Source organism: Cyrtonyx montezumae, unplaced genomic scaffold (genome assembly GCF_038088225.1).
Source record: "Cyrtonyx montezumae isolate F1298 unplaced genomic scaffold, pur_monq_1.0 scaffold_11, whole genome shotgun sequence".
Taxonomy (NCBI): Eukaryota; Metazoa; Chordata; class Aves; order Galliformes; family Odontophoridae; genus Cyrtonyx; species Cyrtonyx montezumae.
The window spans coordinates 941,508-1,006,193 of record NW_027071837.1 but is presented as its reverse complement, the minus strand read 5'-3'; the positions used below and the strand labels follow the sequence as shown (position 1 = coordinate 1,006,193).

Here is a 64,686-nt window from a genome sequence, read left to right as displayed (position 1 = left end):
GCAGCACTGGGCTGTGCTCTGCATGGGGACCCCATCCTCAGCCCCACACGGAGGAAGGCTCTGAGCTCCTCCTGAGGTGCTGCAGGGCTGCTCTGTGCCTGGTTTTAATGCCCCTATGGTCGGGGCAGAGGAACCCTCTCTTCCTCCCGAGGAAGTGGATCTCAGGGGAATAAAGCATGAAGCAAAGACACAAATCCTCTGGCCTCTCTCTAAGCAACTTGCACACCAGCAGGTGCCCCAGGAGCCCAGCAGTTCTCCATCCCCTCCTCCACCTCCTCTTCCTCACCACCGCCAGGCTCTGCATCCTGCCCTGCACACATTGGCACGAGCACTCGGCTGCCAAACTCAATGCAGCCCCATTTCCTCTCTCGGTGCTGACCGCCCGCCACGCTCTAATCGTCAGGTAGGAAATAAATAATGGCAGAAAGATAAACAGAGTAAATACAGCCTGGTCTGTTTCATTTCGGAAAATATTTGCAAAAGAAATGCGCCCATCCTTCACAGTGTGAATCAGCAGCCGGGCTGGGTGCTCCCAGGGGACGGTGCAAGGTCCTTTCTGCACCTGCAGGACCCAACCCCCCTCCTCGAGCTGTGCAGCTCCTGGCTGCTCCTCGTGCAACAGCCCCACTCCTCCCCACGCTGTGCAGAGCCCACAGCAGCCCTGCACTGGTGTGGGTGCAGGGGACCCCTGGGGGGATGCTCACACTGAAGAAGGGGATGCTCAGGTCGCTGCAGAGTTTGTAGAAGCAGAAATCCAGCGCCGAGCTCCTGGACTCTTGGTGGGAGGGTTTTGTGAGGAGCCCTGAGTGCTCTCAGCTGACTCTGGTTGTTCCCCCAGACCCCCGTGTGCCTCCAGGGAACTGCAGCCTGGCATCAACCACCGCAAGAGCGACCGGGAGCGGTTCAGCAGCGAGCCAGGCGCTTGGCCCCGTGATTTATCTTGCCTTTGTCACAACTTTGCTTTTCCCTTCTCTGCTCGCATCTGGCCACATGTGCCCCGTGACAGCTCTGCTGCCCCGTGCCTGCAGCCCATGTGTGCCCCACTAATTGGCAGTGATGGATGAGGGAAGGAGGAAGCACGGCTCACATCCCGGGGTACAGCTCAGCACGGCAGTGATGGATCGGCCTCCTCGCACTGTGCTCTGGGCTCAGAAGGGACTCTGGGGACGTGGGGGGGGGGGTCCTGAGAGCAGAGAGCCCCCACCACCTGAATCCAATCTGCAGAATCCAGTTCACACAGGTGGGATGTGGGCTGAGAGATGCTCCTGCTGCTGCCCCCCGCTCCACCCCATGGAGTGCTCAGGATATGTGGGGGGGCTGGCACCCCAAAAGCTGGGAATGGGGGAGGACTCCTCCAGAGCACGGAGTAAATTCTTATAAGTGCAGGTGGATAAGTCCTAGAAAGCAGGGAGAAAAATGTTAAAATCACGAGGAAAATATCCATAATGACCCTCATCTGAGGAATGTCTGGAAGGCAGAGGAGAAGACTGGGAAGAGTCCCAGGCTGAGGATTTCCTGGGTGGAGAAACTTCTGAAAAGCACGTGGAGAATGCCATAGAAAGATTCTAGACTGAGGAATTTCTGGAGGGCACTTGTTGGCTTCCTGCAGTGTGCCGGGATGCACCTTGGTGGGCTGTGGGTAAGGAAATAGCAGAAAGCTCCGTGGAAGCCTGGAAGAGTCCTGGGAAGTTTCTAGATGGGTGAAGGTCAGTGAAGCTCTGGGGCGTTCCTTGAAATGTTCCTGTGAAAGCACTCAGTATTTCTGGATGTGTCCTAGACACAAGGAAGACCTATGGGAATCGTGGAATCGTTGAGGTTGGAAAAGACCTCTACAATCATCAGGTGCCACCACCAACCCGTCCCGCCGTGCTCACGAAGACAATCATACAGTGCCTTCTGACTGAGGGTTTCCTAGGAAGATCTGGAAAATTCCTGAACAAAAGTGGAGTTTTGCAAGAAAGGATCTCACGAAGGATCTAGGAGGAACGCTCCAGTGCCCGAATTCATGGCCAGCCCTGGAATAAACCCCAAGACATCTGGGTCCCTAGAAGGCTCCAGCCATTTCCCAACGGGAAGGACTGGGACACAGTGCCTGGCTTGATCTCCTTGGGTTATCTCCTCAGCCATATGCTCTCCCCTTTTGGGGACAGCTGTGTAGGGCAGGTGGGACATGGCTCTCTCACACCACAGCCCTTGGTGTGTTGCTTGATGGCTGTGGTCAGACTGACCCCTCACACAGAAGGGCTCGTGGTGCAGGGATGTGGTCTGGGCCGGGTTCCTCGCACTGTGTGGGGTTGGGGCTGTGTGGTTTGCTGGGAGTGGGTCCTGATTTGTGGTGCCCAATGCTGGGATGGCCCCGGAGTGCCTTGGCAGTCTCCCACAGGGATGTGTCCCACTGCTTGGCAAAGTCACTTTGTGGGAAAAGCATTTCTCCTCATTGAATTTAAAGCTGTCGTCCGAGGGTTGCATTGTCACTTTTTCCATTTGCACTTCTGCAAACCTCTATAATTTGCAGTTATTTGCCTCTTCATCCCCTTTCCCAGGCAGAGAGTTCCCAATCCACTCTAACTCCATACAGACGCTATCCCAAACCTTTGATCAGCGTTGCAATGATTTCCTGCACCTTCTTCTCTGCTTGTTTCATGGGTCAGTTGGAGCGAAGCTGCTGGAGCTCCTCAGCTCCGGATGAGGGAATAATGACGTTTTCTCTTTTGTTCTGTCTCTGTCTCTAAGAGTCCTTCACATCTCACTTGCCTTCTTTGACTCCCGCTAATCGCTGAAGGGACGCCTTCAAAGCTCTCTCTGCAATGTCTTCAGGATCTCTTTAGAGAACAGTAATTGCCAATACAGACCTGATGCTCCACACAGCGATGCTTTTCATGTCCTTCACTTTGCAATTACGGGCGGTTAACATTGACCTGACATTTTATTGCCCCGTTATGCACCTCCAGGGCATCGTCTGCAGCCCTTCAGTGTGCATTGGGTCAGACTGCCTGATCACGGTGCCATGTATGGGATCAGTGGCTCAGTGTGCTGTACACTGGCTTTGGGAAGGCACCTGGGGCTGGGCAAAAGCTCATGAGGTAGAATCATAGAGAGGTTTGAGTTGGAAGGGACTCTTAAATGTCATCTAGTCCCACTCCCCTGCAATGAGCAGGGGCACCCACAGCTCCAGCAGGTGCTCACAGCCCCCTCCAGCCTGCCTGTGAATGTCTCCAGCAATGAGGAACCCACCACCTCCCTGGGCACCCTGCTCCAGTGCCTTATCACCCTTACTGTAAAAAGCTTTCTCCTTATAACCAATCTAAATCTCCCCTCTTTTAGTTTGAAACCACTTGCCCCCACCCCATCACACAGACCCTGCTAAAGATGCTCCCCGGATGCCCCCATTGCCACTGACCAACGCCCCGCTGAGGGGAGGCAGCACATGGGCCTCTTGGGTTTTGATTTTCCCCTCTTCTGGAACAAAGAGCGAGACAGAAACCAGGCTAACATAAACAGAGGGACGTGGGAGCGGGACGGGCAGAGCCCAGTGGGGTCAGCCCCAGTGTGGACAGGAGGAGAGTGTGGGATAGTGCGTGGGGCTCCCTCAGCATCCATAGGATGTTAGTGTTCAGACTTCATCAATAAGATTCTTCTCCTGTGGCTCCCAGAGATGTTTATGAAAGAGATACAGGAAGGGAGGAAGATCAAACCTGCTCTAGCGAGGCCTTTCTGGCTTTATCTGTGCTTTATGAGGTGACCGGACCTCGGCGGCTCCGTTTAAACTTGTTTTGAAGCCTGGCTGTGCTTTATGACTCTCATTCTGAAATGTTTTGACAGAAGTGAGCCTCACCCGTCTGGGCTCCCCCACAGGAGAGCATCTCGGGGCCGGGGGAAGGCTGGGAACGGGGCTGGGAGCATGGAAACGCAGCGGGGACGGAGCTGGAGCAGGGCTGGCCCAGGTGTGGTGCTGCAGGCGGGGCTGCTCAGCTCAGAGCTTCACAGTGGTTTCTTCCCAGCTCTTCATTTCTTGGACTTCCAGGCATTTTTTTTATTATTTTTTGGCCGATTTTTATTTCGTTTACACCCATTTTGTACTTTCTCCCAGCTGTAAATTACATCTCTGAGGTAAAAAAAAAAAACTTTATTTTTTTTTCAGTGAAAATTGAAAATTAAAGATGTCATTGGAGCTGCTGGAGAAAAGGCAGCATTGTGTGGAGTGGGAGCGAGTGGGAAGGGGTGAGATGGGATGAAGTGAGACGGGATGGGGTGAGGTGCAATTGGAAGAGATGGGACGGGGGAGTATGATATCACGAGGGAATGGGGGGAAAACAAAGCTCCCCACACTTCCCCATCAGCGGCAGTGGCTCCGTGAGGATGAAGATGAACACAGGTGGGAGTGGGGCTGCAGAACGAAGGCAGCCCAGACGTGTGCTGAGTGAAGGAGCACACGAGAGGGAGGAGGGCAGGACCTGCCCCAGGTGCTGGCACCGCTCCTGCCCCGTTGCACATCCTGCTCACTGCACCGCTGCTCGTGCTGATCCGGATCCAGTCCTGCTCCCCGCAGATGAAGGCTGTGCTGACCTTCCCAGCCCAGCATCGCCATTTTGTTGGAGCTGATGGGCTAAAACCGCCCTGCTTTGTTATGAGCTCTACGCTGCAGCGGGTGATTAGAAGACCGAGTGCCAAATTGCCTCCAGCTCATTTATGCAGATTCCCTCCCCTCATCCTCAGCACGGCCGCCTGCTGCCCGGCCCCTCCATCCCGTGCCATCCCATCCCATCCCACGCACGGCATCCCCCTGCTGCGGGGATATGGTGCTGTGGCCGTGGGCTTTGCCGGCACCGTTTGGCACTGCCGGGCTCGGTGAGCAGCGCCATGCCGGTGCAGGATGCACGCTCACATCTCAGTGGGTGTTTTCTTCATTAAAATGCTGTGGGAAGAGGTTACCTCTCCTGCCTTGGGTTTTTATTGCGACTGAGATGGAAGCAAAAGCCCTTTGTTAGAGAGAATGCAAAGCAGCTTGGGCTGTGCTCTGTACCCACTGGGCCTCCCGTGCCTGCATCCTGCAGGAGTGCAGGGGAATGCTGCCTGCAGCTGCACTGTGCCGAGGAGGTGCTGAGCCATCCCTGGGCAGGGGGGGGACGGACGAGGGGACACCCTGAGTGCTGCGGCTGCAGGCTTGGCTTTAGGATGGCCCCCGCTTTTGGGTTGCTCCCCGGGATGTGATGCCCAGGCCCCCTGCTTTGTGCCCGTCCCTCGCATCTCTGAGTCAGCCCCGTGTGCATCACTCCGATCCGTTATCACACACAGCACTGCTTCCCCGCCGGTGGCTGCGGGGAGATTATTGCTGGTAATTATCTTCTGCCTCACAGAGACGGCTGCTTTTGATCTGCTGCTTCATTTGCAAAAGTATATATATATATGTGTGTGTGTGTGTGTGTGTGTGTGTATAGGGTTTTCCTCTCTCTATTTTGTGTTAAACATTGTTTGTCAGGGAAGCAGCACCTTCTGGTTAAGGGGTGTGTGGGCCACCACAACTCCCAGCCTTGGTGAGGGGTCTGAAAACCACAATCCCCAGGGGCTGCAGGGGTGGGTGGGCAGGAGGGGCAGCAGTGGAGATGGCCATGGGGCAGGGGTGTCCCTGCTGGGACCGGGGAGGTGAGGGCAGCCCTAAGGAAGGAGCCCTGGCACGGGGAGCCCCTGCCCTGCTGCCTGCGTGCGGGGGGGCTTATCTCAGCTGGACATGCTTTAGAGAGCAGCTGAAATTGATGCTGCTCACTGAACTCCTTAATTGCTTTTAGTTGTAGAGTTATTAAGGAACAAGATTTAAATAATGTCAGGGGAAAAAAAAAAAAAAAAGGAAAAAAACCCAAACGTGTGGCATAAATGAGCTGAATGAGCTGGCGGAGAGCTCTGCTCCGCGCCGTCGCCGTCTGCGTGGTGCAGAGCTGCAGTGAGGAGTGCTGGCTGTGCTGTTCCCCGGCGCAGTGTTATGGGCTTTTTCTGCTTCTTCCCCACATCCACTCTGCACTGAAGGTGGCCCAGGAATAGTCGTGCAGGAGCTGCCCATACTTGTGTGCCTGCGCCTCTGCTGCTTTCGCTTCCCTCAGGTAGCCCAAAAAATGAATTTCCTGGCAGAAATGAGATGAGAAAAAGCACGAGATTTTCCTTGAATATTCCTGATTATTCAGCGAAGAGCCGTCGGACTTGTAGGTACGCGTTAGTGCTTGTGCTGGAGATCTGATACGAGGAGCATCGCTTGCCCAATTATGGAGTGGGGATGATGGTGGGGGATCTGCAGCCAACTGCAGCGGGCTGTGCTGGTTCGCGCCGCGCAGTGCCGTGCAGCCCTCCTGGTTCTGGGGGGAGCTGCCAGGCTGAGAGCCACCCCCAGCCCTCGTGGGGGTTTCTGTGTGGGGGGGGTGCCTGAACCTGAGAGAAATCATGATGCTGCGGGGGAAATCCCAGAGCAAAAAGCAGGCAGATCCTTCGGGAACCTTCCCCGGATCGCACCGAGGGCCGGAGGAGGAGGGCTGAGTTACAGGCACACGCTGACGGATGGAGGCAGATCATAAGATCCATTCCAACCAAATGTGCTGGAAAGGGCGTTAGGAAAAACGCTCATTATCTGCTCCTCTGGAGTGCTAATTGGGGTCATGGTGTGGGTTTTGGAGCCCGGTGTGAGCCCACTGCTCTTTGTGCAGCAGTGCTGTCCGGGTGCTCTCTGTGAGATGAGCGATCTCCAGTGGCTCTTCACATTCCCACAGCAAATGGGCTCTCCCAGCAGAGAGGATCTCGGTAGAAAAGGCATTTCTGAGGCTGAGGCTTGTGGGGGTTGGATGTCAGTATTCTGTTAAGGATGAGCAGTGGGCTGTGGGTTTCTGGCTGTGCTGGAGCCGTTGTCTGCCCGTCCATTCGGCCATCCCACTGGCACAGCTCTCTTGGTCGAAGTTGGGAATGCGATTCTTTCAGTGGGAATGGCTCAAAGAAGGGGAAAATGGGAAAGAAATGGGAGAAAATGAGGCGAGCTGATGTCAGCACTTGGGAGGTCACAGACCTGGCAGCTGAGCAGGGCAGAGCACGGTCACCAAGGAGGCAATGGGGCATGTAGGAATGGAAGGCATCGTCCTCGGAGTCCCCTTCCCCTGTGCTCAGCCAGCCCTTGCTTCCCAGCAGCGAGCAGCTGATCTCAGGAACGCTGCCACGCGCTTTGAAGCTAAGGAAAAACAACAGCGATGGAGAGGAGAGAAAACAAAACCTCAGGAGCTCAGCTGCCTCCCGAGATTATCCTCATGCCTATGACCCAGAGGAGCCCTCCTGGCCCGGCAGGGGGCAGCCCGGTGGGCATGGGGAGGGCACCTCTGGGTGGGGGCATTGAAGGGTGCGTGGATGGGGAGCGCTCCCGCAGCCGGGCAGGGGCTGCTCCCTGGGGCACGGCTCGTAACGGCTGGCTGGGGGCGAGACGGGCAGATCGCCTGATAAAGATGTAAAGAGAAACAGAGGGTAAATACAGTCACCTCCAGAACTTCCCACCAGGGTGTTAGCACCGGGGTTGTAAATACACTGAAATCAAAGACTCATAAAACATGCAAATTGCTCCGTGTGCGTTTGTCTGTCTCCTTCCCATGTCTTTGCCCCTCTCCCCCTTCCTCCGGATTTCTATCTTTCCATCTCCCTTCTTTCCATGATCTCTTTCCCCTCCCCAGGAGCCTGTTGGGGCGCGGGAGGGAATCTTTAAAGGCATTTTTGTGGTTCTGGGCAGCAAGTCAAAAAAATATGCGCTTTTTTTTTCCCTGCCCCCCCTCCATTCCAGACTCAGGGACACGTCACCCCAAACCTACACAGCCATCAAAATAAACATTAATTAAGATATTTCCCGTGATATTCGGTGTCACAAATTAGCAGCCCCACAAAAGAAATGCTGCTGTGCAACTCCTCATGATGTCAGTTTATCCCTTTTGGCGATTGCTGAGATAAAACATCTTTTCTCTGGTTTCCCCTTTCTGCCTCTCTCGCCCCATCCTGCCGAGCACCGTGAGCCCGCGCTTCCCAGCACGCAGAGCAACGCCAGTGATGGAGGGAAAGGAGAAACCTGCAACTCACGCGTCCTGCATGGGCCCAAGCGGGGTCTGCGTGCAAAGCTGGAGCCCTCTCCTGAGCTGTGGAGTAGGTGAGGATGGGCCACGGGGTGCAGAGATGAAGAGATGCAAGGTGTGGGTCGCAGGGTGCAGGTTACAGGGATGTAGAGAGCAGGGATGCAGGCTGCTGGGATGCAGAGTGCAGCTTGCAGGGTTACAGGGATACAGGTGACAGAGACACGGATTGAGGAGCTGCACATCATCAGGGCACAGAGCGCAGGTAGCAGGGCTGCAGGTTTGCAGGACGGAAGGGTGCAGGCTGCAAGGTACAGGATTGCGGGGAGAGAGTTTCAGGGATGCAGGGTTGTAGGGATGCACGGTGCAGGGTTGGATGGTGCAGGTGGCAGGGTGCAGCATGCCATAGCTCACTGGCCCGGGGCGCAGGGCCTGGGCTGCTGGGGCAGGGCACAGCGTGGGCTGCCCGGCGCAGGATGGCTGCCAGCAGCCAGAGCAGCTCAGGGTGGGGAACAGGAAAAGGAGCCCCACTGCTGCGCCCCGCGGGGAGAACTGCAGCTCTGCAGGAGGGCTCTGAGTACACATAGACTCTCTGGAGCCTCCCATGTAAATCCTGGCAGGGCCCAGCCAGCTCTGAGCTCATTCACGTGAGATCACCGAGTTGGTTGGGGCACGCGTAGGTGGGTGGGTGCTCCGGGACCCTGCCCTGCCCCAGCCTGGGCTGAAATGGAGAGAAGAAGTCCACCTGGCCTGCAGCCCTCCCATCGTGGTGCTGTGGCTTTGTGGCACCTCACTGTGCCAGCATCTCCCATTGGGTCAGCAGAATCCACTGTGGTGCCAACACGCAGTCTGGGGGCAGCAGCTGGGTGGGGGCTGTGTGCCCATAAGGGCACGGGGTGCTGCACAACCCAGGAGCAGCGTGAGTTCCTCTGCCTGCAGCACACACCTGGCTGCAAAGCGCAGCCATGAGGCCTCCAGCATTTTCCCCACAGGCAGGATACAGCCCAAGGTTGCCTTCTGTTCTCCTGCCACCCCCAATCATCTTTCCTTTGGTGTTAAAACCTTGTGGGATATTTGCATGCCGTTGTGACTTCCCTTCACCATTATCCATCCAAAGAAAACAGATCCATGTGTTTTAAAATCTCAGCTTACATACCATACCTCCGGCTCCTGCTCCTTTTCGGGGCTTTTCCTTCTTTTGGTGGACCACTGACCTGAAAATGCACTCTTGGTTTTCCCTGTGAGAGGTGGATGTGCAGAGCCCAGGTAGTGGCTGTGCACTAAGCCGTGCTGTGTGCTGTGGCCCAGGAGCAATGCTGCCAGCTCCCCTGGGACCATCCCCCGCCTCCCCCTCCCCGAGCAAGTTCGTAATCACTTGCCCCGCATAGATCAGATTACATTTTGTTTTATTCCTTTCCCTGATCAAATCGTGAAGTTTCCTGTGTGTATTTCTGTCCGTTTCAGCTCCTCTCATGTTTTCCCAGCGTGGCAATCTGCGTGGTCCCTCGCTTGGTGATATCCTCGGGAATGCTGTCAGCAAGCATCGTGCCTCCTCTGCCAGGTTGTTAGGGAGCAGTGATGAAAGTGCTCAGCAGCACCCCACAGTACTGCAGGCTCCCCCTCCTCACCAGCTCCTCTCTCTGTGTCCTCCCTTCCTCCCTTCCTTCCCCTTCCCCTTCCTTCCATAAAATGTGCCTTCTGGAACCCAATCACTCTGTCACTGATTTCTGTGCTCGCTCCTTATCCCAGCACCCCAGTGCCCACCCCCAGCTTGCCCCCAGCACCCAGTGGGTGGGGGTTGCCTTTTCCCATGGCTGGAGGACGTGGGAGCACACAGAGGGCCGGGCACATCCTGCACCTGCTGCCTGTACGTGGCGGTGAAAGGCTGCTGGTGGCTGAAGCATGTTTTTGATGGGAACACGGGCTTTTAATTGAACTCACATCACCCAGCTCGCCACCACGTTGAGTCATTTTAATCAGCCAGCACATCTGCAGAAGGTGCACATTTCCAGGAGTCTGAGCACCAGGATGACGGTACAAACCATGGCAAAGGAGAATCCTTGACATCAGCTTTGATTCTGAACCCGATCCTGCTGTTCTGGCACCCACTCACCTGCACGTTTGCTATTGCTGTTTTCTTAGGGTGGGCTCTGGGCTCAGGCACGCTGTGGCTGTGGTTCCCTGCTCCCCACTGCATGCTGCTTTCCCTCTGCTCAGTGTGGGGCTGGGCAGCAATGGGGGCAAATGTGCAGCACGAGCTGGGCTGTGTGAGCTCTCACACGTTGCAGTGCAGAGAACAGCTTGGGGAACGTCTGCCTCGTCCCGCTGTGCCCGTGCCTATGGGACAAGTGGAGTTTATTCCCTCCTGGTTTTTATTTAGGTGAGTTTTAAATAACTCCAGCCCGCTTCCCTGGGGGAGCCATCCTGCAGATTTCAGCACTAAGCACTTTCTCCTGGTGCTCAGCCTATATTTCCGTTTCATCCCATTACTCTCTCGCTATAAACTGTCCCAGGTAATTTTGATCTGAAGTGGCTGCGGAACACATCTGGCGATGCAGATCATCGTCACTGGATGCGGTGTGATTGGAGGTGCTAAGGAATGGGTGAGGGTGCAGGGAGGGGCAGAGAGCAAGCACAGAGTTGGGTCTGCCCGGGGGTGAGGTCACTTCCTTATGCCTTGTCCTCTTCCAATGAAAAATGTGGGGACTGAAGAAGGGGTACCTGGGTGCGAATCCACCCCCAGAAATTGCTTTATCATTTTCAGTGATGTTTTAAGGGAGAGAGACAGATGGAAGCTGAGAGGTGGGGGGGGGACACGTGCAGGGAAGCAAGAGGAGGGGAACACGGTGCACACGTCAGAGGGAGCCCAGGTGTGCATGTGCACGATGCTGCAGCATGAGATGAGCCCTGGGCCCTGCAGAGTGCAGCAATGGGGTGATGCCAGCTCTGCAGGCTGGGCTGGGGACCCCTGGCTGCAATAGGGGCATCCTGCAGTGCTGAGGGCCCCACAATTCATGACAGCAGTGGCATCAGTTGCACCGGACAGCTGTCCCTGAGGGAACATCAAAGGCAGCAAGAGCTGCCCTTGGCTGCTGCCAAGCCCCCATCGTGCCTTCGTACCCCCACGCCCCACTCTGCTCACCGTGTGTGCATCTGTGGCACAGAGGAATGCCTCACAGCTGGGCCGGGTCTGGGCTGCACGTGTGTTTGTGTTTGCCTCCACAGCCCTGAGCACATCTCTGCCCTTGGTGTGGGGCCTTACAGCTGCTTCCCCTGGTGCCCAGCTGAGCGCTGAGGGCAGGCAGCAGGGCTGGGGCCAGCACCCCGGGCCCATGGGAAGGGAGGAGAACCTCATCCATTGGGGGATCGGGTGTGTTTGTGAGCAGCACAGTCCCACCATGCACACTGCACACGTCGTGCTCTCCATGCGGACAGCCCACGCACACTCTCCTTGCACGCAGTGTTTGTGAGCACACGCTCTGTGCATGCACTCCCCATGCACACACGCTCCATCCCCTCCCTGCTGCCCTTCCTGGACTACCTCTGAAGATGGGTGAGGTGCATGGCCAGAGCCTCACGAGGAAACCTTGGCTCAGACCTTGCTCCAGCATTGCTCTCCGGCCCCACGCTTTTACTCAGGGTGCTCTGCATCCCTGGGGAGAGGTGGATGGGGTGAGAATTCTGGTGTCTGGAGAGGGGATGTCCCCACTAACCCTGCCTGCACACGGCCTTTGGGTCTCACTGGATGCCAGAGGTCACCAGCTGGGGCCTGGAGCCATTCCTCACTCAGTTTGTTGTTTTCTACTTCCTTCTTCAAAGTTAATTCTGAGGTACCAGGCTCGTTAGGCGTCACAAATTGCCTTATTGCCTAGGTTAGAATAGTAGGGTTTGTGTCCACGGTAAGGGTGGCAGAGGGAAGGCGTGTCCTGTCCCCACAGCCCTCCATCCCTTCGTGTGGGCTGCAGCCGAGGGAACCTCTCCCTGACTTGTGCTGCCTTTCCCACACCAGAAATGTTCGATTTTCTTTGTGCCCATCCATCCACTGAGAAATTCCAACACGGGAAGGAACGATCAAAACGCTGAGTTAGACTGGATATTGACACAGCCCACAAGCACACAGCTACACCGGTGTGTCAGGTATGTACATACCATTTCAGCCCACGATAAAGAGGCACCGGGTGACCTTTGGATGCTCGCTGTTGACATTACCTATCTTAAACTTGTAATGAGTCCCCACAACAGCCGGCTCACACGGCCGCGTTTCCTAAGGATGCCCCAACGTTGATGAGCACCAAACTGCTCTCCACTGGTTTGGTTCGGGCTGCGAGAGACCTCAACAATGCGACCCCAGCGTGCCGGGTTGTTTGCAGATAGATCCAGGGCCTCATTTCCCGTGGAAGAAGCCCAGCTGAAACGCTGAAGGCAAAAGGCCTTTGTGTGCTCCAGTGCCAGCAGGGTCGGGCACGGAGGAGCAGAGGCAGCCCCACACTGTGCTGTGCCACGCGTGTGGATGACGGGCAGCGGCCGCCAGCGCCCAGCGCGGGGCTCGGGCAGAGTCCAAAGCTGTTTCGCTTCGTTTCCTCTCTGCCCATCGCGCTCCTTTTGGCACTGGGAGCGCGTGAAAGGACCGCTCTCCCGCTTCAGAATTCCTCGGCTCCCCATCTCCCACCTGAGCCGTTGTGCTGTGAGCAGACGTCGCCATGGCAACTAATCGTGATGTCATTTGCGGAGATTATTGGGCAGGAACACCTTAGGGCTGCCACCGGCCGGCGGTGTGGGGGCTCCTCCCGGCCCAGCTCCGAGCACTGGGACGGGAACAGCACCGGGCAGTGCCCGACGTGACCCCGGGAGGGCCGGGAGGCACTGGGGCCGTCCGGCCGAGCCAGGGCTGCCCCGCTCAGTGCCACACGCGTGGTTCTCTGCCGGGAAGCAGCGAGGGGAGATGCAGGAGGGAACTCACTGACGCTCTAATGCAGCTTTCAATTCCCCAGCCAGCTCGCTTAGAATAATTACCTTTGTTGCACTATAACTCATTACGGTAGGCTCGAAATCCTCCCACCTAAAATGAAAACCATTATTTTTTTTCCCCTCCTTCCTCGATTTCTCTCTTTTTTTTTTTTTTTGTCTCTTTTGAATTAAGGCGTCGTTGGAAAAGCAATTGATAGACTCATTCATTTAGTTTAAATCAAACTGACAATTGTCTCCAGGACTCTAACCGACCAGGAGAGGCGTGGTGTAACCTGATTTAAGCAGCCGGGAACGACCTGGTCGCACTCGGGAAAGCATCTGCACAGCTTCAATTTAACAACACATTTAATTCCCGATTTTAATTTCTTTTTAAACGTAGAAACCCAATAAACGTCGGTTTAAATTGGACGGCAGGGGTGTGCCACGCGAGGCGCCGGAGGAGAGAAACGCGGAGAATGAAAGAGCGAGGGCGCTGGGTGCGTTTAAGGCTGCCGCAAAACAAGGGAATGTTGAATTTCCTTAATGGAAAACGATCGAGCTTAGAGTATTTAAAGAAAGAAATGTCGTAGTAGAAAGCGAGCTGCCTCCGATGGAGGCTCCCAGCCGACTCCCAGCGCCTGGCTGATATTGTGAATGAAAATTCATTTCAGATCTCTCATTGTTTGACGCAATTACCTCACTCCTCACGACGCAGCCGGAAAACAACAGCCCCAAACCTTACAAAGTTTCAGAGGAAGCAAAAGAAAGGAGCAATCAGACGGGGATGCTCCGGTTTGCAAATCTCCCCTCTCTGTCCCCACAAAAAGGGACAAATCCCTTCTGGCGTGGCCCATTTACCCGCACTTAGGGGGCAATAAGCTTCAGCCGGAGCCCTTTCACATGCCAAGCGGAACAACGCCCTGGCCCCCTCCCCTTACTCTCCCCCCCTCCCCCCCTCGGTGGGCAGCGCAGTGCCCGTCCCGAGGGGCGTGGGAAGCGCGCGGCGAATCTCGGCGCGGCACTCGGCCAATCACCGACCGCCGTGCGGCCGCCAGGGGGCGCCATTGGATCGCGGCTGGGCCGGTGGGCGGGGCATAGGGCGGGGCACGAGGGCGGGACGGGGCGGGGCCGTCGGGGGCGCCACCACCGGTTCTTAAAGGGCACGTACCGCCCCGACAGCCCGGCCTCGGCCCGGCCCCCAGCCCCGCCCGCTCGTGAGAGGGGAGGGGGAGCCGCGAGGCGGTACGTGCCCTTTAAGAACAGACGGTGGGGGCGGAGAGGGGCGTGCCCGCGGCTCGAAGGCCCCGTCGGGGCGAGCGGCGATTGGCCGCTCCGCTTTGAGTCGTCCGCGCCGCTGCCTGCGAAGGGGAGTAGAGGGGGCGGCACGGCGGGCGGCGGCGCTGTGCGAGCCGGGACGGCGGAGGGGACGCGCCGGAGCCGCCGTCGGGGCGAGAGGAGGAGCGGGAGGAAGAGGAGGAGGAGGAGGGCGGCGGCGGCGGCGGCGGCGGGGCGCTGCCCGAGGGCTGCGCGGCGCCGATGCGGGGCTGAGGAGCGGAGAGCCCCCGCGGCATGGGCGCCTGACGCCCGGTGCCGTCCCGCCGCCGAGGGACGATGGCGCGGCCCCGCGGCGGGCGGTGGCTGCTGGGGGTGCTGCTCGCCCTGTGCCGCCTGGCCGCGCCGCTCGCCAAGAGCCTGGAGCCCGTCTCTTGGAGCGCCGGCAACCCCAAGTACGTGCGGCAAAACGGGGTGCGCGGGGGGTGCGGGGGGGCCCGCCTCGCCCTCCCCCGGTGGCAGGATAAGGAAAGATCGATCTAAACCCAGAGCGAGGAAAAAAATATATATATATATATATATATATATATTTAAAATAACCTCCGTGGTCTCGGAAGCGGAGCGGTCGGTGGTGCCGCGAAGAGCGCCCGCGCCGTGCGGAGCTGCCGCCCGACGCCGGAGCCGCCCGGAGCTCGAGGCTGCGTTCAACGGACGGACACAACCCCCCCTTGGAATACAGAGCCCTGCAGCGCTGCACCGGCGGCGGTCCGCTCGCTTCCAGAGCGCTTCGCTGCCGCCCGGGCGGGTGGTGCCTCTTTTTCTTTGCTATTTTGCCTTTTTTTTTTCTTTCCTTTTTTTTTTCTTTCTTGGCTTTTTTTTTTTTTTTGGGGCTCCGGAATGTTGGGAGCGCGTCGCGTCCCGCCTGGAGGCACCGGGAGCGCCCCGCAGCGCTCGGGCTGCCGGGGGTGGGGAGAGGGGGGGAGTGGGGGAAGGTGGGCTCCGCTCCGGGTTTGGATTCGCTGTGGCGATCACAATGTTAGGCTGGCTTTTTTCTTTTTTTCTTTTTTTTTTTTTTTTTCCCCCTTTTATAAATAGGCTGCTGAGGAATCTGACGGGGGAGGAGGCTGAGCCGACCCCCCCCCCCCCCTTACCCCCCGAGCGGTGTGCAGGAATCTGAGGGGTTTGGTGGCCGTGGGGGGGACACCAGGCTGCCCAGCACTGAGCTGGGGGGCCGAGGTTGGGGGAGGGGGGGGGAGGTGGCTCAAGCCTCAAAAACGGCGCTTTCTGCCCTAAGGCAGGTGTGCGGCTGCGGGGCTCGGGCGGTGCCGTGTTCCCTCCCCCCCACCCCTCCCCCGGGGGGTGCGGGAGGGGAGGGGGATCCGTCCCTTGCTGCCCGCTTTCCGCCGTAACGTGGCACCGCGGGGAGACCGAGTCCCGACCCCCCCCGGCTGCGCTCGTCGCTTCAGGACGCGAACAATGCGCGCGGCCCCCACCCCCACCCCACCCCACCCCCCCCGCGCCCGGAATCGGGAGGGCGAAGGAGCCTGGAAAGGAATCTTAAGCGCTGGACGCGGTCGCTGATGACCCGTCGATGTTTCGGGACCGACGGTATCGGGATGTTTTTGGTAGCCCTCTCGCTGGGCTTTATCTTGTACATCGCCGACTGTTTGTTTCTCTTACCCCTTCTCTGCTTTGAGGGGAGGAATAATCCTCCCCTTATCTCGGTTATCTCGGTTCTCCCCCCTCCGTGAAAGAGAGGAAAAAAACAAAAAAGATCCGTCGCGTTCTCGAGGTTTGGAGTGAACCGACCCCGCGTGGCCCTTCCCCGCGGACGGAGCGTTTGTGGTGGTTCTGTTCGGTGCCGTCACTGCCGCGCTCCTGCAGACGAAGTCTTGAATAATAATTCAGCGCGTTGGGAAAGCGGGGAGAGGTCTCTGGTGGCTGTAGGAACTCCAATGAGTGAATTCTCTTACTTGGGTTTTTTTTCTTTCCCCCCCCCCTCCTATTGAGGATAGAAAAAGAAAAAAAGAGGGGGAACTTTTCCCCTTAGGAACTGATCTTTGGTGTTTATAAGCCTGCTCTGTCAGCACGGAGGGGTGGGAGGGTGGGGAAAAAGCAAATTGGTTCCAGAAACCACCACCACCTGATTTGAAAAGGGCTCAGTTGGAGCTGGAGATCCGTGTGGGGTTTGCAGGGTGGGGTGGGGGGTGCGGTGGGGCAGTGCCCGCAGCCGGGGCTGATCCTGAGCTGTGCTGTGCTCGAGCTGAGCGGAGGTGATGAGCGCTCCTGGGGGGCACTGTGTGGGCCTGGGAAGGTGGGGGGCGGCCCTGGCACTGAGCAGAGTGGGGCTGTGTGCTGGGCAGTGCTGCTGCCTGTGGGAAGGGGTCGTTGTGCTGTGAGCTGTCCGCCGGTGGCTGTGGGTTCACGTCCCTCGTGGTGTTTTCCACCCCTTGTGGTGTTTGGGGGTCCCCTCGCTGTGTGGGGGGGTTTGGGGCACGGCTTGCTGCGGTCACAGCCGTGCTGTGGGGTGATGCTGGAGGAGCAGTGTTGAAGGGCAGTGTGGGCTCACGCTGCACCGCTTCCCACCCCCATCACCTCCCCCCAGTTTCTCTTTTGCTCCTTTTTCCTCACTTTGTGCTCCTCCTCAGGGGGCGCAGAATTGGGCAGAGCCCCTTTGCTGCTGCTCCTGCCAGCCAGGACGACGCATGGGTGCATTCCTAAGGAAGGGCAGAGAAACCTCACTCAGTGGAAAGCCCCAAACTGCCCCAGATCCTCACTCCTCCTCCGGACTGCCACCCCAGGGTCACCAAACCACGCGGGTGTGGGGCTCCCAGTTCTGGTCCCAGGGCTCAGTTGGCTCTGAATGCAGCCCAGTGTGTTCTCGTGTTTATTTCTGGAGTAAAGAGAGCGAAAACCTTGAAGAAATAATGTAATGAGGTAGAACTTTGTGTCAGACGGAAGGGAGCCGTGCCGTGCACTGGATGCTCGGCCTCGGTAGTGTCTCTGTGTCTAATGGAAGTATTCTGCCCTCTGTCACGCTGTGCACGGGTGCAGTGCTCCATTGGTTCTCGTGCCCCGTTGTGATCAGAGGGGCACTGATAAGGTGGCTGGTACCAGCAGCATTGCGTCCCGTTCCTACGTGGGCTGGGACCGTGGCCCTCAGCTCGGGGAATGCTCCCGCTGTGAGCTCCGAGCTCCAGACTTGTTGCTCTAACTGCACTGTGAATAATTCCGCGTCCTTAAAGGAAGGAAGGCTGCAGGCGTGCGGCGGCCGTGCCGGGTGAGGGGCTGCGACTGCACGCTGCTGTTGGGGCCCCACGCGATCCCGTGGATGTGAGCAGAGCCCCTTTCGGGGGTCCCGGCGAACCCATCTGCTTTTCATGTCATCCCGTGGAGTGCAGAGGGGCTCTCTGCGATCCGTTCCCTGTGCTGATGGAGGGGGAGCTGCAGTGTGGTTCTGCTGGCTCGTCCTTCCCCTCGCCGCTTCGCAGGCGGCGCTGGGGCTGCTGCCATTGTTAAACAGCCCGCAATGGCACGAGGAATTCTGGCGAAATCTGCTCTGCAATCCCTGGGCTGTAATTCAGGAGAAATATTGACCCTGGTGGGCTCCCGCGCCAAACGTTAAAAGGAAGCGTTCCTCATAAAATATGGCTTGGAAAATTCATTTCGGCCTGGAATTCGGCTCTCTGAAAAGCGTTTCAATAAGGAGGGGGGGAAATGGGACGCATCATCCGCACGGCTCTTAGGGGTCTCTGGTTCCTGGGCTGCTTTTCTCCTTCCTGTCGGTTTTCCCCGATCTGCTCTCGCTGTGGAGCTGCGAGCAGTTTGCTGAGAACAAAACAGAGAGAAAAGGAGTGGGGAGGGAAGGATGGGCTGACCCAGCGTGGACTGTTGGTCGATCCTTAGTGGTGTTTTTGTTCGTCCTTCAGGACGTGGTGGTGCCCTGTGGGGTTCTGCTGGCACGGTGCTGTGGCCCGGCACGTCGTGGCTTTGTTTTAGCACTGGGGATGGTGGTGGCGGGCCGGATCCTGGAGGAGCTGTGCGGTGTAACGTTGCCCCGGTGGGTGCAGGGTGAGGAGCTGGGGAACGGTGTGATTAAAGGATGCGTTTGGGGTCGTGGAGCCCTTGGGTCCGCACGGCCACATGCTGAGCTCGCGGTGGTGTGCGGGGGCTTTGTGTGACCTCCCGAGGGTGGTGTGGGTGCACTGAGCCCCAGTGCTCTGAGTGCGGCCCTGAGTTTCCCTGCATTGCTTCTCGTGGTGGTTGGGGTGCTGGGATGGCTGTGGGTCCCCACTGAGCTGGGGGGACCCGGGGCTCTGTGCACATCTCCTGGGAATGACTTCATCAACTCCAATAAAAGAAGCAGCAGCCAGTGAGCGCCGAGCTGCGGCTCTCGCAGTAGCCGGGTAAATACCACTGGCTTCTATAAAATGGGTTTAACTGCTTCCTTTAAAAGAGGGGGGGAAAAAAAAAACAACACTGAGATGGGATGGTTGATTGATTGTGAAAAAGCTGGAGCTTCGTCCGGGGCTGAGCAGCCACTGAGTTCCTTGGAGCTGTGTTGGGATGGGGCCGTGGGGGGGGGGGAAGGAGGTTCTGTGAGCACCCATGGGTGCGTGTGTGTGGACTGCGCATGGTGGCAGAGCTCCTCCAGAGGCACAGATCGTGCTGGAGCCGCACGGCTCTGCGTGGCACACAGGGAGGTGTCCCTGCAGTAGTGTTCCCCTTCCCTGTGCGGGTTCCTGCCACGCACCCCGTGCCTGTCCCCGCAGCTCGGCAGCCAAAGAGCTCCGAGCCCGGTGGGAAAACATCTTGTAGCGATCAGTAGCACATGCTACTTGGAGTCTGGCAGCCGAAACAGGGTGGGGAGAAACAAAGCTGAAATCCATTCTGTGTCTAATTAATGATGGCTTGTATCGGGAGTGCAGGAGGACCGCGGGCCCGGCGCTATCGCGGCGTCACATCTGGGCAGGAATGCGGCGCTGGCGTGGGGCTTTGTTGTGCTCAGCTGGGGAGAGCAGGGTCCAGTGCTGCTGCCTTCTGCAGCTTTCTTTTCCATTCCCCTTCCCTGCTCATGATCTCATGGTGCCCGGTTCCACCACCCCGCTGTAGCCGGGTCCTGTCCGTGCTAACGTTGCTGTGCTGTGGTGCAGCTCAGGGGCACTGCAGGCACTGTGGCTGCCCCCAGGGAGCACTTTGGGGTGGTTTTCTCTTGTTTGAGCCGGCAGCAGCTGCTGTGTGAGCTCTCCCCAGCGGTGCCCCACGCGGGGTCTGGTGTTGCTGAGTGCTGTCGTGGCAGAGCTGCTCTGGCCGTGCCATCTGGGCGTTTGTTTCCCCAAATTTAAGTGAGTCCTTCTAGCTTTGCCTGGATCTGAGGTCCAGCCTCACTCCTCTTGTTGTTGTTGTGGCCTTTGGAGGGGTCAGAGGTTGGATGTGCACCTCCCTGCGTGCCCCGGTGCCGGGGAAGGAGCAGGGTGCTGAGTGATGTGCTGCCTGGGGGATGCTGTGCCAGCTCTGTGCGTCCCATCCTCGGCTCTCAGCGTGCAGCAGCGTTGGGTGGGTGCTGCGAGGTGCCCACAGTGTGCTTTTGCTGCTTGTGGGCTATAAATGTGCTTACCCCACTCACATCAATCACGGGATGTTTGCGTGCATTCCCTCTCATTACGGCTGAGCAATGGTTGCACGCTCCTCAGCCCAGGGCTCGGTGCTTTCCTCCCACGGCTGCCGCGCAGGTTTGGGATGGACGGAGCGGTGCATGTTGGAGCATGGGGCCGTGCTCCTTTGTCTGTCCTCGTGTAGTAACACAGCCCAACACGAGGGGGAAGCCTGAGGGGCCCCCCCAGGTCCGGGCCCCTTCCCCACCTGGCTGAGGCACGGGTTATCCGCTGTGCTGAGCGGGGTGGACCAGGTGCCAGGGGGCTGTGTGCAGGGGGGCGGGGGGGGCTGTGTGCAGGGGGGGCTGCGGGCAGCATATGGAAAGGATCTGGGTGTAATATCCCGGGCTGCAGAACAGCTTTGCTGAAGAGGCCACTTCAGCAGGGGACGCGGCGCGGTTAGTCCTCCGGCTGACACATCCCAGGCCTTCCTCCGACTTGAAAGAGCTCGAGCTCGCCTTTGAATCGGAGGATTTATGGCCCTTTTAGGCCTCTCCAATAAAAGCAGCTCTCCCTCCTCAGACAGAGCCCACCGTCTCCCTCCTCCGGGCTCATTATCCCGGGGATTTGTGCTGCTCGCTCCCGCTCTGCTCTTCGCTCCCGCTGTGATCCTCAGATGTGCAGCTGAGGGCGCGGGAGCACAGCAGTGGAGTGGGGGGAGCACAGGTCCTGGTCCCCCCCCTCCTGGGATGCAGCGCATCCTTTGACCCCGGGTTTGGGGCTGCGGGATGCAGGAGAGCGCTGTCCCACCGCGCGTGGTCCTCGAGCATCCTTAGCCCCACAGATCATGTCTGTTTTATACAGACACGTCAAGCCTCAAACTGTTTAAAGAGAGGCTTAGGAAAGAGTCCAGAGAAACGACATAATAATTATTGTATTACAAATTGTTTCCTTTAATGGGCCCTGTCGGATCGCTCCGTCTGCGAAACGCATTGCGTGCCCTCCCCGGCCCCCACCGCCCCGCTCCGCTCCTTTTTCCACTCGGTGCTGCATTGCTTACGAACGGAGCCCCTTCGGAAAATTCCTGCAGCTGAGGAGCGTGCGGGGCCGGGGGCAGTGGGGCTGAGGGGTCCCCTTCCTGCAGGGCTCCACCCCTCCTTTGGGCAGCTCTGGGTCCCTGCCCCGCTCTGGGGGTGCTGCTCTGCGCCAGGAGTGCCCCCCGGTTCAGCGTGGACGTCCCTGCTGGGGATGCAGGAGGGACGCAGCTGCGTTGTGGTACTGCAGCGTGTGAGGAGGGGAGCGTGGATTGTTTCCTCGCCCCCAAAGAATCGATGTGCTGGAATGAAGCAGCAGGTTACATTTCTTCGGCGCAGAGCAGCAAATATGTTTTAAATTTGGCAGCCGGCAGCGGAGAGCGGGTGGGAGAAATTTTCCAGGTATTGCGTTACACTTTCCCCTAAAAGGGCTCTGCTTTGGTGCTGGGGATCGAGGGGAGGGGGCAGCCCCGGCGTGGAGAGGGGGAACGGTCCCTCGTGGGGACGGGGGTGTGCGGGGCCGTGCTCTGGGCCCCCCCCATTGGAGCAGTGCCCCCAGGCAGGGAGCGCTGTGGGGCGGGATGAGTGCCGGGCTTCCTCCCTCTGGGCGCGATGGGAAATTTCCACCTGGCACCGCCCGGTTTCTCTGGCTTGCCTGGTGTTGTGATTTATCCTAATCTCCTGCTCTGATGTATTTAATAAACGCTTCATGCAAGAGTGAGCCAGGAATTCACTGCGAGCACGGAACTGGGGCTGGGCCAATTAGCCAATTATTTTTAGGATCTTTTTCTTTTTTTTTTTTTTAAGAGGAAAAAAAAAATCTCTGAAAGAAGCCGTCTGCAGGTGGCAGGGGTGTGTGCGCTGCCCTCTGTCCGCAGCGGCAGCACTCGCTGTCCCCTCTGCAGCCTGCCCTGCTGCTCCCCGTTGTGCCCGGGTTGGTGCAATGTAGGATTTCCCCAATCAGAAGGGACCTGCAGGGATCACTGCGTCCCTGGCTGCGGGATGAGGAGCGGAGCTGCGCGGCTCCGTGCCCCGTGCCGGCCGGGCAGAGCGGGGCTGCTCGGGTTAGGGTTTCAGGAAGCCGTGTGGAGGTGCGAGGAGCTGAAGGCAGCTGGAATTTCCCCTTCAGCTGTGTTTGTTTTTCAAGCCGTGTTATTCTTGCTTGGTGTAAACTCGGGCGGGGGACGCGTCCCGGGTGCGTGCTCCCCGCTGATGGCACGGGGGGACCTGGGGTGGCTGCGTCGGCTCTCGGGGGTTTTTTCCCCCCTGGGTGATGCAGGGAACGGCCCCAGTGCTGCGCCTTTGTGATGTGAAGCTTTGGGTGGGGAGGGCGCCAGGGGGTGTTGGGGCAGCTGTGCCCCCGTGGACTGTGCAGGGGTGGTCGCTGTGCTGCTCCCATAGGGGCAGTGGGGCACAGCGGTGCCACGTGTGTCCCTTCTGGAGGAGCAGCTCTGGGTAACGCGGGATGCTGCTTTTGATCTCTGCCCTGACCTGGTGAGCGATGGAGCTGCTTCCCTAATTACGCCCTTACGCAGGGCTGCCGGGGCTGTTTGTGCTTCTGCTGTCTCTCTCAGGAGAAAAGAAAAAGAAATGAATAAAAGCCCTCCTGCCAGGGCGTGTGCAGGGCGGGGAGCGCAGCGTGCTTTCCCATACAGCGCCGGAATCCTGGAGCGCTGTTCATATAGCCCTGGGTGCTCCCACCCACGGCAGGCAGTTTCATGCTCCTTCCCCAGTTTCATAACATCCAGGAGAGGCACGAAAGTTTTCCAGCACCTCCTCCCTCTGCGGTGTGTGAGCAGGGCCGGGCTCTGGGTGTCCGTGTGAGCGGGGCTGGTGCTGCTGTGCACTCCTTGCTCCATTCGTCCAGCGTTGGGTCCGTGCTGCTGTGTGCTGGGTCCGTTCCGTTCCAGGAGAAGCACTTGGCCTCTTTAATGTGATTTCTGGGCACGGTTTGGGGTGGAGGTGCATGGGCTGTGCTGCACACGCGGCAGTTGGCGGCTGGGGGGGTGTCAGGCTGGCACGATGTAGTAGTTGGGTAGGGATAGTGATAGGAGGATGGTTGGACTAGATGATCTTGTAGGTCCTTTCCAACCTTATGAACCTATGAACGTGGAATGTATTGTGTCTTTGTAGCATGGAGGGACTCCTGTTTTCCCACCCAAGGAGGTGCCCACCCTGCTCCCCCCACATCTCCCCACCCCGTGCTCACATAGCAGCAGAGAGCAGCAGGAGCATCTCCTTCCTGCTGTACTACAGATAAAGAGCTCTGCGGGTGGGACACATGGTTTCCTTGCACCAGGATGGAGAAGGGGTGACAGGTAGCGGGGCGGTGGGCTGATGGCTTCCAGACCCTCTCCTCGATGCTGTGGGTGTTCCCAGCGCTGCGCTCGGGGTCTCTCTGTGTCTGTAGGCACTGTTGGGTCCGTGAGCTCCGTGCTGGGGGTGCTGGGGGGCTCTGGCAGTGCTCGCTGCCTTCTGTCCTCCTGCCCCGTCTGCTCCTGCTGTGTTTCTTGGCTTTCGTGGAGAGAGCGGCATCGCCAGCAACGGTATTAATGATTATTTATTGGTTCTTAATGCCAAGTAATGTAAACATCTGGCTAATGCAGTGCAAATGTGTGGTGCGGTGGGACGCGGGCTTATCTCCAGCACTCAGCTGGGCTGCAAGCACTTCATGAATTAGGCCGGGAAGGGAGCGCTGCCGAACAAACGCGGGTTGTTTGGGTAGACTTTCCTCGAGGTGGAGATTCGCAAACTCCTTCGCAGCACCACGAGTGTCACAGGGGCAGCGCTGTGGCTGGTCCCTGCTGCGCTCAGCTGGGTGCTGGGAAGCTCCTCCTGCCCGGCTGTGATGGAGCAGTGCTGTGCTGCTGCTCTCCGGGCTGTGGCTGTGGCCCTGCTTTGCTGTCGATGCAGCCTGGGTTTTGTTATCTTTTTTTCAGTGCAGTGAGGGTAAGTGCAGCCCGGCAGTGAGGGTGCTGGGGGAGGAAAGGGAGCAGAATGGCTCGGCTCTGGTTGCAGGCTGATGGACGATTTCCCCTGCTTTCAGCCCCAGACAACGCTCGGTGGGAAGGAGAGAGGAAAATGTGAGCGGAGAGAAATTTACTACTCCCGTGCTTTCTGTAGTGCTTCTGAAGGTGAGAGTGGAGTCACTTTGCCTTGTACAAGCTCAGCAATTCCAGATCATCCCCGGAGAGCTTCTGAAGCCGTGCAGGGAGGAATAATGCTCGGGGTTAAAAATAGGCACTTGATAATGGGAAGGAAGGGCTGAAAAAGCTCCGCGCTAAGGGAAGTGGACAGGAGCTGGGCGAGAGGCGGCTGGATTACGCTGCGCTGCTGGAGCTGGGCTTTAGCGGTTGTAGAGCGGAATTAAAGCTCATTTGTGCTTGTCATAACCTGAAGCGGGTTGTGCTCAGGTTTGGGTGGCGGTCAGCCAGGGAATAGTGCCTCTTTTTCTGCAGGTCTCCCTAAAGTTTCTTTCCCCCGGTGCTGCGGAGGCGGTGCCCTGGGATGCGCGGCCTGCAGGGACCTGGGCTGGAAGGGGGTGGCTCGTTAAACCCAATGGGAAACGGCTTCTCCCAAACAGCACAGTGCAACCCAGCGCTGGGGGAAAGCATCTCCTCCTCTGCACTCCTCAGGTTGGAGAGGGTGAGCCTGAATCCATGACCACGGGCGCTCCGTTGGGTTTGGTGGCAGCCCCCGTGCAGCCAGCAGTTCCCTGCGGGGCACGGGACCCCGCTCACCCCAAACCCATCGCTCGGGGCTTTTGTTAAAGCTCATGAAAACCATCCGTGGTTACCGGAGCCTGACCAGAAAGCCAGAGAGAGCTGGGGCCGCGGACGGGGCCGTGCCCCGGGGCGGCCGCCCAGCAGCGCTGCCTCCTGCCTGCCCCGCGCGGATGCTGGAGCGCGACCAGCGGCGATTCCGGCTTCTCGTTAACTTGAAAGCTTCATTTCTTCCTGTCCCGTTTGTTGAAGTTTGGCAGCTTTCTTGCGGCGCGAGGTGCCGCGAATGCCGCGCCGACAAAAGGGCCGCGAGGTGGGGTGGGAGGGTGGAAGGAGATGAAAGGGGAGAAGTAAAATCGGAGCATGTCTGGAAGTGCATTTTGATGTAAATGGGACTTTTTGATGGACTTTGAGAGACACCAGCAGAAAGGGCACCGGCCTCCTTCAGTGTGCAGAGCTCCGGGCTCTTTATGTGGTCAGGAAAGGGCACTTTTTGATCACTGTGTCGCTTTGTTGGGTGCACCTACAATTAGCCAGAGCACCCACAATCAGCCAGTGTTCCCACTGACCCCATCGCTGCCCGTGTCCCAGCGGGGGCAGCCCCACGTGCCCGGCGGGTGGGCAGCAGTGTAATGGGGACAGTCGCACCTCTCAGGGACGAATCTGTGGCCATCTTCATCCTCCTCTGCCCCTGGGAACAAAGCAGGGTTTAAGAGTTGGTTTGGAGAAGTGTTTTGCAAGAGAGGGACTGGGTGCTGGGCACAGCATCCTCACCCACTGCTCCTCAGAGGAAGCAGGCAGCTGGCGAGTCCTGCTCCAAAGGGGGAACCGTCCCCTGGGGATGGCTGCATGCAGCTGGGGGGCACAGCCGTGTCCCAGGTGCTCTGAGTGGTCTGGCAGCCCTTCCCCCTCCCAGGGCTGGATCCCATCCTCAGTGCCATCTCAGCACCTCTCACTGCTGGTGGAGATGCGGCATTGTCTGTCGTGAGTCATCCGACATCCTTTCTGGTGCTTTTTTCTTGTCGTCCTTTTCCTCTTCTATTTAATAAATGGCAGCACCAGCTCACCCCGTGAACCTCACGCCATAAAATCCCGTGGTGTTGGCTGCATGAGGGGCACCTCCACTCCTCACGGCTCGCTGCCGTGCTGGTGGCAGGCTGTCCCCTCCTGTCACCTCTCCACGTGCTCCTGCGTGGCCATGGCCGACCTTGCGAAGGCAAGAGGAGGAGAAACGAGGACAGGGCTGCTCTGGGAGGAGGGAGGGGGCAGGCGGAGAGAGACACAGGAAGGTCGGGCAGCTCTGGAGGCTGCGTTTGTGCTGTCAGAGCGAGCTCAGAGGGAGGGGAATGTGCATCTTGGCTGTGCTCGTGGAGCTGAGCACCGTGGATTTCGGCCACGTGTGCTGCTGTCCCTTGCTGTGATGCTTTGCCACCCTGTGTCTTCCACAAGCTGAGTGCTGGGTTCTGCCGTTGGGTCGCAGCAGCGCCGTGCATCGCTGCAGGCCTGGGGCAGAGGGGCCAGAGAGCTGCACAGAGGAAAGGGACTGGTGATAGGGTGAGGTGTCATTGCCTCAGGTTGTGCCCGTGGAGGGTCGGTTTGAATATTAGGATCAGTCTTTTCTCCAAAAGAGGACAGCAGCTCAGGGAGTGGTGGGGGCACCGTCCCTGGAGGTGTTGTGGAACCGCAGGGATGTGGCACTGAGGGACATCACCGAGGTGATGGGCATGGTGGGGTGGGCTGCGGATCTGAGAGGGCTTCTCCAACCTCAGTGCTTTCATGGGTCTGTGACATAAAAGCACATGGAGCTTTGTGTGGGCTGGGCTCCTTCCTGTGCCTGCTGCCTGCCCCCAGCTCCGTGTCCCTGCACGCACTGTCAGTGTGTACACAGTGCTGTTGGCAGCCTGGAGATGCAGCGCTGTTGTAAAGCCATCAGAATCGAGCTACCTGGTGGTAGCAGGCAGTTAAGATCTGCGGGGCAACTGCAGGCGAACTTGTTTCTTCTTCTGACAAGCTTCCGAATCAGTCCTTTAATCTCTAATCTAGGTTTACGGTCATTTTTATTGAAATGCTGGGCTCCGTGAAAAGTTGACATGTATGACCATCATAAAACGGGAGTTATGGGAGCCCGGAATTGCCTTGATGGGCCAAGTGTCTGCAGGAAGCGTTTTTAAAATCAGTAATCGGGATTTATTGGCCTTCGTGGCTGAAACTGTCAGTAGAAAATAAAATAATCAGCCAGGGAGGTTTCTTCCCCTCTCCCTTCGCTGTGTGGCTGTGCTCGGTGCTGTGGGCAGGACCTGTGCCACCCAGGCCAGCCCTTGGCAGCTGGTTCTGGCAGCACAGGAAAGGTGCCCGAGGCCAGCAGTGCGTTTTGCTAAAGGAGAAATGATTCGTGTCAGAGCTCTGGGGCAGGAGGAGCACACTGCTGTGCTTCGTTGCCCTCTCCGCTGGTGTGTGGCTTCTTCATGGCACGAGTGTGCCTGCTGTGCTGCTGCACCCCTGTGCAGTGCAGAGGGAGAATTCAGTGCCCCAATGGTTCTTCACGTGGAGGAGTTCCGGGCTGAATCTCTTCCAGGGGGATTTTGTAATGTGGGGGTAAGCTGAGCTGGCCCAGCTTTGTCCCACGTATTCTCTCATGCTCAGTCACTCCTGTACCTCCAGGGCAGCGCTGCTGTCCCCAGTGCTGAGTGCTGCCCTTGCTCACACACGCTGGGTGCGGGATCTGCCCCGTGCTCTGGCACCCAGAGGCACAGCTCCGAGCACCTCCTGGCTCCTGCCTCTCTCTCCATCACCTCCGTGCCATGCCAGCCTTCCTCCGCCCCGGCCCTGGGGAGGAGTGATGCTGCTCACCTGCAGGCCACGCAGCTCTCCGCTGCCCCTGGACGGCCCCGTGCCCGCGCTGTGCTCGGGATGCATCGGGTCGGGTTGGTGCCGCAGTCGGTGCTTCCACGCAGTTGCCTCTATCAGCAAAACATGTAATTTCCTCGCAGAGCGATGTCAGGTTTGTCAAACAGAGCTATTCTTCGTAAGGAGGTGTGGGCTGCCACTAATTGGTGCGTGTACAAACCTACGGGAACAGGTTTAGTCGAGACAGAAGCACGCTGATCCGCTCGTGCCACGCAGTGCTGGCAGTGCTCCACTGCTGTGCCACGGCTCTGTCCTGCAGGGAGTCGGAGCGGGGCCTTCGTGCCCCTGTAAGCAATACCTTCTGTAGAGGAAGAGCTTTTCCTCGTTAACTTTCCCATCTTATGGCCCTTCATCACGTGGGGCCGCTTCTGAAGGCAGTTTCTTAAATGCCAATTTTTTATTATTTTTTTTTTCCACCCAGGTTTTAAAATTGGAATTCGTTTTTTATCCAAAGGCGGGATATAAATGACTCCACTAAAATTAGATTAATCCTAATAAGAATGTCAGTTATCATTTCTGAATACATTAATTTTTTTTTTTAATTTTACATGCCTCTTTAGCTATAATTGCTGGTGTAATTCCTTACGTAGACCTAGGCTGTCCTCACGGTTGACAGAAGTGCTTAATGCAATGTCGACGCCGCTGTAAGTTCTAAATTAGCACGTCGCAGACGTTTTGAACTTTCTCCTTAATAAGAGCTCCTTAAAAAGACCTCAAGTGCAAAATAAGAGGAAAATGCACTTGGGTAGCAGGATGAAATGAGGCAGCAGCACGGTGCAGCCACGGCGGTGAGCAGTGCTGTGCACCCAGCAGGGCTGGGCCTGCTGCAGCTGCGCTGGGGTTGGGGGGGTGGGCTCCCCAGGGCCGGGTTTGTTCTGATTGGAGATGTGTGTGGTGGTCTCTTGGGAGAAATCGCACCCAGCCCTGGGCGGGTTGAGGGAGCTGTGGGGTCCAGCAGGCTGGGAATGGGGGCTGCTCCTCACCCGTGCTGACTTTGTGGTGTGAAGCGTGGTGACTCCATCCCCTTTGCTGCTGGGTGTCCCGGATGCCTGCTGTCCTTGTGCAGGCAGCAAGGGGTATTGCGGCAGCCCCATGCAGTACAGCAGGGCAGAGCAGCTCTGCTCTGCATTCAGAGGGGCTGGAAGGGAGTGCTGCAGGGCATCGCCCGCAGCCTGGCACTGGGGGGAATGGCAGCAGCAGCACGGTGGCACTGTGGGGACGTGTCCCCATCCTGGTGGCACAGTGCGTGGTGGGATGCTGGGGTACGGCCCTGGTGAATCGCATCTGGCAATGAAACGGTGACTGCGGGGGGAGGAAGTGGTTGGGGGAACTTTGGTCTCCCACGGCATCTCGTCAGCTTTCTTGCATGCATGTGGGTGGCGAGCTGGAGGTTTGTTGTCTCTGGGGTGGGAATTGTGAATGGTCCCCATCCGTGGGCTCTGGCGGCAATTGGAAACGGCTGGTGTGGGAGCAGTGCGAGGGTGGCCAGGGAGTGGGGACAGCTGGGGGGCTCACGGCAGGACGGGATGGCTCTGCCCTGCTCCTCTTCCTCCTTCTCAGTGCTGTTTCTTTTTCAGCTTTAAACCAGAGTGGACGACGTGAGGTGCCGCCTCAGGCATGGGGCTGCTCCTGCTTGCCATCCCTGTGATCCTCACCTGGTCTAATTGTGAAGGCTGGTGGCACGTGGTCCCGTTGTCTTTATGCCTGATGAGACCCCCGTGGGGTTTCTCCGAGGGCTCTGCTTGGCTTTGCTTGCCCTGCTGCCATCTGTGTTCTTGCCAGGTGCCAGCACATCCATTCCCCAGTCTGGCTGGGGTGTCCTGGGCAGGGGGATGTCTCTGGGGTAACTTCAGTGCCGGCTGGTGGTTCCCAGGGAAGTGATGGGAACGCTGGCTGGGGCGTAAGAAAAGCTGTCCGGGAGATAGGCAATTTCTCTCTTCCTCCCTATCACCTTAAAGCAAATAGCAGAAAGCTCGGCCGCAGAGAGCTGCTGTCTTTTAGCTCCTTTGCTATTTGCCTAGCGATGCAGAGGAAAGGCCAGCCAGCGGGGTGAGATTTATGGGCCCTCCCAGGGAGCCTGCACTACCCTGCTGCAAAAGGGCAGTGCAAGATTAAAGACTTCTGAAGGCTGGGTTTGGGCGTGGGGTGACACAGGCTGGCCCCATTGGGTGCCAGCCACGCTAAGTGCTGGGGTTTCATAGAAGTCAGTGCTTGGGATTAGCCTGAGACCAGCGAACTCATTTCCCTTTTGCAATCACAAATCCTGCCTTAAAGACAGACGAGCCGGTCTGCAGTCTGACGGATTGTTGGGGTAGGAGGAAGTCCACGGAGCTCCTAATGACATGTCTGGAGAGCTGATTTTTGTGGTGGTGGCCTCCCTAAAGAAAGGGTTGCTGCTGGGCTGCGGCGAGCTTTCTTTAGCGTGTTGTTGAAAGTCTCTTTTGATGAGACACTGCTGTGCTGGTGGGGGAGGAATTCTTGCAGCAGTGCAAGTCCTGGTACCCCTGCTGCTGCAAAGGGAGCAGCTTAGAGACTCGTGGAATGGTTTGGGTTGGCAAGGACCTTTAAGATCACGTAGTCCAACACATCTCTAGGCTTGCTGCTGCTCTCTGTGTGCTAAGAGCTGGGCTTGGCTCTGTTTAAACTGCAGAGCTTGAAGCTGTTGGTGTGCTGGTTCGCCTTGCACGCCGCCTGTGCCTCAGCCCTGGGTGCAGAGGGCTCTGTGCCACCCGCGGTGTCCGCGCGATGTCCCCGGAGAAGGGCAGACCTTCAGCTCTGGCAGCTGCTCTGACACCGGAGAAAGTAATGGGCTTTCTTGTTCCTCTCTGGCTTCTCATATTCCCCAAAGGAGGTTGTACATTTTATTAAAGTTCAGCCGTACGTGTATCTCGCCTAAAAATAAAAGCGAGTACGAGCCAGATCTCTTTCAGCGCGGGGCGAGGTTTCAAGCCGACACGGCTGCGTGCTGCTGGCTCTGCCGTGGCTGTGCTGCCGTCCCTTTGCTGGGACGTGGGGGGGCTCGGGGGCTCCCGGCCCCTTCCTTGCTGGACGCCCTGGGCTGGGGCTTTATCCTGTAGCTATGTAGGAAACTGTGGCTTCTGCATCTCAGCGGGACCTCCCGTGGGCCTAGGAGGGGCTTTAGGGAGAAAAGGGGCCATTTTCTGCCCTGCCAAGTGACTTTCAGGAACGCAGCCCGAGGTGGAGGCCGGATTTAGGCTTTCCTGTGGAGCAGGCTCACCGGTCCTCGGTGGATCTCTCCCATTTTGTGTGCATGAGGACAAGGGGAGGGAGGAGGGGTGAAAAGAAAACGTCTTTTGAGCTCTTATGACTCATCTTTAGCTTTTTTGTCGTAGTCCCATCCAGAACAGCCTGTGGTGTGGGGTTGAAAGTCCTGTACGGCCAAGTATAGCGTGAAGATTACAGGGCTGATTCAGAGGGCAGGAATATTGTGTGACCTGGTTACTGGGGCAGTTATTACATGGCCGGAGCGGACAGTCGTTATGGTTATTGTATGCATGCATTTCGTTATAATGGAGTGGTTAAGAAAGTCTGAATAAGTTCTAACACGGGCTCTAGTCGAGCCAGTTCCCGGTAATGACACGAGGGCTCAGAGAGACGGTGATTTGCAGCTGCCTGGGAAGATGGCACTTCCAGACTTAGCCCAAATTACAAAACCCGTTTCACCACCCTGGGAGTCAGCAGATCAAAAGCAGCGGGTGTTAGTCACGCGGGACGGGAGCCCGGCCCTGTCCTGCCCGCGGGGCTGCTGGAGCCGGCACGACCCGTCGGTGCGGGGTTGAGCATCCCGTCGCGCTGTGCTAACTGCTCCTGGGCTTCTCTCCTCTCGGTGCCCGGTTTCTGATGTCAGGATGAATCTTTCAGGCTGCAGCAGCGCTTAGCTAAGGCACGCTGAGCCCCAGGGATCGGGGTTGGCACGTGGGGTGCGAAGAGCTCAGTCACCTGGGGAGCCCCCTGGGGGTGCGGCAGCCCTTAGTGGTGGTCTGTCCCCACGCTGTCCGACCTCCTTTGGGACCCTGGTGCTGTTGCCATGCTTTGGGGTTTTTTTCGGTCTCCCACGTCTGGGGCTGGTTGGGTTTTGGGCGCAGCATTTGCTCAGGTGCTGGGGCACAGTGTGCTGCAAGCAAGCGGGGAGGAGACGGCTTCCCTGCGCCGTGCTGCAGCCTGTAACTTCATCCCTTCCCTTGTTTGCTTTCATTTCTTAATTTTTGAGGCCGAGCTAAAAGTGAACAGGGGGAAGGAGCTTCCAGAAGGTGCCAGGGCTGGAGCCAGAGCTCGGAATGGGCGAGCAGTGCTGTCCATCGGCTGAGGGGCTGCAGCACACTGCTCTGCTCTGGGGCATCTGCATCACAATGCGGGGCCTGGCGGGGAGGTCTCGCTCTGCTCTCGGGTTCCTCGGGCACGTGAGCGCTGCCGCCTTCCCTTCCAAGTGGGCGCGCAGCCGCCGTTGTGTGCCATGCCAAAGTAATTCTTTGCTTTGGAACTGGGAGGCGAAATCTCCTCCATCTTATTGCGGAGGGGTCAGGGAAGAAGTGGGAACCCCGCTGGTTGGACCTTGTTCCCTTTTAACCCGTCTCTCCCTCTCCCCCCGGCCTCCAAATGAATGGAGAAGGAGCGGGGCTGCAGCCAGAGCACGGGCACGGGCGTTCCTGGGCCTCCCCCAAACCAAAGCAAAATAGAAAAACAAACGGAGCCGAGCGGGGAACCCGATCCTCTTCCGTCGGATCATTTTGTGTCTGCAGCGTCCAGGCCTTGGGTTTTGGGTCCGTGCCGCTTCGGAGCAATTCTAGCTTTTGAAATTCCTGGTGGTGAGCAGGGCTTGGCTGCGGGACGTTGTTCCTGGCCAGGCTCCTGCAAGAGGCACTTGGGTTCCTTGTGGGGCTGGAAGGTGCTGGCCGGCCTGGTGGTCCCGCTCAGCTCCCTGTGCCTGCCCCGCAGCGCTCCCCTCTTCCCTTGGCACCTTCAGCTCTGGGGCACGGTGGGCTGGGGTGATGCCGTAGGATGGGCATGCAGGAAACTCTTTTAAGACTCAAGTTGGTGTGTTAGAAAGGAGGTGTCCTTTAACAGCTGGATGCACGGGGGTGATCCTGCTATTGTGCGTGACTTACACAGAAGAGCTTCTGTTCACATACATCACTTGTGTTGTTTGCAGAAGTTGTCCGAGAGCTGTGTTGCGTACACAGGAGTTTCTCAGTGTGTTACATACTCAGTGACCAAGCAGGACCTTCTATTTCCACGGTGCAAGCGCTCAGCAGAACTTCCTGATCTCCTTGGTTCAGAGATGTGTCTCTATCTGTTGCCTGAACAGATCTCAGGGCAGGGGTATCCATCAGCAAGCTTAGTAACGTTGCTACAACTTGTACTGGGGGTGCTGGGGGGCCACGGGCAGCAGCAGAAGGGGAACACTCGCTCCCCCATCCCTCTCCAGGCTGGGGCCCCGCGCCCAAGGCCTGCGCCTCATTGTCTCACTTTTCTCTCCATTCCTACGCCAATTAAAGAGCCGTGTTGCCATTCATGGCCCTTATGGTTTTGTTCAGTTGTCTGTCAGCTCTTGTCAAGTCCCTGTTCCCTCCCCCTCCCCCATTTTAAAAAACAAAACCTCTTACAAACCCCGCTTTGAATCGCATCTTACCTCATGCGCAGCGTGGGGCCCCATTGATGGCGCGGCGCGGGGGATGCCGGCCGTGGCGGTGGGGAGACCGCTCCCCACGCCGCCTTTGTGGCCGCTGCCGCCGCCCCGCGCCGCGGCCTGACAGCATTAATTAGATAGCACAGCCCGTCTTTATTTCTGCGAGGGGAGCCGCGGGCTGAGAGCGCTTGGGGGAGGAAATATACGGGCTCGGTCATTTTTTTGTTGTTGCTTGCTATTATTTTGGCCAACTGCTCGGGTCTGTCGCTGGTGGAGCAGTGTATGGTGCTGGGAGCAGACTGGTGCCTGTGGGTGCGGGGCGGACGGGGCACCCAGGCTGCAGCCCTTGTCCTGCCCCAGCAGCACTGCCCCCGGACAGCGGGGACCGGGGCCCTGGTCCCCCCCGAGCCGCTGTCACCGCTTGCAGAGAGCGCTGCAGGTGGCAGCAGCAGCCTGCGCCAGTGGTCTGGCCCCAATTAAATCTCCTCCAAATGGCCTCAATTACCGGCTTGTTTTTAATTTTCATCGCGGGGTTGGGATAAATAGTGTTTGTTTGTACGGTTTGGGTGCAGCGCCTGCATGCGTGGGGGGCTCACATCAGGGCCTGGCTCCTGTGAGGGCCTGTCGCCTTCCTCCTCTTCCTCCTCCTCCTTGGGCAGAGTAGGTGCACCCATCCCACCGGGGTGGGTGGGCAACGGGAGCACTGTGCTGCCGTGCTCTTGTTGTGCAGGAGAGCTTTCACCCAGCAGATGTGTGCTCTGGGTGCTGTGTAAGCTTAAGCCAGGCTCTTCTGCTTGTGAGCCCGTTTGGAAACGGAGCTCATCTTTGTGTAAGCGTTTGCTTTTTTGTGGGTGCTCGTATTCTTTCACTCAGCGTGGGACCTCCCCTGTGCCCATGCCCACCTATCCTGCAGAGCAGGGGCTGCATGCAGCTTGCTGGCTGTCCCCTGGCTGGGGACGTCACTGGCAGCAGTGCTCACGGGCAGCACGGCGTAGCAGTGTGCTCTAAATAAGCTGTTTCAGACAAATGCCTTTGTGCAGGCCGGAGCTGGGAAGCGGCTGCAGTGTGTGACAGCAGCTTGCGACTCCTCGGTGAAATGTGCACGTGGTCAGCGCTGCTCTGGCTGCGTCCGATCTGCTCTGTTTCTTCACTGGAAGTCCAGTGGGTTCACCAAATGAGCGCCGGTCTCGTGTCAAAGGAACAAAGTGTGTCCGGATGATTAGAGCTCAGGGTTACCCCAGAGATGATCGAAACCCAGAGATCCCCTAGCTCCAGCAAGACAGAGGGCTGAGAACAAGAGCAGGGAATGGAGCTGCTCTTTGGAAGTCAGAAATCCTGTTCCTGCTGGCCCAGCTCCTGTGGCATCCATGGCAGAAGGACCATTGGAGTCCTCCTCTCTTCTCCTCGGTTGATGCTGCTGGTGGAAAGCATGATGTGATCTGGAACCTCGAGTGCTTGCAGACTGTGAGAGCGGAGGCAGGCAGCTGAGCGTGAGCAGAAAAACCTTTCTCCCTTTCTCCCCGGTGTGCTGTGCTAGTGGGTCCCGAGCCGGCCTTCCTCTGCCACGTTGTTTGGTGCAGGGATAATGAAAGAGGAATCTGCTCTGATGGCAGAGGGACTGTGCTGTCCCTCGTTGGCACCTCCTGCGATGGAAACAAGCTGGGTGGGAGGGAGCTGGGGCACGGCGCGTGGAGCTGTGTTAGAGCCCTGTGGGAGGTGTGGGGTGTCCTCCTGGCACTGTCACCCCACAGAGACACGCGTGGGAGCCGAGAGCAGAGCTTCCCCACCTCTGCCATGCAGCCTCCTGCTGGGAGCATGAGGTGTTCCCGTTTTGTTTTTCCCCTGCAGCTGGTGTTTACTTGCCTTCTGCTTACATTTTAACTCCGGTTTGATAATAAACCCCAATCAGTCATCAGTGCAAAACTTGCAAGGGATTGCATGTGCTGGAGAAACATTGACTTCAGTGGATTTAAGTTCACCTAGGAAGTCATCTAAGAAGAGGCCTCCTCCTGGGGGGGGCCCAGAGGCCTCCGTGGCCGTGTGCTGTGGCTGCTGTGGCCCTGACAGGTGCCCTGGGGGGGGCCTGGGGCAGCAGGACCATGTTCTGGGGGTCCCACAGAGACCCCATGGACAGGGTGTCCTGAGCCAAGGAGCTCCTGTCCTGGGGGGGTCCCCAAGGGCTGCGCATCTCCGTTCCCCGGTGCCTTCAGCCTGTGTTGTCTTTATGGCTTATTTTGTTGCCTCCTGTTCTTCCCGCACTCCCCCTGTGGAAGCAGTGGGGGTTTGGGGCGCGGCACGAGGACAAAATGGCAGCCGGGGGGGGGGGGTTGGGGGGGGCTGGGCCGTGTTGCCATGGCGACCTGTTTCTGCCTCACTGATGCGTCGTGTAAATCCGTTTAGAAACGAGAAGGGCCTTTTGTCTTTGGGAGGGTTGAATGGGCCTCATTAAACCTGAAATGTGGAAAAAAAGAAGGACCTTAAAGTGTGTCTGGGGGGGGATGGGTCGAGTGGGGAGCGGGGGGCTCGGGGGGGCAGTTTGCAGAGGAGGGGTCAGTGTTATGGGCCCTCCTCGGGTGCCCTGCTTTGTGCTGGAGGGGAAAATGGGATCCTGTTTGCACAGCCCCTTTTTGGGGGGATCTAGGGTGCTGGTAGCAGTACTGTGTGTGCCTCCCCCTAAAGCTGAACAGCACCGAGTGGGGTGAAGGGAGTGGGGGTACCGGGAGGGGTCACTCCCAGCACCGCTAACGAGGCGGATCCATCATTAATTCGGCTGCTTTGTTGGGGTTGTGGCAGGGAGCCAGCGTTGTGTTTATCATTAAAGGTATTAGGAATGATCCCGAGAATTAGAGAGTGGGGTGCACTGCTATGGAGCCGGGTAAATAGCTCGAGGAGGCAGGCCGAGGGGATGCAGCCGTCTGCTGGGGTCGTGGTGGCTCCACCTGAGCTTGGCATTGCTGGAGGATGTGAGGTGTGGGCAGAGCTGGCTTCTTGCGGGCGGTTCCTTTGCTAAGACTGTGGGGAGCATTGCCCAGGAACCCAGTGGTGTGAGGCTGCTCCTGAGGATGGATGGACAGCGTGGAGGAGGGAGCAGGTGGTGGAAGGAGGCACAGAGGTTGGGGTGGGATGGAGTAAAGGAGCAACGAAGAACACTGATCTTCTATGATGTACTTGGAGCCAAGGGCGAGGCAGCGAGCACCCCACGAGCCTGCCATAAGGCTTACCTGACTCACCGTGCTCTGCTCTCACCGCTCCAGCACCGAGCAGATGCTGCAGAAATAGAAGAGGTCTGCAGAAGGGCAGTGGAAATAATTATACAGAGATTAGCAGGAAAAAGGAGATCGAAGGCTGCACTTAGCAGAGACTAAGAATAGAAGAGCACATGAAAGTGGTGGGATCTGAAAGCGTGAGGACGGGGGATCACGTGCTCCTGTTTACCCTTCCTCGCAGTGACGAAGAACTAGACAAAAAGGAAGGTGATAGACACAGAGGGGAGGTGGGGGAGAGCAGGGAACTGCTTTGCTCAAGTTGCAATGAACGTCCTTCTGTGGGGTATCTTTGTTCCAAGAAGTCAGCAAGAGACAAAAAGGAGAAATCGGATTGCAATAGCACTGTAGATTGAAAAAAAAAATAAGTGGTTGTACGGACCTGGACCCTCTTGCTTCAGCACGTGGACTGGTGGCTGGGTAGGAGCCTGGGTTTCTTGGTGCTCCAGCACGGTGCTGCTGCTCCCACACCTGAGTGGGATGGGTGTGGGCTGCTGGAGGCTGCCAGGCTCTCCTGGGGCAGAGAGCCCTCTCAGCTGTGACATGGTGGCAGTGGGCTCCTGAAAAGCAAGCAAGGATGGGGGCAGGAAGCGGAGGGCTTCTGCTTCTGGCTGTGCTTGGACACCAGCGGAGCTCTGACGTGTTTTGTACGCTGCCTGAGTACTTTTCACAAGTTTTTCCGTGGAGTCTCCAGCTCTTTTACTGGACTGCTTCAGCTTACAGAGCTGCTGGCTGCTTCCCATCTCGGAGCACGTTTCTGAGCCGTGGGGATGCTGTATCCCCCCAAAAACCTCCAAAGCAAGCCCATGTGCTCTGTCGGGAGGGCAGGCTCTCGTGATGTGGTCCTCAGCTCCTGAAGGTCTGGAAGAACCCGTAGCTCTTGCAAAGCAGTAAATGCCACATCTAAGTGGGGGGTTGCTGCTCTCTGCTCGCAGCGCATCGCTCTGCCAGGCCTTCCTGCAGCCCTGGCTGCTAAGAGAACATGTCCTCCTTGCAAGGATGTTATTTTTGGATTTCTTTGAAGGAAACAGCATTTAGCATATGTCATCTTGTATGTGTGTCAGAATACGTGCTTTGGAGTATCTTATCCAAGGAAGGGGGGTAGTTGTTCTGTGTCGTTCTGTTTTCTGCAAAGCCTGAAATGCAGTAAGAGGTGCGTTTTGTTCTTCAGACACAGGGAAATGTGATGCCTGCCCCAGAGGTTTTGTAGTTCTCATGACACAGTGAGTGCCTGGACTGGGAGATAGGTCGTTCGATGGCGTGTTATCCCGTTCTATAAGTTATGCATCTGTTTTCATGCAGCCTACCAGTTTAATGTGCGCTGACACAGGCAGGCAGAGCTGTGATGCTTCAGTGTGGAAGCAGGAGCAGGAGGCAGCAGGCACTGTGGGATGTCTTCCTTTGCTTGAGGAGCATTCTGGGGTACAGAGCCCTGTAAACTGACTTGGGTGCAGCCTGATGCGACAAAGACCGCAGAAATCCCCCCGAGTAGCTCAGCAGCATATTTTGAGGGATTATCTCTTATCACTCTGGTCCTTTTCCTCTCCAATTAAATCCCCTTTGCGATGCCAGTGCAGCCGTGCCTGACACCAGCCACTGCGAGCTGGGGAGCACAGAACCTGTGTCACTGCATTGGTCCCACTTGTTGTACCCGTGTCGCTCTGTCGGCTCCCACTGGTGGGGGGCTCAGGGCTCGTCCCTTTGGTTCCATTGGCAGAGGGGCTGGGGGCTCCCCCAGCAGCCTCGGGCCCCCAGCTGGGTGGGGGGCTGCCCCCTGGTTGGGTTTCTCTGCTCAGGCATCTCCGGCTTGCAGGGGCTGGCTGCCAACAGAGCTCCCCTTGTTTACCCAACTCGGAGGAATCGGTTTACAAGGCTCACAAATACCCTTTTCACCTTTCCCATCAGAAAACACCTCCCGAAACAATGAGGAAATTGGACGCTGCCACCTGATAGCTCCCAAGGAACCTGCGGGGCCAGGAACTGGTGGGGCTGCGGGGCCGGCCGGTGCACGGGGCCGCACACCCGGGATGCAGCACTGGGAGCCCGACTGGGTCTGTGGGTGGCAGTGGCAGTGCCACCAGCGTCACCCCGATGCGGTGAGCCTGCTGGGAATGCAGTGACTCGAGCTGGTGTCGTTAATCTTTCCCACCGCGTTTGACACCAAAAGAAAGGATGTGGAGATGTTTTCCGTGAGCTGTTAACGGGTGGTGGTACGAATGCTCCATGAATCAAAGCAGACACGTCCTCCTCGTCCCAGGGGGGACACGTGGGGAGGCTGTGTGCTCCGTGAGAGGTGCTGGGTTGCAGGGACGGATGGAGCTGAGCTCGAGCCAACCGTGCGGCCGTCAGCCCGCCCGCAGCAGCACTGCGCGGGGGTGACAAAGCCCTTCAGCTGTCTCCTGCGGCTGCGAGGCTCGATCTCATGAAGCACTTGAGATTTCCAGATAAAAAGGAGGCCCAGCTGAGCTGAGCGGAGCACGCTTCCCGATTTGCATCGGCTTTAAGTGCCTGCCGCTGGTTTCGGAGTGACTTGAACGGCTCCAGCCTTTAGACTTGGGAGGTCCTTGGGGAAGAAGCATCCCAGTGTGTGCCGCAGCCCCTGCTTCTCCAGCCCTGCAGTGTCTTTGCTTCCTTTCTTGTGTGTTCGACCCCAGCAAACGCAGTGTCCGCAGGGTGGGCACCTCACGTGCTTCTGTTGGCACGGGCGTGAGAGGTGAGAGTGTTTCTGTGGTGTGGTGGGAGAGCAGAGTGGGGCACAGGGTGGCAAGGTTGCTTGTTTCTGCCGCCCTTGAAACCATCGCGCTGTCGTTTGCTCAGAAGAGCGAGGCTGGCTGGAGGCTTTGGGTGGTGAAGGTGCTGGAGGCTGTGTGCTGCCCGCTCCGTTCCCATCCATCCCCACCCCATCCCCGCTGCGGGGTCCACTCATCCCCAGCGCTGGCTGTAGCTGTCTGAGGCTGGGACATAAGTAGGTTATTGCTTTGAGCAACAGCCATCCTCCTTCTCAGTGCTTCTCCAGTCTGCCGTATCCTAATTTAAGTTGTCTAATACACTGCATGTCTCGAGCCGCATCTCGAGTGCTTTATTATGCAGATGTCAGTCACAGTTTCATCCTTAAGGTTGAATTGAATTTGATTCTGCTCCCCACCTTAAAGCAGGGAAGTCATACTCTGTATGGATGAGGAATACAGCAGATCCTCCCCAAAATTACAGTATGCGCTCTTAGGGCTCAATGAGTTTCCCTTTTAATTTAAAAGTAATTTGCTCATTCTTTCCAGTTAACATCAATTGGTAGATGTGCCCTTGTAAGGACGCGTCACCTCGTGCCAGGAGTCTGAGCCTTTTTTTGCCCTCAGAGACCCTTGTAAAGTAAAATTTCTCATTTAAAACCTGCTGTAATGCTGCAGAGCTGCCTTCTCCAGGTGCTCGCCTCTTTTCTCTCGGCTGTTCTCAGTAGTGCTGCTCTTGACCGTTTTCATTGTAAAGGAGAACTTCTGGAGGCCTGGCCTCTCTCCCGATGGGAGCTGTTTCCAGGCTTCCCTGGGCTGGCTGCCTCCAGCCAATGCTTGCAAAAGCCCTCCAAATTTGGGGAGGGGGAAAGGGGGAGCTCACAGAAACGAGGGAGCTGCTTTGAAAGTCCTTTCAGGGGTTTCCTATCACTGCTGAGGCTGAAGAGCATTTTCCCTTGGAGACGTCCCTACCCTTAGAGAGGGAGCACACCAAGGGGAAACGGAGGAGAAGCAGAAGGACAAAGGGTGAAATGTGCACGCGGGCAGGAGTGCTGTGTGCAGGAAGCAGCACTGCAGGTGTGCGGTGTCCGGGCTGCAGGGCAGAGCTGCGCCCGCTCAGCTCCTCCTGGAGCCGTGGGGATGGCAGTGATGGAGTGCTGCGTGCGGTGGTGGGATCTGCTTCTCGGTGCTGGCATAGGAAGCCTGGAAAATATTCCTGGGCTAATGCCCAGGCAGAAGCTGTGCGCTTCTGAAGTTGAGATGGAGCGTTCACGTGATGAGAGCGGGTTATGTTTTGGTCCTTAAAACAAACACAACAAACGCTTCTGAGTTTTGTGAGATTAGGGAATGCCGACGGGGAGCCGCGTTGGGATGTTCTCAGCGGCGTTCCTTTATCGTCTCCCTCCCTCCCCGCACTTTCCCGTCCTGCTGTGCTCAGAAGTCGGCGTGACCCGACCCGGAGCCGCGGGGATGACACGCGGGCTGTGCTGGCACTGCTGGGAGGTGGATGGGAGCCCTCTGCCCTGGCTCCGGAGTCGCGAGACATCTGCTCGACTTGTTTGCGGCTTCCTGTTTGGCATCTTTTGGGCAGGAGGGAGCTGGCAGAGGCTGAAGGAGGGAATTTGAGTCACTCGGGAGCCCTTTGCCAGAAAACGTCTGACTCAGCCCAACTGCGGAGAAATGAATGTGGGATCCAGCTGCCTCGCAGGGTGGGAACCTGTGAGTGAGCATGCAAGTGTTTACTTGTGTTGCATGTCTGTGGCCTCGCGCAGGGTGGGGTTGGTGAGCAAGGGGAGGGAGGGGCAGGGGCTTCTTTGCATCTTCGACCGAACATCTCCTGGGATTGCATCAGGGCGCAGGCAGTGGGTGGGGGAAGCCTTTATCGCGTGTAAAGCTCTGGCCGGGGTCCAGCTGACCTACTTGGTGGCTCACCTGGTGCGCCTGACTGCGGAGGGGCAAAGCTTCCTGCTCGATTCTGGGGCTACTGGAGAGCATCGTTCCAGAGGCCGCGGCTTCTAGGAGTCAGAATTGGCACAGCTGTGTCGAGTGGGGACGGTTGAGATCGTTCCCATTCCTGCTGGGGCTGCTGTGTTGTGCTGTGTTCCCTGGAGGGATGTGAGGGGCAGCCAGCGTACCCGAATCTGGCTCCATGGCTGAGGCAGTGTGGATGGAGGGCAGTCGTAGCTGCTGGCCCCACAACGTGGCCTCGTGGAGCTGTCCCATGGGGCGATGGCAAGGTGCAGGCAATGCCTGCTTCTTCTGTCCCTCCTGATCCTGCAGCCGAAACCCGACTCGGGAGCCCTTGCTGAGGGCATTGGGTGTGTGTGGGCTTGGGCTCTGCCTGCCTTCCCTGGCGTGTAAATCCCGTGTAGTGAGAGGCCCGGCAGCCTGGGCTGCTGCTGCTCTGCTCTCAGCTCTGCAGCTTCTTGCTAAGACTTGCACAGGAGCCACAGAGCAGGTTGGTCCTGTATGTTTGATGCTGTCTCCTTGGTGCCTGGAACCTCAGCCCGCGCCGCTGACGCTGGGAGGAGGCGGCCCCATTGCCGTGGTGTGGGGCAGGGGCTGCAGGGAGGAGGGGAACTATGGATGTGTGCAGTGCAGTGCGGTGGAGCACAGCTCTGGTTTGCACAGGTGACATGCGGGAGATGCAGCAAGGAGCTGTGCAGGAGCATCCATTCCCATGTTATCTTCCATCAGAACGCATTACGTTGCCTACATCAAAGTCGACGCTCTGCTGCTTCCCTTCTTGTTGCCCTAATCCTCTCCTTCGGAGTACTACTCTGCCATAATGAAATCTGAATGTTAATTATCAGCACATTGCCTTCCTTCCCTCCGCAATGCCCTGCCTTCCAGCCCCAAATAGCTTTCCTCCCTCCTCGCTCCTCTCCATCCGGTCCTCCCACGCTGCTGGGCACGCCGCAGAGCCGCGGCCGGGTGGGTAGGAGCTGCCCTGCGAGATGCTTCCCTCCCTGCCATGTAAGGACAGGAATTCCTCCGTGAGCGGGGCGGGGAGGGATCCCTCCCCACTGCTCCCTAATTACAGCCGGCGCTGCAGGAAGCTGGCTGCCTGGCCCTGGGGCACGCTGCATGGGCAGAGCCCAGCCCGACTCCACGGCAGCAGTGGGAAGGTTCTGGCCCTCGCTGCTCCTGGGAACAGGAGAACTTCACGTTGGTGTCAAACAACAACAAAAAAAAGCATTTTGTGGAGGGAGGGCAGCGGAATTTATGTCCAAAATAAACCGTGCGCGGTGTGGGACACCGGGGTATGAGTGTTGCTAACATCTCTCCCTCTCCTCTTCTTCCAGATTCATGAGTGGGAAAGGGTTGGTCATCTACCCGGAGATCGGGGACAAACTGGACATTATCTGCCCCAAGGCGGAGCCGTCCAAGCCTTACGAGTACTACAAGCTGTACCTGGTGAAAAAGGACCAGGCAGATGCCTGCAGCACCGTCATGGACCCCAATGTGCTGGTAACGTGCAACCGGCCCGAGCAGGAGATCCGCTTCACCATCAAGTTTCAGGAGTTCAGCCCCAACTACATGGGCCTGGAGTTCAAGCGGCAGCAGGATTACTTCATCACATGTGAGTCGCCCTCCTCTTCCTCGCCGGGGGCTGCGGGGGCCTGCGGAGTGTCACCAGGCGCTGCTTTGGGACTTGGCTGCTGCTCAGAGCTGACACGCACGGAAAATATTTCCCACTGGATGGGAGAAGGGAGGAATGTGCTGGCCGAGGGGTCCCGGGCGCTTATCTGGCAGCGCCAGGAGCCGGGACAGTCCCTCCAGCAGGGTGAGAGCTGCCTGCAGCCGGATTGGTTTCTGTGGCTGGAGAGGTTTCGTGGCTGGAGCTTGTTTGTGGAGCCGGGCTGTGAGGCTGGAGTGCTGCAGGGCCGTCCTGTAGGGCACTGGGATGCTGACGGTGTGCAGAGTGTCTCAGCCATCCTCGCTGCCTGACTTGGGAAGCAGCCTGGGGAGTTGCTCCTGGAGCTGGTAGTCATCTAAGCGGCTGTAAAATCCTACACGTTGACCTGTTTTTGTTGTTGTTTCCTTCTGTGCCATGGCTTTGTAGAAGGAAGGAGGCTGAGCTTCCTCTGAGCACAGAGATGATGCGGACAGGGTGCACCTGTGGGTACCAACCGGTGCATCCCCATTGTCCTTGGTGGCCGTGAGCTCGTTGCTGGGGCTGCATCCCCCCCTCCCTTCATGGCACTGGGGCTGGGTGATGCCTGCCTCCTCCTGCTCCCTCTTCCCCGTGCCTTGGGATTTCTGCTAGGCTGCTCACATCGCGTGCGAGCCCACAGTGCAGCAGCCAGGAAAGGGCACGGCGGCCCCGCTGCCCCCTGCACTCACTGTCACGTGCTGCGGGCTCACCAGCAAGCAGCCTGGCGCAGGGGTCAGCCGAGACTGCGGGCTGGGGCACTGGAGTCAGTCAGCGAGGTATTTTTAGCTGGAGCTCTCTGCTGTCAGAGCGGGTGGCCAGGATCCTGCAGGCATCCTCCAGCTCGGGGCTGTGGGGCAGGAGGTGCTGCGGTGATGCTGCCAGCCTGAGAGCTCCCTGCTGCCCTATCTGGTGTTGGAAATTGCTTTATTTTCACTGCAGCATAATTTCACTAAGCCTGGGACTGAGGAAACAGCCAAATGGGCTCCTGCAGGTCAGATTTCAGCCCACCCTTGGATCCTTAGCATACATTTGCTCAGCTCTCTATAATGCTTGGCTTGAGCACAGGATGGTGCAAAAGGGATTGCAGTGGTTTCTTGCCAGAATGGCCCTTCTGCTCACCTGCTTCCAAACCCCGCCGTGCTGCAGCTGGGGGAGGACCTGGTGCAGCAACGAGCTCCTCCTGCAGCATGCAGCCGTGGGTCCCTGTGGGTCCTGCCTGGCTCACTGTGAGCAGCCAGGGCTGGCTGCAGTGTGTTGGCCCTGGGATGGGATGGGTCAGCCCTCCCTGCAGCTCTGCAGCTTGGGGCAGGCCTGAATTCAGCCATGAGCTTTCTGTGGAGCATACAAAAAGTGGGGAGAGGGGCTGAAAGCACTGCCACAGGTTTTCCTTTTGCATTTGGGGCAAACGCCAGGAAGTGCTCGAGCAGCAGCTGCTCTGTGTGTGGGGCTGCTGTGAGTGCTGTGATGCACCTCGAGCTGCACCCCTGGCAGCTCTCTCTTGCAGCAGAGAGCCCACCACCCTCTGCAGCTGCAAATACCTTTCCAGGACAAATGCGTTCACCAGAACAAACTCAGAGCCTACAGAAGCCCCAGGGAGGATGAGTGCATGGGATTCCTCAGTGCCCCTGTGCACCTGTGCTGTCAGCACACCTGTCCCCACCATGCCGCCTCCTCAGCTGCTTGTGTTTGTGTTGTCTATTAATTACTATTTCTTGCCTTGGTTTTCCCTTCTCCATACAGAGCTAGAAGGCTCCATTTTTACTCCACTACCAGAACACTGAACCTCATCCCATATGCGGCAGTTCTCACTCTGTGTGCCCTGAAATCTGGTTTCCATCTGAGCGCTGGGGAATCTGGAGGCTGTCACACTGCCCACCCATGTCCTGCCCCCCCCCACCCCAGGAGCAGTGCTGGTGCTGCAGTGCCCCACCGGTGCCCCCTGCCCGTGCGGCTCCGACCGTTTCTGACTTTAATTCCTCCTGACTGCTCCGTGCTTTGAAGCGAGCCCCGGCGGTGCGGGGGCCGGGCGGCCGCTGTGCGCTGCTCTTTGGCCCCTGGGTGGGCTGGGGATGCTCCTGTGATCTGCCCGTAGCCTCTGCCCGGCAGCCCCAGGAACTCCTTCTGCCAAGAAATAAAATAGCCAAAAAAACAAAGTCAAAAGTCTCCCGAGCAGACCACCCACGTGTTGTCTTTTTTTTTTTTTTTTTTTTAATGTTTTTTTGTATTCCCCTCTCCCCCAGCCTGCCCGGACACACAAAGGGATTTTTCTTCCCTTTCTCCTGCCGGCCCTAAGCCGGGGGACACAGCGCACGGCCCCGGCAGCGGGCAGCTGTGGGACAGTGCCGTCCCGGCCCCGCTGCGAGCACCCGCGGTCCCCTCCCCACCATTCAGGGCCACCCCCCCCTCCCCCGTGTCACGTTGGATATGCCAAGCCTCGTTTAGGGCCACTTTTATCACCGAGGGACACTCAGCCCTCGGCTTAGGCTGCTTTAGCGATGAAAAAGGCTTTTGAAAGCAAACGTAACCTCTCCCCATCCTCTCTGAATCCTTGCGCCGAGCCCCTCGCTGCCAGCCGGAGGCTTTCATTAAAAGCATCTTTTCTCCCGCGGCTGGACAGGGGAAGGTGATTCCTCTCCCTAAGCCTTTTCATAAAGAAAAAGATGCAGGAGCTCCTGGCCGTGCACAAAAGCTCGGCAGGACTGCAGAGATGGGGCACAGTTTGGGTATTTGGTGCTTTGCTGCCATTATTGCTCCTCGGCAGATGTGAGCTCGGGGCAGCCCGTGGCCTCTTGTGCGTTTGGTGTCCTGCAGGTTCCCCCCTGCTTTTGGGGTCTGGTTGGCACCTGGTGATGGGCAAGGGGAGAGGTTCTCTGTGGTGCAGTTCCTGCTTTGCTCTGAGTGGAGGTGAACCCAGCAAAAGCAAACTCTTGCTTATTGCCCACTGGGGCTTCCTTGTCCAAGCACTAAGCTCAGCCTGGGCGGGCAGCTGGGCAGCGGGGGGAGGGCTTGGGGTGGGTGTTCCCTTCGGACCCATGCAGGGATGTGGGTGCTGCTGCTGTTCCCGGGTTCAGCAGCGCTGCTGTGTTGTGTGTGAGGGGGTTTAGGTCGTGCTGGTGAGGTATTGGTCGCTTGTACATGGCTGTACTGGGAGGGAAGGATGGCTCTGAGTGCTTACAAACAAACCAGCAGATGCTTTGTGGGCTTGCAGGAGTAAAATGCTGTAGGAGTTGAGAACTGCTGAGATGTGCTTTCCTAGAGGAGCTGGTGGGTCCCGGAGATGGGGTCCCAGACCCCGCCATGCCTCATTTCAGCCTCATCTTTTCCACTTTCCTGTGATTCGTTCCGATTCTGTGCGTGTCCTCATTCCTTGTGTAGAAGCATCTCTCTGCTTTTTGGGTGCACCTCCTCAGTGTCCCCCTGTGAGCACCCTGGGCAGGCCCGTGCCCGACCTGTCCCCTGGCTGAGCAGAGGGAAGGCAGCCTCTGCAGGCTCATTAGCTGACAGTGCCGAAGTAGAAGGGAGAGCACATAAGGGATGTGCTTCACAAACCGAGTACGTTTGCTGTTGATTGTTAGTCTTTAAGCCCTTCAATCCATTTTTGATGTAATAATGTTTGTAATCCAATCTAACATTTTTTGGCAGCAGAATTCAGCAAGACCAGATACATTACACCGGCTGTTCCCTTAAACCCCTTGTCTTGCATTTCTGTTTTTAGATGCAATTAGACCCAACCTGGCAAGAGCTATTGTTGTCAGCCATTGCTGCCTCTGCGATGTGGGTCTCATCCCTGGGCCTTTCTTCCTCAGCACTTTTCCATTTCTATTCTAGATTGAATTTTAATGTGGAGAAGAGGGTCACCTGCGTACTGCCAAACGCCACAATCCTCCTTTCCTTATTCTGTTCTTTTTTTTCCTTCTCTCTTTTCTTTGGGGCCGCATTGCTGTGCTTGCTTGTCCCTCATCCCTTGTGTGTGCAGCCGGGGGGGCCGTGCTGGGTGCCCGCCTGCCACGCGCTCTGCTGCTTTCCTGCTGGTCCCATTTGAATGTGGCCGCTTTCATGTGCTCCTCATCTCCCGTCCCACAACTCGCTGGGTGAAGTCGAGTTGAAAGGAAAAGTGCTGTTTGATGCCGTGATGAGAGCTGTGAACTTCTGCTGATATAACCCCAATTAAGCAACTTCCTCATGCTGCACCCAAATGGGCCGCAGCTGCGCAACCTCCTGGCCCTTGCGACACGGCTGCAGGGACACGCTCCGGGAGTGCTGTGGCTGGGCTGTGGGCACGGGCTCCTCCCCACTGCCCGGTGGGTTTAAGGGTCTCAGAGCTGTCCAACTTGAGTCTGGGGGTCCTGGAGCTGTGCCTAGGTCTGGGGGTCCTGGAGGTCTGTGGGTGATGGGTAAAGGGGGATGCCCCGCTCAGTCCCTGCAGGAGGCGGCAGTGGTGTGGGGGACGAGCAAGCTCTGGCCGTGCCTGACTCAGAACTTCAAAGCCCCCTGTGCTGGACATGTCAAACCCAAATAATGGCCCTTAGACAACACGCGGTTCCTTGTCTGGGAGCCTTGTCTGAAGACCGTGACCACGGTAAATGCGATTTTGTTGAGCCCTGTCCCTTAAGCCTCTGCCTCTTTTCTCTTCTCCTCCTCCCTCGTGACCTTTTCGGCTCAGCGCTGTCCCCGCGCAGCCCCTGGCAGCTGATCTCATGGCTCAGCCTTTCACGGTGCTAATAGGGATGAAAAGCCCCATCAGAAAGGGCCCACGTCCCCGCGCCCGGCCGGGAGGGCAGTGCCCAGTGCTTTGATCTGCTGCTGCCCGCTGTGCCCCACTGCTGAGCCCTGCTCCCTGCCAGCAGCACGGGGGGGGGTCCTCAGGGTGAGGCACTGCCTTGGGCCTTTCATGGTCCCTTGGCTTTGAGCTGTCCTCACATGGAATGTGTCACTTGTGCTGTGCCTCTGAGCCGAGCCCGTGCTGCGGGCTCTGGGAAGTGCTGCAGCAGCTGCTCCGTGGGACGTGCAGCCCTGCAAGCGAGCCGCGCTCTGGCACCAATGCGTTGCGATCTGTAGCTCCTTTCCGTCTTCTTTAAAAGTCTAATGGTCTGCGTTTTGAAATCCTCTGGGCCGGCCTGTCTGTGCTGAGTGCTCACCTCCCGAAGCTTGCCGTCGCTTTGCCCTAGGAGTGATGGTTTTGCTGCTGTGTGATGACGCCGTGCTTTGATCCTGGCACCAGCACAGGTCCTCCATAGCTCAGTGACCACCGAGCAGCGGTCATGCTGAGCACCTGAAAGCACCCAGCTCCCGTGGGAAGCAGCAGCCCCATTCCCGGAGCAGGGCTGGGAGCAGGAGGATGGCTGGGGTGCATCCCATCCCAGCTGTGGGGCTGGGATGCACAAATGCACATAAATCAGCCGCTCCACTCCTTGTTCACTTCGGGTTTTGCTCTGAGCCACCTCCAGCTCTGCATCCGGCCCCGCGTGTCTCCGTCCGTCTGTCCTTCGGGGCCCCACGACAGATTGCTTGGTCGGAGTCACAGATGTTTTGCTACCTAACCAAGGAGATTTACACCCTGTTAAAACTCAATAAGTGCTTTCCTCCTGCCCGGGTCCCAGCGGGGCCCACAAATGACTCTGGCAGAGCATCAGGTGGAGAGTTACATGGCACTTTTTTCCCTGTGACGTGCAGCTCGCTGCTCAGAGCTGCCCCCGAGCCTCAGCAGTAGTCTCTCTCCTCCTGACGCTGCCTTTTTTTGGATGGATGTAGGACAAAGGCTTCATTCTGTGTCCCGATCCCACGTGGACTCTCAGTGTGTTGGATGCAGGGGAGCGTGCAGCCGGGCGGTGCCGCTGCACTGAGCTGTGCTTTCTGGCCCTGACAAGGTTACCTGCTGCGTGGCTGTGACTCTTAATTACAGTGCTAATTAGAGCTGGTTATAATTTTTCCATCAAAAAGCTGCTTTTCTGGGAAATCACTTTCTCGATGTCGTCGCGTGTGTTCAGGTGTGCCTCGGGGTGACACCACCTTGTCCACGGACGGCAGCAGAGCACCGCTGCCAGGAGGAGGGCAGGTGACCGTGCAGAGCAAACCTGCTGTACGATTCCCTCACACGGTTTGTGGTGTAGAAGGGTGAGGGAGGGTGGGAGCCTAGCAGTGCACGTGTGCTGTGCAGGCTGATGCCGTTCCCACGTTCTGTTCTGCCTCTGTGTGTGCATTCCCACCTACCCCTGCTGGAGCTGTGCTTTGCGGCCCGGCTGCTTCTCTCCGAGGAGCTGGGGTGAGCAAAGTGTTTTGTTGGTCCTGGTGGTGGCTTGGCTCTGGCTGGCAGAGAGCTTCCCTCAGGTATCTGAGCCTTGTGATGTTCCCCAAGCAGCGTGCTGGCCATTTGCTGCAGCAAAATAAAACGCCCTCTGGAAGGTGTGAGGTTCTGCAGGCACCCAGCAAAGGAGCAGCACAGCAGCCCCCGCTGCAGGGAGGAGCCTGCTTGGTTCAGGGTTTTATTTACTTACAGCTGCGTTTTGTTTATTGACGTATTTATATGTACACACACATTTACGTACGTAGATTTAATTTCCAAGGTGCGTTTGTGGATTTATTTGTGCCACCTGTCTTTACGTAGCCAGGTACACCCGGCTTGGGTGGCAGCAGTCAGTGGTGCTTGGTGCCGACCTCTCCTTTGTGGGGACAGCTGGAGCTGCGTGACACTGCCACGTGTCCCCTGCCAGGACCCACTGCCCGGTGAAGCCATGGCAGCTCGCAGCTGTTGCTGGGGTTGGTGCTGGAGGAGCTGCGATGTGTGCGTGGGTCACGGCGGTGGGGGCAGCAAACAGTGCTGGGAAGTGAGAAGGATTCGTGCCCCACTCCTTTTCCAGCTTTTGCGTTCCTGGGATGGTGCGTTCTGTGGCAAACACCCACAGTTTTCTGCACCCTTCGTGGGATCCCGAGAAGCAAAGAGGAGGAGGTGGGGAATGAACGGGGAGCGCTGCCTGGGGAACTCGGCTCGGGGTTAGGGCAGTGCTGGGGGTCTTGGGCTCTGCAATGCCGGGGGGGGGAGCAGAGCCCAGCGCTGCTGTCAGTGTGGGGTTGCTGTGAGGGGCTGGGCCCCCAGCCGGCCGTGTGAAACCCAAGCCCCGTGCCTCCTGCAGCAGCCCGGGGCCTGCCTGGATGCGCGCGCATTGCTGGGGCTGCGGGGCCCCTTCCCGGCGCAGCTGCTGTTGGGATCGGGGGCGGCTCCCAGCTCTGCTGGCTGCCCCACAGCTCCGTCCGATGTGTGGGGAGGGTGCGGGGGGATGCGTGCGGGGCTCAACTCCCTGCAGTGTGGATGGGGAGGGATAAAGTGATGGAGTTCATAACAGGAATGTGGGCTGGTGCCCCAGGGCTTGCAAGGCAGCGTGTGCTGGTGATCCTGCTGGCAGTGTCCCTGCGCTCCTGCAGCCATGTGCTGGCCCCAGTGGGGAGGATGGAGTGAGATGCTCCGGGATGGGGCTGAGCACCACTGCAGCACACGCAGCAACGCAACGCCCGCAGCGTGCTCTGTGAGGGTACAGAGAACGACTGGAAAGGTGGGAGGGTGGCACGGACTAGGTTTTTGTTGCGAGCCTTTCTGGAGTGTGTTTGCAGATCTGTGCAGGATCTGCACCCCGAGGTGCGTGAGGCGTGTGCAGTCTGAGTGCAGGGCCTGGGGCTCACCGAAAGGAAGGGAAATCCGCCGTGAGATAGAGTGTGGAAACCTGAATCTTTGACACTTCTGGGGGCGAGGGGAGGGCTGCAGGCCAGCGGCCGTATCCGTGCGGTACTTGGCTGGGTCTGCAGCGGGGCTGTTGTACACAGATGGAAGAGTAATTAAGAATAATAAAAGGAAAGAGACTTGGATTCGCTACAGTCTCAGCACATTAATTGTGCTTTGGGGCCCAAATCATAACGGAGCCCTGCTAGAGGGAATCCAGAAGAGAAACCAAATGTCTCGCTCTGTCCAAGGCTGACCGTTTAAGAGACCCTTGCCTTTATCTGCTGCCAGGTATTACTTCCAGAGGCTCCAACTTGCCAAAACCGAGCTCTTGTCTGAAATATTTTTAGTGGAGGAAACAAAGCGATGGTGCAGCTCTAAGTGGAGTGGTAGGAAGGTGGAGAGGATGCATTGGGAGTGCAGTGGGACAAGTGTGGCAGTGCTGCTGGGGATCCCTCCCATCCCCATAGCTGGTCTGTACCCATTTGTGGGGGTGTGCCATGGGCTGCTGCTGGGTGCTGTGCAGGTCCTGTGCCTGAGGACCGGGGTGAGCAGTGCAGGCCTGCTGAGGTCCTGCCTGTGCTCCACGCAGGCTGAGCATCTCTTCTAAATTGACAAGCAATTACATGGTTAATATTATCAATGTTAAATCCTCATCGCTCAGCAGCCTGAGGCTTAATGCTTCATTAAGGCAAAGGCATCTAATAGCTCTCCGGGCTGGGAGCTGTGCTGCCTTTAAGCCCAAGTAGAAGTGATTTGTCTGGAGGCTGCTTTTGTTCTCCTGGTCTTACAGGGAGCTGCGAATCCCCTCAGATCAGCAGGGATGTGGGAAGGTGGCTGTGCACCAGGTGCTGCTGTACACAGCCCTGGCACTGCCTGCACTGCCGGGGTGCGAGATGTGCCTCGTCCCAGCCCTGCATCTCCCCAGCTCCCCGTTCAGCTGCATGCATTGCTTCGGAGGTCTGCCTCGTGAGTGCCCCAAGGCCTTGGGGCTGCCTCCCACCTACAGCAGCCCTGTGCTGCTGCAGGGATGCAGGGCTGCAGTGCTCAGAGGGTCTGACCCTGCCCAGTGCCACGTGTGGCTCTGCATCACTTTGTGCCCGCCGTTACCGGCTGTCTCCAGCATCCCACCCAAACAGTAATTTCCCCGCTGAGCCTGCTGTCTGGAATGTATATTTATCCTTTCTCTCCTGTGTGTTGCTTTGTGTTTGGTGATGCCATTTAAAGTCCGTGCTGCACAGGGCCACCACAGCTCCATACCTATACCTGGAGATCACCTGTGAGCTTCATTTCACAGCTGGAAGCTCGCAGTGAAGCAAGCTGCTTCCCAGGTAGCACACACTGCTCCTGAGCCACTCCATGGCTGCTGAAACACCTTCAGTGAGCAGCGAGGCGTGCACATTGCTGCTGCTGCACCTGCGAGCTGCCCTCCTCTCTTCCTTCCAGCTGGATTTTTAGGTACGTTGGACAAAAGGATTTTTTCACACGGGATATCCTTATTTCTTTGCCCTGCTTACCCACGTGGGGTGCATGGGCTCTCAGTGCTGCACCCTGTACCCACAGCCCCTCGCTCTCTGTTCAGAGCTCACACACTGCCTGTCAGAAGCTGTGCTCCTGTGGCACTCGGACGTGGCTGTGCTTTGGCTGAGGCCCATTTTGGTACAGCCAGAGCTGAGGGTGCACGTCCTCATTTCAGGCCTGTCTCGAGGTGCCCATGGTTTCTGTGAGCGTTTCACCCTTCTCTGCTGCCCCTTTCATGTTCCCTCAAGTGGCTGCTTCATTTTTCTTCTTTTTTTTTTTTTTGTGGCTCCCCTTTCAAAGCTACTTTTTTCTCCTCGTAATTATTGTGATCAGGATAAGAAGAGGCTCCTTCAACAAAGTCTTGCATGCTGCTTGGGAGAAAGGATGCTCAGCTGTGTCCTCTTCAGCCCGTCCTTGTGATTCTCCATCTGGCACTCTTTTATATTGTTTGAACATTTAATATTTTGGTCGTATCTGAAAGCAGTGTCTGTGGAGTTATTTTGGAGGAGCTGATGTCTCCCGTTGCTGCCACGTGCTCTGCCTTTGCAAGGTCTCCAGCACTGCAGCCATGCTTCCTTCCTTTTCCTTTGGTCGTTTTGCTATCACCAGTTATCATCTCCTAAATAAGACCTTGTGGGGTCTGTGGAGGAGGTTGTGGTGCTCTCCCAGCCCTGCTGGCTGCACAGGAGCTGTGTGGAGCACAGGGTGTTGGGATGCTCTGGGCAATGAGATGCAGTTTGGGCTGAAACTGGGTGGAAATGGGTCTGTTCCCGGGAGGCACTGCCCGGCTCCTGGCTGTGGGGTGGTGTTGCCCGGTTCCCAGATGTGGGACTGGGGTCTGTCAGAGGTAGAGCTGCCCCAGATGTGTGTGGGGCAGCCTGTGTTCCCTTTCAGTGCAGCGTGATGCTGGGCAGGAGAGCTGTACATGGAACATTCTGGTTTATTTCACCCCAAAAGCAGTGCCTCTGGCCTGGGATCGCAGAGCTGCCATCTGTGCTGTAGGAATGAGCTCCCGCAGAAGTTTTTATGGGCTGTTGGAGCTTGGGTCTGAGCTCGACTCAAGTTGGGAAGAGCTCATGCAGGAATTGGGGGACATTTCTCTGCTTTCCCCATACATTTGCATTGGGATTTATGCTGACAGTGCTCCCATCAAACCAACATGTGGAGGTCCAGCTCTGTCCATGGACTGCTGGCTGCCCGAGCAGCTCTGATGAGCAAAACACTCGCTGAGGTTTGACTGCAAGGAGGGTTTTGGACTGAGCAGAGGGCTTGCAGCCCCAGTCCTGGCATGGTCCAAGCTCACATTGTAAGCTCAGCTGTGTTCCTGAGGGCTCCAGCCCCACAGGGAGACAGCATAGGAGCTCCCAGAGCTCTCAGACCTGCTCATTCCTCATCCTAGCACTGTCACCATGACGTGGGCATGGTGGGATGGGTTGGACTTGGGCTTGGTGACCTGAGAGGTCTTTTCCAACCTGAATGACTCCGTGGTTCTCAGGCTGCCTGGTGGATGCTTGACCTGGTAGGTTTGGTGGTTTCCCATCTCGTGCCCCCTCCTGCTGTGGGTAGCAGGGGACACAGTTCGCTGTGATCCCACAGGAGGGAGGCTTAAAAAATCTGTGCCGGCTAAAGAAAAAAGTTAATGTGAATTTAACTGACTTCTGCCCTGCAATTAAAGCCATTCGAGCCCATTGGGGCTCTGAGTTTACATTCTTTACTGAGGCACAGTGTGTAATTATATATGTATAATTTAAACTGTGCATATGCATGTGTTCCTATTATACACCAAGGAGCAAAGGAAATTATCCAGGAATTAAAGGGGGAAGGAGGACACAGGCACTGAGAATGGCTCACTTGTGTGGATGTGGCAGCGGGGGGAAGCTGGAGGGATCACATCCTCAGCGCCGCGAGCATCTCGGGGCAATGCCACGAGTGAGGAATAACCCTTCATGTTCTTGTGCTGCTCCTGATGGGCACAGAGAAACCTGAGCTGACCAGAGTGGGACGTCCACGTGCTCTGTAGTGCTGTGCATGACTCCTGATGGGTAAATGCATGGGCAGTGTTCACGCTGCTTTGCAGAAGCCGCCCTGAGGTGGTTGTGAAGGGTGGGAGATGTGCAGGGTGGCATGCACGTCTTTTTCTCCTCTCCTTGGGTTTTGTTTAAGCTGGCCCAAGGGAGCTAGCCACAGATGGAGGGCTCAATCACGGCAGCTTGTCAGTGCTGTGTTCCTTACAGCTCCGTAACCACCCCTCTTGCCCTTACAGCCACCTCTAATGGGACACTGGATGGCCTGGAGAACCGGGAAGGAGGGGTCTGCCAGACACGCTCCATGAAGATCGTCATGAAAGTGGGGCAGGGTGAGTGCTGTGTGTGGGCACCCAATGCTGGGTGCTCTGGCAGGGGAAGGGCTGAGCTGGGGGGTGAGGACCTACTTTGTTCCCTGATAAGGTTGTCAGGGTGCATTGGTTCTGTTTCCATGCAAATAAGTTGCAGCTGGCAGCATGCTGCCATTCCCAGGGCGCTCATCATCCCTCCATGCCCGCAGAGGAGCTGAAAACCCTTCCTGTTTCCCCTTCTGCCCAGCCACCATCATAGACCTGCAAGTTGTCCTCAGATGGCTTTGCTTCCTGGTGCAGCTTCCCCCCAGCTGTGTGTTATGGCAACCTGTCCTTTTGGTTGGGAAGCTGAACCAGGGCCCCAGTCCCAACACGTGGTTGTTTCTGGATTCTGGGGATAATGAGGCCGGGCCAGCGGCTGTTGGGAGCATGGACAACTTCCAGAGTTGGTTCAGTGGTTTTCAGGGGCTCTGTCCCCAGAACCTCCCTCCCTGGGCTGCTCAGTGCCTCACTGCCCTGCGAGGGGAAGGTCAAAAAGCATGAGAAGGCATTAGGTGTGGGACAGGGGTAGGGAGCAGCTTCCCCCAAGCCCTCCATGCTCATGCCCCTTCCAGGAGGAGCCCAGCTGCAGTCATGTTCCCAGGTTTTCTTACCCGTTGGGCTTGCCCCATCTCTTGTACACAGAGTGGCCATGTTGGGGTGGCAAGGTTGGCTCGGGATTTCTCATCCATCGCCTCTCATCCCCCCCAGATCCAAACGCGGTGATCCCGGAGCAGCTGACGACGAGTCGGCCCAGCAAGGAGGCAGACAACACAGTCAAAATTGTGACACAGAGCCCACGCCACAAAGTCCCCACGGTGGAGGAGCCGGGCAAGCCAGGTAGCTCCTGCAGGATGGAGCGGCGCGGGCCGGGGCTGAGCTGCCTGCAGAGTGGCTCCGGGCTGAGTGTGGTGTGGGTGCTGCAGGATGCTGGGCACTGCATCCTTGCACCTGCTGCATCCCTGTATCCCCCAGCGTCTCCCGGCCCAGCTCTGCACATGATGGCCCTGTGAGGTGCTGCTGAGCAGAGCTCCCAGGCTGTTGTCCCAGCTCGGGGCTGTGCTGGCAGCAGTGCGGCAGAGAAGTGCTGTTTCAGCACGCTCCTCCTCCTCCTCCCTCTGCTGCCCATCTGTTCCTCCACGTACATCTGAGAGGTTTTGGAGGAGTTGAGGTCCTTGGGTTTTTGAGCCGAGCCAGTGTGAAAGCCCTTTGAAGGTGGTTTCCTGAGTTCCTGACCCTGCTGAGAGACAAGTGAAATCAGATGAAGTCGGGAAAAGTTGCTCTTTTCTTCTCGCACGGCGCAGGCGGCCAAGTGTCCGCCCCTCGGGGGCCCAGAGCTGCCGGGGCCGGGGTCAGCGGGAGGTGGGGGTCAGTCATCGGATATTGCAGGGCTCTGTGCACCAGAGCCCGCAGCCATTACTGCGTGTGGAGCTCCTGGGGTGCACCCTGGTCACGGCCCAGCGCTGAGCCATGAGCTGGGGACTGCAGGGAGGGCTGGGGTGGGAGGGCAGGGAGCCCAGCTGCTCGCACTGATGCCCGTGTCTCCTGCTCACAGGCTCCGTCAACCAGAATGGCCAGGAGACCCAAGGTCCCAGCGACGGGTTCTTGAGCTCCAAGGTCGCCGTTTTCGCCGCCATCGGCGCGGGCTGCGTCATCTTCATCCTCATCATCATCTTCCTCGTCGTCCTCCTGATCAAGATCCGCAAGCGGCACCGGAAGCACACGCAGCAGCGGGCCGCAGCCTTGTCCCTCAGCACCTTGGCCAGCCCCAAATGCAGCGGGAACGCCGGCTCAGAGCCCAGCGACATCATCATCCCCTTACGGACTACAGAGAACAACTACTGCCCGCACTACGAGAAGGTGAGCGGGGACTACGGGCACCCCGTCTACATCGTGCAGGAGATGCCCCCGCAGAGCCCAGCCAACATTTACTACAAGGTGTGAGGAGCAGCCCGGGCACGCCACGCAGGAGCGCCCGGTGGGGCCGGCAGCGGGAGGCAGCGTGCCCGACCCTGGCACGGCACGGCGCGGGAGCACAGGGGTCCGATGCCCGGCAGCACCGCGCTGCCTCTCCCCCTTTGTATTTAGTTTTGTAGTTCTCAGCTTTTGTAATCCCAAGACTTCGAGGGTGAGCTGCCAGCATCCTCCCCTCCTGCTCCGGACCGCGGCGCGCAGCCTGCCTTCCCGCGCCCGCCGGCCCCGCGGACTCCCACGGCCCCTTCTGCACTTTGGGATCTCCCCTCGTCGCCTCCACGCCCGTGCAGGGACACCGAGAGGAGCAGCGAGGAGCCCTGGGAGGAGGAGGATGCTTCGCCCAGGTGCCGAGACGCAGAGAACTGTGCAGGGAGGAAGCTGGCAAACCCGATTTACTACTACTACTATTATTATTATTATAATTATTTTAATTTTTTTGTAACATTTTTATTTTTGTGAATCGTGGCGGGGACCCCTCCCCCCGCCCTGGGCACGCCTCCTCCCAGCACGCCGTCCTGCTGGCGCAGGCAGATCCGCCGCTGCCGTTTTAAACTTTTGTGTTCGTAGCTGTTGACTCTTGTTTTAGTCTCTTTATAAAAAGAAAGAAAGAAAGGAAAAAAAAAAAATCACATAAACGATGTCTCAAGCCTTCGGCGTGCGGGGGTCCGAGCGCTCCTTCTGCCCACGGAGCAGCAGCAATCCCGGGCATCCCCAGGGCATCCTCCTGCCCGGGGCTCTGAGCAGTGCGGGGCAGGCTGGGACTGCTGGAAGCGAAACGTGGAGCAGCTGGGGGCGGAGGGGGGGCAGGGCTGGCGGCACGTCCCGTGTCACCGCTGCCGTCCCAGGGCTGGGGCTGCTGGGGCCGCCCCGGGGTGCAGCCCTGCGGCACTTCTCGTTGGAAAGGAGAACTGCAAAGCCGTCGTTCAGGACGTTGCCGGGAGGAAGCTGATGTCTGGGCCGCCATCCATCCAGGCAGAGCTGCTCGCCCGTGGGGAGCTTCACCCCCTCCTTGTCACCCCACCCCCATCGTGCCCCGGTGTGCGTTCGCAGGGGCAGTGCTCGGTGCCCCGCACACAGTCAGTGACACGGCAGCCCCCGGTGCCCCCCCCCCCCAGCACACCGCGCTGTGCCGCGGCCCGGCCCGTGCCCCGGGGGGGGGGAAGGGCTGAGCGTTGGGCCGTCCTGGTGCGATGCTCCCGGCTCTGCCACCCTGGATGCACCCCGGGGCTGGCGATGGCAGCCCTGTGCCCCTCCTGTCCCCGCCCTCGCGTTCCTTTTTCCTTTCAGAAGTAGCTGCTTTTGCTCAGGGAGTGAATGCGGGGCGAGGGGGGGGAGGGGAGGAGGGGGCTGCTGCCCGCCGTGTGCCCCCCGGCCCCGCTTCTCGCCCTGCCCCGGGCTCGTGTCAGCAGCCCCGAAGCGGGCTGGGAAGTGCCCAAAAAGCGAGAGAGCTGCTCTGCCAAAGTGCCTTGATGAGGAGCGGGCCGGGGGCGGCAGGAGGGGGCGGCCCCGCGGTGCCATCGCGTGGGGGGGGGGGGGGGGGGGTGCGTGGTCCCGAGCGGAGCGTCGCTTCGCGTTGCTTTGGGTGCGTCGGTTTGAGGTCGGGATGGAGCAGTGTGGGCGACCCCAGCTCCGCTCCCCCCCCCGCCGCGGGCATCCCTACTCCTCACCCCCCCCCCACCCCCCCCAGCCCTCTGCTTTCCCCCACGGCTGTCTATGCAGATGCTGCGCTGTGCCGGAGCTGCCCCGGTGCGCGGGCTCCGCTCTCCATCGCGGAAAACTGTGTCTTAAAGAAAAAAATAATAATAACCCCCCCACCTCCCATCCAGAATAACGATATGGAGGTCCCCAAGAGCGGGGAGGGGATGGCGGAGGAGGTGATACGCGGAGAGAAGGGCCGGGCGGGGAACCCCCCCCCCCCCGCGGCAACGTGAGTGCGGCCCTCTGTGCTCCGCGGGGAGCGCTGCGTTTCGTTTGGCTTTATTTTTATTTTATTTTATTTTATTTCTGGGTTTTTAATTTTATTTTATTTTTTATTTTAATTCCCCCCCCCCTCCCCCCCGTTGCCGTTTCCTTTTCGTTCCGTTCCGTTCGTGTAAATACCCGTCCTTTTTTGGAAGAAATAATGTAAAGAGGTTTTGTATAAACTCCGAATTATTTTCTGGTTGCTTTTTCTTAGAAAAAAAAAAGGAAAAAAAAAAAAGAAAAAAAAAACCGACATCGACAACAAAAAAAAAAAAACAACAAAAAAAAAGAAAAAAGAGAACTTAAAAAAAAAAAAAAAATTAACCACGAGAACGGGTGTAAAACATTGTCATACTGCGATCCCGGAGTATGGGGGATCCCTGTGCTGGGGGGGGCGGTCCGGCGGCCACGCGGTGCCCCTCGGGGTGGGGGTGCGGGGGGGGGGAGGTGCTGGGTGCTGCTGTGCAGAGCACTCCCCGTGCACAAAAGCAGACACGAGCATCCCCGCCGCTGCAGCGCCCTGAGCTCCTGCTCTGCTTCAAGGAGCCCCTTTTGATGGGCGGGGGGGGGGGGGGGGGTGGCACTGTCCCGGTGTCACACCGCGATGGCCCTGAGCACCCCGAGTCCCGGCCGCCCCCGGGAGCCCGCGCTTTAAACCCGCACGGCATCCACGGAGGGAAACGAACAAGTGGGGACCCCCCCAAAACCCTGCACCCCCCTTCTCCCCCCCCGCACAGCAGCACCCCGCGCCGCTCCCGCATTTCAGAGCTGTGCCCACGCGCATCCCCGGCACAGCGTCCCGAGTGGGGGTCCCTGCGGGCACGCGCAGGGATGGGGGGGCGGATCCACTGCTTCTTGCCCCCCCCCTCCATGATGTGGGCTTTTGTTTCTTCTCGTCATGTCCCTCCTCTCGCTCCCTTTCGCCTTCCCCCGGCTCTCCCTGCCGCCCAGTAGCATATCATCGCCATCGGTAACCCGCTCCGTGGCAGCTGAGCGCCATGGAGCCGTGATGGAACCTGATATATTGTTAAATAAAAGGGGTTTTTTTCCTATGGAAATCCTGGCTGTCTCCCGCGTGCTTTTTTTGCTGCCCCACGGTTGTGATGGCTCTGATGGCTCAGCCTGGCTCCAAAGGGCCGGGACCGTGCAGCGTGGCACTGCCCACGAGCCGTTGTTGCGCGTGATGAGCGTTAAAGCAGAGAGCGTGGGGCGGCTGTGGGGCCGTGCGTGTGCCGTGCCGGGGGTGGGGGTGGGGCTCAGGGTCTGCTCCTGTCCCTCCCGGTGACGTGTTTATCCATTCCCCGTTGTAGCTTCAGTTAAGGAGTCATTAAGAAGTTGTTTTAGGAAATGGGGTGGCAATAAATCCTTAACGGACGGTGCTTTAACCGCTCTAAAATGGGCTCCGCCGTGGCCATTGCTCCTGCTTTTATAGCCCGCCGTGAGGGGTGGTGGCTGTGGGATATGGGCTGCGAGATGGGGGGGGGGTGTAGGGTGTGTGCTGCCGTCCAGGAGCCGCCCCCATGGGGAAGCCGGGGAGCAGCCGCTCTGCATGCGGATGGCACTGGGGATGGGTTGGGTTCGTGGGGTCTCGGGGGGCAAAACCGAGTCAAGGGCACCAGGAGGAGGAACATCCCCTTGGAGGATGTGCAGGGGGTGTTGCACGCGGTGGGATGGGGAGATCAAAGCAGCAGGTGGATCTGCAGGACCGCGCTGGCAGCGGGCAGGGGCTGCCTGGGCCCGGGCTCGGGGGGAAAGTGGGCCCTGAGGAGTGACGTGGGCTCATATGTGGTTGGTTGCTCTGAAACCCCACTCCTCCACATGCTTTGATCCCGGTGTGAATTAAATCATGCTTTTAATTTTAAACAGCTTCGCAGGGCCCCGATGGCCAAAGGGGAAAACCACGAGCACCCAGCTTGCTGGGACCTGCCTGGAGCCCAGCACCCAGCGGGGGAGGGGGCAGTGCTGCAGGACTGGGGCACACCAACAGCACCCAGAGCACGGCACAGAGCCCACAGCCCCTGGAGTCCCACGCCGCGTGGCCACAGGCACAGAGCGAGGATGGACCCAACAGTGCATCATCCTGTACTGCACAGGGCCGCACTTCCCTCTGCTCCCAGCCCTGACCAACACGAATGGTGGCAGTGGGGAGGGCTTTGCTCAGAGCACCCCTGCCCACGGCTGCAGCACACTGAGGACGTGCGGGGTGTGCTCCCCTGGGCCGACCGGTGCCGGGGGATTGGCAGCATCTCAGCGTGAGATCTGGAGAAGCCATCCCAGCTGCCGATGCTGTTGGACGTCCATCAGGCCTGGAGAAGTTATTTTAATTATAAAATGTAAAGGAGCTTTCTGTCAAGTTTATTAACTCGCTCTCGGCCAGATCCCACTCCATCGGCCGCCAGCTCCGTGCGCCCGGCACCGTCTGCATGCCCTGAGCCACGGGCACCTCCGCAGCTGAGCAATGCTGCCTGCACGCAGCACTCCCTGCTCTGATGTGAGCGGGATCGGGGTGGACACAGCAGCGTGCTCAGGGAGCATCCCCTCCACAGACCCCGCCCGTACGGTGCTGTGGAGCTGCAATCCCTCCTAATAAAGCTCGGCCGGGCCAGCTGCCGCAGCAAGGACGGGAAGGTTCATCCTTGTTTTCCCTACAGTACATCTGAAATAGCGAACAGGTTCCCCTGGTCGGGGCTATGGCTTTTCCCACACCACAGCCTCGTGCTGCTCCCCAGCGCGGCTGCACCTGGCCTCCATGTTCACACCAGGAAGGTCCTGGAAGATCCATTAGGGCTGCGGTGTGCAGCAGGTCCTGCGGGCTCTGTGATGAGAGCCGTAACGGCAGGGCTGCTCAGCACAGAGCCATCGTGGAGGCTGCAGGACAGTGGGACGGTGCTCCCCACAGGACTGTGTCCCAGGGCACTGCTGTGCACTGAGCCCTGCACAAAGCTCTACACGAGGCAGGAGGAGTGCAGGTCCCGTGGTGGGGCTGCCCACGTCCCCACATCCATCTTCCCACCGCGTCTGTGTGTCCCACTGTGGGAGTGGGTGTGTGGTTCACACCGAGCTCGGCTGCCGGCTCTGGTGCAGGAGAGGGGAAACTGTCAGGCTGGAACAAGGGTGAGAGCCCAGGGAAGGTGCTGGGAAGTGGAGGAGGGGGAGAGAGTCCTTCCAGCAGTGAGGCCCAGCAGAGCAGCAGTCTGAGGGCAAATCCAGTAGTTCGTCATTCGTGCAAAAAATAAAAATAAAAAGGAACGAGTGCGAGTATTGCTCTGCAGCAAATGTAAATTAATTATGTGCAAGGTTTTAATGTTACTGAAACAAAACACTTTGAGGGGGTCTCCTGGCTCCTGGAGCAGAGCCCGAAGGAAACTGAGAGCTTTTCCTTTTTCTGGTTCTGAACTGAGGAAGAGAAATAAATGGGAGATGTCAGCGCTGTGAGCAGGGGGGTCCTGCCGGCGTGCTCACTGTGCACCAGGACCGGGCCCCGAGGTGCAGGGCACTGCGGGCTGGACGTGCCCTGGGGGTCGTGGCACTCCTCCCCGCCCCGTGGCGATGCGCTGAGCCGCTGCCGCTGTCCCCACGGTCACCTCATCCCGTTCGGGTTGGGAAGGGCTGCGGCTTTGGTTTCAGCCGGGCTTTCCCCCTCCCAATTCCTGCAGCCTGGTGTAATCCCCCCCGAGTGAGCCCAGCGCCAGGTTCTGGCTGGAAATTGGCTCTCGCTGCGGCTCCGGGGTCATTGTAACGCGGCTGAGCCAGAAGGAAAAGAGAGACGGCGGCTGCAGAGGAAGCGGCTCGGGACGGCTCTGCTCTCCTGAACCAGCCCACGGGAGCCGGGCACGGGGCGGAGCGGGGCACGGGGCTGCGGGAGACGGCGGCAGAGGGATGGGGCTGGAGAAGGGCACCGGGAAGCGGCCCCGGTGCGGGAGCTGCGGGACGGTGGGGAGGGACGCAGGAAAAGTCTGGGAGAAGAGCAGGAGAGCGGCACAAAGGCAGCTAGCGGCTGCGGGGTTTATTTTCCTTCGCATTAATGAGAGGAAGGAGCAGGGAGGCCCTCCCGCACCAAGCTGCGGGCAGGTGCCTCAGCCCCGCGTCCCGGGAGCGGGGACAACCGGGCCACGCGTGTCCCCTTAGCACAGCGGGGCCGTTCCGTGGGTGCTGTGACCTCGGCCGGTGCCGGCCCAGCTCCGGGCAGCAGCACCCAGCGTGGCACGCAGCTCAGCTCCGTCCTTCGGCTCTGAGCGCAGCGGGACAGTGCCGCGCGGCGAACTGCAGCCTCCTGCTGCTCCACGCAATCAAGTGTCGGCCATTAATTATGCCCTTAACGAGCAAGCCCGCGGAGGAGCCCTCGACGGAAGGACGGCAGAGCAGAGCTGCAAACGGAGCGGCACCGCTGTCCCGGTCGGGAACGGCCTCGCAAAGGGACTGAGTGCCTCCCACCGCCGCCCCTCGCCCTGCCCGGCCCCCAGCAGCCCCCGCTGCCTGCTGGGCTGTGCTGGGCTGTGTGCTGTGCTGCTCTTGGAAGCGGCCGCGGGGCTGGAGCTCTCGGCGTAAGGTGATCCTGCGTCAACAAGGCTGCAGAGCCGAACAAAGCCCCTCTGTCTGCGCTGCGGCCGCGCTCCCGTCGGGCGCGCATCGCCCAGCGGGGTCAGCAGGAAATTAATCCCAGCCCGGGGTGAAAGGGTTAATGAATGCTGATTTTACAAACATCGGCGCTATCCTTCCCCAAACTAATAGAGGGGTAATTAGCTCTTAATAAAAGGGAGCCCTTGGCAGAGCGGCCGAGCGGTGAGGAGGGACCACGGAAGCCACGGTGCGGCCGAGGGTTGGGGACCCTCTGCTCCCCAGTGCACAGGACCGGCCCCCCGAGAGCAGAGCCCGGGCTCCCCCGAGCCCTTCCCTGCTCTCTGCGGTGCTCCGGCCGTGCCCCGGCAACCGAGGGGCATGCGTGCAAAGCCGGCTGCGTGCACAGCAAATCCCGACGTGGTCGGTGTGAATGGGAGAGAAAGGGCCTTTCAGGGAGTGCAGCCATGCACGCTGCTCCTCCGGGGCGGGCGGGGATGGGGGGAGGCTGTGCCCCTCTGCATCACAGCCTGCATGCGTGGGGGCACTGCGTTAGCTCAGGGGGTGCAAAAGCTGCAGAGCAATAGAGGTGTGAATGGCAACCTGCAGCACCCGGGGGCCGGGGGGGGGAGGGGCTGTCGTTGAGGTGGGGGAACGTTTCCGATGGATGCTTCTCTCGGTGGAAGCACGGAGCGTTGGAGCGGTCTGAACTCTTCACACATTCTGCATTCGTGGCCAAAAGAGTGGGTTTTCAGGAGTGCAGAGACCTCTCAGCTTCGACGTCGTTTTAAAGAGAACGTTTTGGCTTCGCCTTTGGAGACGGAGCGCAGAGATCGGGTTAAGCTGCGCTGAGCGTTTTCTTAAAGATAACTCTCTTCCCTAAATAAACCTTTCCTTGGCTGCACGTAGCCCGTGTTTGTTTGTTTATCCTTCTGGAGACAAAGACATCCCCTTCTGCACCGCTCCTCCTTTGCTCCGGGCCTACACGGAATGATTCCTTTCCTCTGTGATTATTATTATTATTATTTGGTTCTCGGTCAGAAAATCGTTTATTCTCGGTGTTATTCTCGGTGTTATTCTCAGTCTTATCGCAGCCATCGGTTTTTCCTCCGCCTTCCTGCCGTGGTTCTCACCACGGGAGCTCTTTGGGGTCTCCCTTCCCCCGGGCTGCTCTTTTTGGGGCAGTTTGCTGCGTTTTGGAGCTCTGTAAGAGTGGTTCCCCCCAGGGGCCCCGCTCCCACCCCCCATCTCCCGCAGCCCCTCCCCCCCCCCCGTGTGCCCCCACCTCGGCGGGCGCGGGCAGCGTTCCCTAATGCGCATTGGCAGCTGCTGCCGCCGGCTCCCCACGGCCGCGCGGGATGACGAGATGCGTCCTGACGGCCCGGCCATGTTATACAATGGGCTGCGGCGGGCAGGGGGGTGCGGGGAGCGGGACCCCCCCGTGCCGATGGGTCACGCCTGGGCCGATGCTGCGGCAGAGTGGGATGGAGGCAAAGCGGTACCGGGCTGTATCTGTGGGGCTTTCCGTGGGGATGCTGCTGAGTGAGCAGCACAGGCCCCACTGTCCCCCGGCAGAAGTTGGATGCGGCAGCCAGAGGTGTTTTAATTACTCCAAGGACACGGCAGCAGCAGGAGGGGGCTGCTCTGGGAGGGTCCTGCAGCCACCAGCCGCTCCCGGGCCCTTGCTGGTGGCCGTGCCCCGCTCCCCACTGCAGCAGCTCCGGGGCTGTCCCCAGCAG

General features: G+C 58.4%; 1 protein-coding gene across 2 annotated transcripts; it reads left to right on the top strand.

Annotated features, from left to right (window-relative positions):
* The first annotated feature begins 14,500 nt into the window (after positions 1-14,500).
* Positions 14,501-56,646, top strand: EFNB1 (ephrin B1). Of its 2 annotated transcripts, none has more exons than XM_065729221.1 (5): positions 14,501-14,752; positions 42,496-42,773; positions 54,344-54,436; positions 55,166-55,294; positions 56,010-56,646. In XM_065729221.1, exons 1-5 carry the CDS (start codon positions 14,637-14,639, stop codon positions 56,396-56,398), a joined length of 1,005 nt encoding a protein of 334 aa, XP_065585293.1. In that variant the 5' UTR covers positions 14,501-14,636; the 3' UTR covers positions 56,399-56,646. The 2 variants fall into 2 exon arrangements, with proteins under 2 accessions (XP_065585293.1, XP_065585294.1); XM_065729222.1 differs by lacking the exon at positions 14,501-14,752 and adding an exon at positions 40,733-40,909.
* The last annotated feature ends 8,040 nt before the right edge of the window (positions 56,647-64,686 follow it).

What these genes read in the sequence shown, in the direction of transcription:
- EFNB1 (XM_065729221.1), top strand. Translation starts at nt 14,637, where the DNA reads ATGGCGCGGCCCCGCGGCGGGCGGTGGCTGCTGGGGGTGCTGCTCGCC. An exon ending in CGTCATGAAAGTGGGGCAGG is followed by an intron (nt 54,437 to 55,165) that starts GTGAGTGCTGTG and finishes CATCCCCCCCAG; the next exon opens with ATCCAAACGCGGTGATCCCG. An exon ending in GGAGGAGCCGGGCAAGCCAG is followed by an intron (nt 55,295 to 56,009) that starts GTAGCTCCTGCA and finishes TCCTGCTCACAG; the next exon opens with GCTCCGTCAACCAGAATGGC.